This window comes from Miscanthus floridulus, chromosome 6 (genome assembly GCF_019320115.1).
Source record: "Miscanthus floridulus cultivar M001 chromosome 6, ASM1932011v1, whole genome shotgun sequence".
Classification (NCBI taxonomy): Eukaryota; Viridiplantae; Streptophyta; class Magnoliopsida; order Poales; family Poaceae; genus Miscanthus; species Miscanthus floridulus.
The window spans coordinates 128,720,132-128,792,220 of NC_089585.1; the positions used below are offsets into that span (position 1 = coordinate 128,720,132).

The 72,089-nt window shown below is 42.1% G+C and overlaps 2 protein-coding genes and 1 pseudogene across 2 annotated transcripts; 1 reads left to right on the forward strand and 2 right to left on the reverse strand.

Annotated features, from left to right (window-relative positions):
• Positions 1-6,543: 6,543 nt before the first annotated feature.
• On the reverse strand, positions 6,544-11,658 carry LOC136459573 (inactive protein kinase SELMODRAFT_444075-like). The gene is made up of 10 exons (XM_066459409.1): positions 11,014-11,658; positions 9,293-9,429; positions 8,998-9,095; positions 8,533-8,879; positions 7,902-8,306; positions 7,650-7,810; positions 7,492-7,565; positions 7,243-7,387; positions 7,001-7,150; positions 6,544-6,894 (listed from the first exon to the last, which is right to left on the reverse strand). The coding sequence occupies exons 1-10, from the start codon at positions 11,462-11,464 to the stop codon at positions 6,817-6,819; spliced, it is 2,046 nt and encodes a 681-aa protein (XP_066315506.1). The 5' UTR covers positions 11,465-11,658; the 3' UTR covers positions 6,544-6,816.
• Positions 11,659-24,842: 13,184 nt separating this feature from the next.
• On the forward strand, positions 24,843-25,437 carry LOC136461213 (uncharacterized). Its single transcript, XM_066460603.1, has 2 exons — positions 24,843-24,983; positions 25,030-25,437. The coding sequence occupies exons 1-2, from the start codon at positions 24,843-24,845 to the stop codon at positions 25,435-25,437; spliced, it is 549 nt and encodes a 182-aa protein (XP_066316700.1).
• Positions 25,438-25,748: 311 nt separating this feature from the next.
• Positions 25,749-30,865, reverse strand: LOC136459574 (inactive protein kinase SELMODRAFT_444075-like; annotated as a pseudogene).
• Positions 30,866-72,089: the final 41,224 nt, after the last annotated feature.

Sequence of the window (72,089 nt, forward strand, 5' to 3'; positions counted from 1 at the left end):
GAGGGGCAAACTTGTTTGCATATTGGTCATCTAGTGCCACTCGAGTGATCTAACTTTGCATTGTCGCTAGGATCGAGTGGCGTGGCAAGTTGAGTGGCTAACATCCTTTGGGAAATGATTGTGAAAATGCTAACACACTTACACATGGTGGTGTACACTTGATGGTGTTGGCACATTTACAAAGGCGGTGGTGTTTGTAGGGGTGAGATGGGTTTGGGTCCCTCTCTCCCTCCCGCCGAGCTTGTGAGGCGGGATTCGGCGCTTTCGGGAAAATGGAATGTCTATTTTCTATTGCGCCGAATGCAAATTCTTGTGGTTAGCACACTTGAGCAAGGGTGAAGAAAATGGAGAAGATGCTGGCGTCGGTCAACTGACCGGACGCTGGATCTAAATGCACCGGACGCTGGCAGGCTGCGTCCGGTCGCGCTGACGTGGAGTGTAGCAGTCGCTGGAGTGTGACCGGACGCTGGCTGCGTCCGATCGCGTTCGACCGGACGCGTCCGGTCATGCTCGGGAGCTTACTGGAAACGACCGGACGCTGGGGTTCAGCGTCCGGTCAGTTGAAGCTGGAGCGTCCGGTCAGGTCAAGTGACCGTTGGAACCGGGACACGTGGTCGTCTGTGGGCGACCGGACGCTGAGGTCCAGCGTCCGATCAACACGACCGGAGCGTCCGGTCGTCCCGACCGTTGCCAAGTGAAGGGGTAACGGCTAGTTTAGCCCTTGGGGCTATAAATAGAAGTGGCCCTCGGCCATGGCTGGTGCTGAGCACCTTGGGGGACTTAGTGTCCATGCTTGTGAGTGCTTGGGAGCCCTCCATCACACATATACTTGATAGTGATCATTCGATTGTGTGAGTGAGCGATTCTAGTGTGATTGCATCGTGAGGTTGCATCGAGTGGCACTAGGTGATCGAGTTGCAAGCCGGTGGTGCTTGTTACTCTTGGAGGTTGCCACCTCCTAGACGGCTTGGTGGTGGTCTCCGTGGAAGCCCGCAAGAAGCTTGTGCGGCGCTCCGGAGAAGTGCTTGTGAGGGGCATTGTGCTCGCCCCGCGGGAGCCGCGAAGAGCAACTCTAGTAAAGCGTGTCATTGAGCTACCCTCACTCAAGGGGTAGGTTCTTGCGGCGCCCGACGTGCGGGCTTAGCGGGTGATGCTAATTAGCCGCCGAACCACCAAGTGAGCGGTCGACACAACGGGGACTAGCGTGTTGGCAAACACGTGAACCTCGGGAGAAAAATCATCGTGTCAACCTTGTTCTTCCCGTTGGTTTGCATCCCCATTACACAAGCTTGCAATTACTTTTATACATATTAAGCTTGTGTAGTTGCTCTTGTAATTAGATAGCTTGTGTAGCTTGCTAATTACCTTCTTGCTTGTGTAGCATAGAAGTAGCTCCCTTGCGTGGCTAATTTGGTTTTAGTAACCTTGTTAGTCACATTGCTTAGTTTGTGTAGCTAAGTATTTGCGCTCTCTAATTAGGCATTGGTTGCCTTGTTATTGAGCATTGCTAGTGAGCTTAGTTAGCTTTGTGCTTTTGCTTACTAGCATGTGTAGGAGCTCCCTTGTCGCTTAAAGTACTAGTGGCATAGGTTTGTGTAACCTTGCTCCTAGAATTGTTTAGGAGAGCTCTAGCTAGTCCGGCACCTTTGTTGCATAATTGTTATCTTTGCAAGGTGCTAGTGAACATATATATAGCGGGATATAGTCTTGGCTAGACCGATAGTTTCATTTCCACATTTGTATCGGTTAGCCGACGCGATTAAGTTTTAGAAAAGACTATTCACCCCCCCTCTAGTCGCCATCTCGACCCTTCACCCCGTCGGTCGCCAGCGTCCCTAATCCCCAGTTCCCCACCTCGCCAGAGCCGTCAGCCGCCACCCAGCCACGAGGCAGCGAAGCCACCCCGCCCATCGATGGCCCCCACTGGAGAAGGTGGTTCTGCTCCTGGATCGAAGGGCAAAGGCAAGATCAAGACCAAGAGCGTGCACCACCTTCTAGCGTCGCCGGCAGCATCGACAGCAGCATCGTCACTAGCAGCAACGGCTTCTCTAGCAGCAGGTACTAATTTGGGACCGATTGCTTGATTATTGCTTTTGCTATTGATGAAGCTTGGCTATTTGGCCTTTTGCTTGATTATTTGGGACCGGCGTGCACTGATTTAGCAATGTTTCACTTGGCTCTTGGCAGGATCAAGGAGTAAAAGGCCTTCATCTCAAAGTATTAGCTCTAGTGGAACTTGTGAAAGTCCAGCTACAGCAGTATCAGTAGCAGCATCAGTGATGGGTTCTTCTGCTCCAAATGTTGACACCAGTTGCAATGGCAGTGGCGCTAGCGCACCAGCAACAACCACAACTCCAGCGACCACAACTCCAATTAATGTCGATGATGATGATGATGAGCAGGCTCACCTTTCTGGCAAGAGGTTCAAGAAATGCACATCGTCTGTTTGGAAGTATTTCACCAAGAAAAAGGAGGTTTCAGAGGTGGGGGGAAAGCAATTTGAGCAGCTGTGGGGATATTGCAATTTCACTAACTGCAATCAGAGATACAGAGCTGAGGGCGTATGTGGGACGACTGTATTCAAGAACCATTTGAAGTCAAAGCACAGTATTGTGGAGGGACAACAACAACTTAAAGTTGGTAAGAACCCTGGTAGTGAAAATGCTCATGTTCAGCCTTTCAAATATGACCAAGAAGCTAGCTTGAAGAAATTGAATTTGACAATAACCATGCATGAATATCCTTTCAATATAGTTCAGCATGAGTATCTTGTTGATTTCATAAAATCTCTCCGTCCTAGCTTTCCAATAAAGTCCCGTGTCACTGTTAGGAAAGAAATAATGGACAAATATCTTGAAGAAAAGAAAACTGTGTATGCACACTTAAAAACTATCAAGTGCCGCTTTAGTGCAACAATGGATATGTGGACCTCGTGCCAAAATAAAGGATACATGTGTGTTACTATTCATTGGATAGATGATAATTGGCGTATGCAAAAGAGAATTATTGGTTTCTTCAATGTAAAAGGAATGCATACTAGTGCAAAGTTGTCTGAGTCATTCACTGAAGTTATGGTTAAATGGTACATTGAAAATAGACTGTTTGCTTTGACTTTAGATAATGCTAGTTCAAATGAAGTGGCTGTCAACGATATAATTTCAGATCTGAAAGAGAATGCTAATAGTTCCCTAGTTTGTGATGGGATGTTTTTTCATGTTCGATGTGCCTGCCATATTCTTAATTTGGTTGCTAGAGATGGGTTGAAAGTCATTTCAAGAACAATCAGCAAGGTCAAATCACTTGTACTAGCTGTGAAAGGGTCTCCACTGTAGTGGGAAGAGGTTATGATGCGTGCCACCGAAGCTGGGTTGGATACAAAGAGGGGTATCTCGATGGATGTTTCAACCAGGTGAAATTCTACCTACCTAATGTTGAGAGATGCCTTGTACTACAAGGATGCATTTATTAGGCTGAAGTCTTCAAATCGTCGTAGGTATGCCAAGATTTCTCCATCTTCTGCTGAATGGGACAATGCATTGACAATTTATGGTTGCTTGAAGAAATTTTATGATCTCACTAAAATTCTATATGGCACTTCATATCCTACTGCAAACTTATTTTATAGAGGTTTCTGTGATATAAAGCTCTTGCTCGACGACTGGGGCTATAGTGGAGATGCTACAATTAGAGATATGACAATTGCTATGAATGACAAATTTGACAAATATTGACAGCAGTCCAACATTGCTCTAGCTGTAGCCTGTTTTCTTGATCCTAGGTATAAGAAAAGGCTGATAGAGTACTACATGAAGAAGTTCTATGGTGATCATTATCAAGTTGAACTTGATGAGTTTGTTACTCTGGTAAAGAAACTGTACAACTTTTATGTTAATTCTGCTCCTGCATCATCAAAGAAAAATAGTAAAGGGGCTCCATCTGGACCTAGTAACACAACTGATATATTAATGGGAAATGTAGACCATGACCTAGAAGAATTCTTATATGATGCAAGTGAACCTGCTATGGTTGAGTCAAATGAGTTGGAGAGGTATATTGCAGAACCACTTCTGAAAATTGTTGATGAGTTTGACATCTTAGCATGGTGAAAAAAATAAGAGAGAACAATATCTTATCCTTTCGCAAATTGTTCGGGATGTAATGGCCATACAGGTATCAACAGTAGCATCCGAATATGCTTTTAGTGCTGCTGGTCGTGTTGTTGATCCCTATCATAGTCGTCTTGATCCTAAGATGGTACATGCATTAATTTACACAAAGAATTGGGTTGCTGCAGCAAGAAAAGGTGCTCATTTTATTTGTTTTTTAGTTAGACACACTTATAATTGCAGTAGAATAATGCATTGATTATTTTCCTTTCTCATTTTTTGTTCAGATTCTAAAATGGTTGGGTCAATTGTGAGGGATCTTGAGGTTGAGGCTTTGGCTAATGTTGTGGCTAAACTAAAAATTAAGATATGTTTATTGACTGCTTGCTCTGAAATATGCTAGTTGCTACATCTAATTTGAATTCACTTTGCAAACTTGTAGAAAAAGGATAAGGAGGGGGATGAGGACAATAAGGAAGCAAAAGACATGGAAAGTGATCCTGACCTCATGGATGATGCTGATGAACTGTAGATGTTTTGTTATCTGTTAGTGTTAATTGCTTGTTCTAGACTTGTATTTGTATGTCAGGCTGTCAGCTATTGTGTTAATACTTAAGACCAAGGGTCATGCACTTGTTAATTATTATATGCGCTTGAACTTGATCATGCACTTGGTAATTGTTATGTGCTTGGGTCATGCACTTGGTAATTGTTATGGACTCTACGGGTTGGTATTCCGTATTGAATTTTCGTATACCGACCGTGTTCGACATAATTCTGCTCGAATTAGTTCGTTTTCGATATTCCGTAAGTTCGTGTTCGTTTTTGTGTCCGGCTTTATCGTTTTCGCTTTCGTTTTCGTATTCAAATGTAAATGTAGAAAATGGTTGAGGAGTTTTTCGACCGTTTTCATCCCTAGCGGTTACCCATGCCGGATGCGGCCCTGACAGATTGTCTCACTGGACTTCGTGGAGGGTCTGCCACGCTCAGGCAACGTCAATTGTATCTTGGTGGTGGTGGATTCCTTCACTAAGTATGCCCACTTCCTCACTTTGCTCCATCCATTTACCGCTGCTGCTGTAGCTAAGGTTTTCCTGAACAATGTTTATCGGCTACATGGATTACCGACAGTTATTATCTCAGACCGTGATCGAGTCTTTACAAGTCTTTTCTGGAAGGAATTGTTTCGTCTTGCTGATGTTTCCCTTCAGATGAGCTCAAGCTACCACCCTCAGTCGGATGGACAAACCGATCGCCTCAACCAATCTATGGAAACCTTTCTTCGTTGCTTCGACAACGCCTGCCCGGCCAAATGGTCATCCTGGATTGCCCTCACTGAATTTTGGTACAATGCTTCTACCCATTCCGCTACTGGGTTCTCTCCTTTTGAAGCTTTATACGGTTATCCTCCACGCCATTTTGGGATTTCTGTGTTCGACGATGTGGCGGTGCCAGAACTCTCTACATGGCTTCAGGACCGTCAAGTCATCAGTGAATTGATCAAGCAACATCTGGCTCGTGCTAAGGAGCGCATGAAGCGTCAGGCTGACAAGAACCGATCCGAGAGGTCGTTCCAAGTTGGGGACAAGGTTTTTGTGAAGATCCAGCCGTATGTTCAAACATCTCTGGCTCCTCGTGCCAACCAGAAGTTATCGTTCAAATTCTATGGACCGTTTGAAGTGTTGGCTCGAATTGGCTCTGTTGCATACAAATTGCAGCTTCCGCCGTCATCATCAGTTCATCCCGTATTTCATGTGTCTCAACTCAAGGCTGCCATCCTTCCAGGTACTCCAGTTCTGCCCTCATTCCCGACTGATATCGAGTTACCTCGTGTGCCAGTGGAAATTCTGAAGCAACGCATCGTTCCTACTGCCACTGGTTCTGTGGAACAAGTGTTGATCCGCTGGTCTGGCTGGGATCGTGAGATGGCAGCCTGGGAGAATGCTGCTCATCTTCGTCAAGCCTACCCCCGTGCCACTGCTTGGGGACAAGCAGGTTCTCAAGCCCCGGGGAATGTTATCATCCAGCCCACTACAAGTGAAGCAGCTGAAGACGACCATGGGCCAAGAGCGGGCTCACGTACTCGGAGGCCCAACGTGCGCTTAGCCGGTAGCGAGTGGGTGTGAGCGTGCCTGCGTGCACGGCGGGGCAGCAGCCCATGTATCCCTTATAAGAGGCGAGAGAAAAAGAGAGTGGGGATCATCAGAAAATTGTAAACCTATAACTCTTATACTCGCTAAGCACTCCTCCTCCCGTATCTGTTCCTCTGCCTATTGCTTTGCTGTTCGTCCGATTTCCCCTTCCCCAATTCTTCTACCCTTGCCTACTGCTAACAAAAACCCAGCTCCATTTTGCGTCCGTCCCAAGTCTTCAACAGCTAGCCAGTTACACAGTGACATTGCACGCTAGAAAAAAGGCTGAAAGGCCAGGAGACACCAACGGCAACACTCTGATAAGATGGCGTTTCATTTACAGAGATAATAAAAAGGAGAATGAAAAAAAAAGGGGGAACAGTAATTCCCCATGTACACACTGTTATATGGTTGGAAGAAGAAAGAGAAGAGAGGCAAAACAGAGCGAGCCGCGAAGTGTTACAGTGTCACCAACGAGAATGGAGAATATGGATTTCAGATTACTTTGTCCGCGTGGCAATGCAGTGCAGATACTTTAGTAGTCGGTCCACACCACAAAATCCTCTTCGATTATTTCGTCACTTCATGAAATGTGGGATGAATTGTCGTGACAAATCCCTGATGTGTTCATTTTCTATCTCAATAAGGCGAACAACCTGCTTGCCCAGAGACAAAGTGAGCTTGTCATAACATTCTAAGCTAATACCACCAACCGAGATTTCACAATAATATCAGGGAAATAGAACAATTTTCTAAACTAACCTCTCCCATAGAAGGCCGCTGCTCTGGGTTTGGCCTGACACAAAGATATGCAGTTTTGGCTAGATGATACAATCCATATGCATCATATGTGTCTTTAATTCGATCATCAATTAGTTCGTGAAGTGCAAGGCTTTCAACCAATGGCTCTGCCTGAAATTTTTAGAGGTGTTGGAAATTGGATTGTGCAGATGTACTGTAAGTATATAGACAGAAGTATAAGCAGAATTCACCCAGAATAATACCCATTGCAATATATGTGTGCACTGTCCTCCATGTTCATCAAGCACCTTTCGACCAGATATCAGCTGGAAAAGAACAATTCCAAAGGCGTAGACATCTGTTCTGACAGAAACCATGCCATATTGAGCATACTCGGGCGCCAAGCATCTGATGAACATGACACGAAATCACTCACATTATCAGAAAAAGAAGGATAACATAGAAGGGAAGAACTAGTTGATAGCTCTGCCAGAATTAGAGTTTATCCAGACCCTGTTTGACCCAGAATCCTTGTTTGGATGTTATCATCGCCAGCCTTCCATTTTGCAAGACCAAAGTCACCAAGCTGTGAAAGATAGCACTTCTGTAATCAGAATGCAGAATACTTTTGCATCCCAACATGTATCGATAACTACTTACTCCATCTTACCATAGGAACAAAGTCATGTGTCAACAATACATTGCTTGGGCGCAAATCGCGATGAATGATTGGACCAGCACGACACTCCTCGTGTAGAAACCGCAGCCCTTTTGCTATACCAATAGCAATAGCATGCCTCTTGTGCCACTCTAATAAGCATGCCGACTTGTCTGTTTCCACCAAGTAACAAGAGCAAAGTAAGCCTGTCGTCATCACATTATTATTCTTTTAAAGTTTTAAGCATATCAGCTGACCACATACCAAATAAATGCCACTCGAGGGAATTGTTGCATATGTACTCATACACCAAGATGTTATAGCTTTCTTTGCAGCAGTACCCAAGCAGCATGACGATATTTCGGTGCCGAGCAAAACTAAGAACTTGCACTTCCGAGAAGAATTCAGTATAACCCTGTGAGCTAGCTTCTTTGTGCAGCTTAGCTGCAATGACCTGACCATCCTTGAGCTGGCCCTTGTACACATGCCCAAATCCACCCTCACCCAGCAAATTTGCACTTGAGAAGTCAGATGTTGCAGTTTGAATCTCCGAGAATGGGAATTTCATGGATTCCTTTATGTACAGAACTGATTTTAGACCACAGCCAATGCACAAAATTGGCCTTTCTGATGAATCATATTGGGAGCTCATTTTATCTTCGTATTTTCCTGGAAAAGGATCACAAGACCACGCATGGTATTACTGTGTATGATATAATATAATATAAGTAGCCCTGTAACATCAAATAAATGGTAGCAGCCAGCAAATCACAGTTGTTCTTTTTAGTTTTTAGAAAATATTAAATAAATCGTGAGTTCTACATGAATTAGCTATCACAAGTACAAGTACTGCCTGCTTTTTTTATTACGGTTTAGTGAAGAAAAATTATCTCACCATTAGACAGGGATTCAGTATCGTCAATTGTGAGAGACATGCCACTGAAGTATGGCATACTGCATGCAGCCACACTGGAGGTCTCGTGGATCTCGTGGTTGTTTAGAGAGGCAAGGTAGCTTACAGGCGATGACCTGATTGATACCTTGCGAGTGTCATCATTTACTGTCTCAGAACTCAGATCCATCGTGACCGCAAAACGTTGCACGTCCTTCAATTCAGCTGTGCTTTTGTTTGATGGGTTTGCTCGTATTGACCTCAAGGATTGCACTTTTAAGTCATCCTGAAATGTCGCAACTTTGCAAGCTATGTGCTTTTTTAAGTGCTTGAAATCTCTCCTGAAGTGCCTGAAAAAAAATTATTCTAAATTCAATATTACCTCAAGTACCCAGAAGAATATGGGCACTGAACTTCCGTTCAGGGTTAGTCTATCATAGACGTTTGAACAAGAAATGATGTACAAACCTATCTAGGACAACCCAAGAAGCTTTGCTGGAATTTACTTCATGGATAATGAAAACCTTTGCAGGTGCTCCCGGGATTATCTTGAGGGTCACAGTAATCTGATAAAATTTTGAAGTGTCAGAATGTAACAAGTATTTCAAGATTAATAATGTAACTAGTAAATCACCTTGTTATCCAGATTTCTGATGATATAAAAGTGATTGCATGGAAAGTAGGGATAAAGATAGGCATGCTTACATTTTCTACGGAAGAATATAACACGTCCGTATAGAATAGACAGATGAAGGCATTTTACCTTAACATTGTGGAGCATCTCTATAACTTGTAGGAGCTTATTTTTGTAGGATTCAGCTATGTTTGCAACCTGATCAACTAGGTATCTGTCGCTTGTCCCGACAAAAGATTCAGTAAACGGTTTGGTTTGGTAGCCCACTGAACACAAACAGAAGAACCAAAAGCATTACATATCCAGCAAATAATAATTTTGGTGTAGTTTTCAAAGAGAACGTTGGCCAGTATTATGCGACCTTACCACTGCAAACTCAAACTATAGATTTTATTTGTTGTAAACAAATGTACATAACTATATATCATGAAGGACACACTTGGATATAGTATTTGACAAATATTCTATCATTAAAATTCCATGTTAGATCACACCAATACTAGAAAAGCAGAAAGGCTATCACACCGGTGCACATTCAAAATACTAGGATTCTACGCTAGAAATAGGAAATGGTGATGCTAGCAATGACCATATGAAACTATACATTCAGAAATGCATCATAGATATCAGAATTGCATTTTTCTAAGGTACTCCAAGGTAATATGGACCATACATTTTGAGTCAATACAACAATCGATATAACTATTACCTCTTGATAGGAGTAAAATGCACTAGCGGCCCCTAAACTTGGAAGAGAGTCATCCAGGTCCCCAAATTCCTAAAATGCACATCGAGGTCCTTGAACTTGGCACATGGTACGTCACATGTCCAAACGGGCCTAGACTAGATCTGTTTGCTGTTGTGGGCGTGGCGGTCCACGTTGGCACTAACGATGCCAGATCAGACCCTAAACTCTCAAAATCATCTGCATACATGAACCAGGCCCATGCTACGTCGCAGATCTGGTATCCGTATTTGTCTTAGCGTCAATATGGATATTCGTATTCGATTTTAATCCGAATACTAAGTGGATGCATCCGTATATGATTTCTATAATTTTTTCTCTATCCGATTCCACATTCGTATTTCAAAAAATGTCAAATACCCGACATTATCCGTATCCGCAAATAACAAAATACCCTATAAAGTCATCTAAAACTTATATCTATGACTAATTAGTAATGTAAATAATATCAACTTTAATATAACAAAAACTATGCATCGTTTAAACTATTTAAAACTTATCTCTGTGACTAATAACATTATATAATAATATTAATAATAGTAATATATAAATGTTAGTTTTAATATGGCTAACATACGTATTAATTTTATGTACTTTAATTTAATTATCCATATATTGGTAAGATTATTTTTGTATATTTTAAATTATTCATTGATAAATATTATTTATAGTTTTATTGATTTGTGATATACTTAGTTATTCAAATGTTTATTATATATGTTGTTTTTTATATATTTTAAACTATATAATAAGATATTTTGGTGATTCTGAAAGCTACAGTGCTGCCTCAGAAGCGCATACCCATGAACAACAGTATGCTATCATCCACCAGACATGCATGATTGCAATCTCACTACAAACACAGAGTTTCCTACAGTTCCACTATAATACATAACAACCCACCCACCCCACAGCCAAGTGAACAATATGCCAATGAGCGTACGCACAGCTTCTAAAAGGGAAAATGAACACGATGAGGCAAATTAAGCATCAAAACTGCTATGACATTCTATTTTGAAAATCCACAAATGTAAACTAAGATTTGTGTGTGCTGAGTCGTAAAATAGAGACATTAAAGGTGTGATATCCCAGAGATGATCCTCACATGGATGGGTGATGGAGTGAAGCACGCCGAGCACGAGCAGCGAATCGCACGCGCGGAGTATGTCTCCTCGGTCGACGACCAAATTCCTGAACGCCGTTTTGATCTCGTCATCCCGGTGGTCCCGCGTGGCGTCCAGCGCCACCACGACCAGCTGTGGCGGCGGCAGCGGCGACGCCATCACGGACGGCGTCGCGTCCTCGCCCTGAGGGGTGGCGTAGGACGACGCGGGGGTGGCCTGGTCGTCCCCGGCGCCGATGATGGAGGACATCGACATAGGCGACCCCAGCGGGGTCCTGAAGGGGCTGGTCCACCTCTGCCGCTTGCTATGCCGATGCCGATGCAAGCCCCTCTTGCTGCCGCCGCAGCCATCGTGGCCGCCCGGAATCGCGGTTATGAAGGCCTCGAGGCGCCTACGCGCCGCCGAGTATATTCGGGAGATTACAGCGTACATTCGATCCTGCTGCAGGCGCGGGGGGCACCTCGAGGTCGCCGGCGGAGAATATATCCCCCGCTCGCACCAGCATTGATGGAGTTATCGAGGCGGTGGCGCGGCGGCGAATCGCGGGAGCTTGCGGTTGTCGCGGCGCGGGTGGACGGTTGCGGCGGCGGGGGCAGCGAGAAAGCCGAGAGCTGTTCCGCTCCGAAGGAAAGCAGGGACCAGCAAACAGTTTTTTGCTTGCACAGCGGCGGGACTCAGTTCTGAAATGCGCTGTCCCTTTCTAGCAGGAGGATCAGCGGCTAATCTGATGCAGGTTTCTCTCCAATACCTAATAAAACAATTAAACAAGGAAATCAAATCCTCTGAAATTTCACGAAGGCAAGATTAATGTCCTCTATCTATCAAGGATTGCTTGAAGCACTTCCCGTTTCAAATTCTGGAGAATCCATTACTAAACAGTCAAACGTAGAGAACTTGGTGGGTATCAGACAAGAATCGCTTCTCCTTTTACACTTAAAGCTGAAAGTTAAAAAAAAAACCTGCATTGCTCTCCATCCAATGCTACTAAAAATTGCTCCAAAATCAATTCTCATATATTACCTCCATCCAAAAAAATATCACTCTTGCGTCTCAAAGAGTATGAATCTCAAGTTCGACAAAACATATAAACAAGATACTGATCGATATTAAAATGTGTAATAAGTATCATTAGAGGAACCATATAATATATTTTAATAATAAATCTATTTTAAGATACAAATATTCATAATATTTTTAATATAATCTAATCAAACTTAAATTTTACTTAGTCCAACCCTAAAATGTTAGGACGGCGGTAGTACTCTCCACCATGCTTGTCCATCAGGATTACACTTTTAGAAGATCATATAGCTAGAACAAAAAATCCAGAGCGGAACTCTACTGAATACTTCCAAATTTTTGGATCACACTTGAATTATGTCCAAATACAATCCGTTGCGCAGAATCGACAGGATTTTCACTGAAAATCAAAGTCTTTGTACCCTTTCTTTCCCTTATAAACCAACGATTGACTTGTACTCTCCTTAATAGTAGTGCCATAGTACACCACTCATTCTAAATTATAAGAAGTTTCTATTTTTTAGATGCATTTGTTTATTATATATCTAGATATAGTGTATATCTAAATGCATAACAAATATATGTATCTAAAAAAAAGGCAAAACGTCTTATAATTTAAAATAGGGGGAGCAGTAATAAGTAATAATAGTATACCTGAGAAAAAATGAACAGCGTCATGTCCTTTTCTCACCGAGTGAGTAGCACGACGTATCATTTGTTTCAATCTTCAATAGAACATGTCAGTTATTTTGGGTGACATGCAATACATATGAAGGAAACTGTCGGGCATAAGTCTGTTAAAATCAGGGATAGAAACTGCATCCACCTTTACCATGTGTTTAGCTTTTTATTCTCCTCTAACTTTGATGCATAATATATTAAACCGAGGCTATATATTGATGCCTATTTAGATCCGAACTAATTGGCTAGCTAGTGCCTTGCTAACCAACCAACTAAATATTAGGTACTAGTCAGCACAACTATGGACTATTTATGTAAGCCGTTGTTTCAGATGATGCGGTCTTCAAGTTAAATTTTGACAATTCCTTTATTTTATACTCCCTCTGTCCACAAAGAAATGCAATTATCATATTTCGATGAGTCAAACGGCTTAAACTTTGACTAAAATTATACAAAAATTAATAACACTTATGATACAAAATAAGTACCATTAGATTAGTTATAAAATATATTTTCATAATAAATTTATTTGGAGCCATAAATACTAATATTATTTACTATAAACTTGATCAAAGTTGAGCTAGTTTGACCAATACAGTTCCCACAATTACATTTTTTTTACAAAGGTAGTATTATATTGTTTATGACATGTTGGCTATTCCTAGGCCCTAGCGTCCACGTCCGCATGAAGTCTTCGGATCAGGCTTTGCATGATGTTAGAGTATGGCAAAACATTGAAGCTCTCGCTGAACGTGCGTTATAGTTGAAGTTGAAAGAATCTTCATCCTGCGGTTTCACGATTTGAGAGAGGCCAGTAAAAAGAGCTGACAAAAGATGTAAGCCAGGGGCGAAGGCAGGAAAATTGGTCGTTAGGGTCAATACTCATAGACTCATAGTACATTGTAAGCTAACCTTTTCTGCAAAAGCAAAGCTCTACGGTAGGAGATGGATGGCTTCAAGTCATGGTTGCCTACATGGCCTATAACTTTTAGCTGCCCTTATGCCATGAAAGGTCACTGATAGAATGTCATGCCGGCATGTTCGTGTTGGAGGGAAGTGGAAAAGGGCAGCATGTCGAGTGATGGTTATGGAGAATTGGAGATGATCGAGTTAGGACTTTGTTTGGACGTAGAAGACGATAGGTTGTTATTACATCATGATTGAGGTAGATGAGGATATCAGATTTTTGGGTAATATATACCAACAAGTTGTAGTTGTTGTTGCTGTGCTCGGTTGTGATTGCTGTAGTAGCTTGGTTATATTAGTGCACGTGCAACTGTTGCTGCTAATGATAGCCGCAATATTGCCACCGCAATCACTTCTGAGCAAGCCCTGTGTTATAAGATATTTTATCTCGAGTGTTTTTCTCCAAATAACTAGGGTTATTCAGGGTGTTCGGTACCGACTGGTTTCGAATGATTCAATAGTATTCTGTGAGAGAGAATAAGCTAAAACAAGCCAAGACAAGAACAGCTGAACAAGCCCACAACTTCTCAACAAGTAACCCGGTTGCAACCTAATTCGCATAGTGTGTAAGGTTGACACAAATTAGGAACAAGAATCACCATCTAACTATTAACTATTAAAAAATGTCTACCGCATGGTATAACTCTATAGATGGCTATGCAGCCCACGGCCTGACTGACCCGAAGTCCACTACTCCGTACCCTCACACAAGTCCTTCGCGCGGCTTCTATTGCCGCCTCCCAATTCCCTCCCCTCACGCGAGTCACCCGTAGCAACACCATCCTATCCTAGTGGCTTCTACCCGCCATCTTGCCTCCTCCCTTGCTCCCTCGCAGCCTCTCTGCGCACGCTCTGTCTCTGTCGGCTCCTGCCTCCTCCCTCCTAGCTATGCTCCCTCGCTGATGTCCCAAACATCAACCCTCGACTCCTTTCCTGTTCGACGCTCCTTCGCGGCGCAGCGGCGCTACCTCACAGTGGGCTTGTGGGGCTACATAAGCATCGGCGGCATGGTGACACAGGCCTCGCGTTGCCTGACCTGCTCTATAGACCATGCTTATCAAGCTAGCCTGGCCCGAAAATCAACCCGGTGTGTCGTGATAGAGCCCATGTCTAGGCACGAAGCCCTTTTTGGCATGGTACGATGGCCTGACATGTTGGGTGCCTAGCCTGGCCTCATCAGTTTGTGCTTTTACCGGGCTCATGTCAGCCCATCTCGGGCGGTCCATTTGGCCATCTATATATAACTCTGAGAGAGTGTCTCAAGTAGAATAAAAAACCAAAGATGCAAATTCTATTTGTTTTATTTAAATCATTGGGTTGGATCAGAACTCGTTAATTAAAAATGAGTTAAAATGGTGTGATGCATATATTTAATTTCAGTGAGGAATAAACTGAACTAGCTGAATCCATAAAATTGTATTGACTACCCACCTGCATCCCTATTTAAAAGCTTGTTGGCGAAAATTCTAAAGAAAACCGATAAACGGTGGCCGTTCATGAAAAAATACTCGAAATTTACTGCAGGAAGTTTATGGCGTCGATCCTATAATGTCCCACGGTGCCCTCAATCTGTACACCAATTTGTGCTCAGATTACTCTATTTTTCGCAGTTGTATGCAGCAGGAGCAGCAACAAAACCGAGATTTGATACATATACTAAATAGAGTTGTATTGGACAATACAACACCATAAGGAAAGGGGGCGCGTTGCTTATTTAGACTGAGACGAGCCGCAGGACATAATCAAAACTTGTGCAAATGAAGTTCTGTATCAGACCGAAGTCATTGGACAATAGATGAATCATTTCAACGTACAGCAAGAAGCAAGTGGCCATCGTGATGGTGTTGGATCCAGGCATTCAGCTCTAGGAGACGGCTCGATCGGTGTGCTGCAGTTCCACGCTCAGTGTCTTGGGATCGGCCACCTCAAATGCCACGATTGTTGAAAGCACCTTCACGCCTTCCTTTTTGTACGTGGGTCGTGTCCTTATTGATCTCACGGCCTGCACATACATGTCCTCATTGAACACCGCGACCTTGCAGGATATATAGTTTTCAAACTGCATCACATCCCTCCTGTAGAGCCTGCAGATTCAGTATAAAAATTAAGCAACAACCACATGGTGGTGGTGAAACCTCTCATCATTCTATTCAGTGCAGCAGAGGAAATGCAGGACCTATCCAGCACGACCCAGGAAGCATTGCTAAAATTAACTTCTTGTATGATGACATCCTTTGCTGGAGAACAGGAAGCAACTATTTTGAGGATCACAGTTATCTGAAACAAAAATTTAAAAAGGAAGGTGTTAGAGTATTACTAATATACGATTGTTTGTTAGAATAGATAGTGTGTGGAGTTTCTAATATACTCTTTGTACATGGTATCACAAGTTTAGTTTTAACCTTAAATTCTAGGTAACAAAACCCTAAATTTTTCGCTTCAAAGTGTGCCTTGGGAAGAACGTCCATAAAGATCTTTGCCAGGGGCAACATCGTCCATACCTAGGGTTTGCATCGCTAATCTCATTGATCAACTACCTAGAGAGCCTTTTCTGATTCATTGATTGGGATTTCTCCCTTGCCCGTTGATTGGCATTTCTTTTGGTTTTTTGTTTTGCAATGCCTGTCGTCGTCGTCTTCACACACTTCTACTTTGACATCATTCTCGACTCACCATCTTCTTCATCACCGACTGTATGACATTCGTGTGGCACGCGGTACACACCTGCATGCACTGTCTCTTCATCCGCACGCCGCCAATCACTAGCCCATTGTCACCTCCACCACAACCACAGCCACACATCACCCTCAACACCGTCCTAATATGATCCGTTATTCGTGCTATAGCGACCTCGCCTCCCTAGTGTGAAAGCTTACTCTAGGGTTGGACGATACAAGTCAGTGCACACCAACTCTACCCTTAAGATAGCCACTGCCGTCTCCAACCTTGTGTGTAATCAGTCTAATGAACTGAGAGCACGCAACCTACTTCACCTCATTACACAATTGGTCTGATCAACCATTTGTATGCGCAACCACAAGATCCCATGAAGTTCATCCATGAGTATTGCATGTCTCTTCTATGAGTAATGGGCTAATGTTGCATCGCCTTGTTCCGTTGCAACTGCCACCAGTGGTCTTCCCCACCATTGCATCTTCACTATCGTCGACTGTCCATGACTATATCACTGGACACTCATCGTACATGGTCTTCATCAAGTTGTTCACGTTCTTCACTGTCTACTTCGAGCACTTCTTCCATGATGTTTGGATCATTGGACTTGCGTTAGATCATCTAAATCCACCACCTACTTTGTCTGCTCCAACAACTGCAGGCTGCATCGGCACCTCCTAGCCCCGCGATTTTGCACACCAAAATCATCATTGAGGTCCTCTATTGGTCCCTCAGACACTAACACAAGGTTGGGCTCCTCTTCCTAGTATGTTTGGTATTAGAAGCACTGGTGTGTGCCTTCATCCTCGACATGTTCCCGAGTCTAGCAAACCCAGTGCACAGTTCATCTATAGCGCGGCTCAACTGTGTCATCCTTGGCATCATCCTTCTCCTACGACAACTGATGTCTTAACACATTGTTGTCTCCTATGTCATGTTCTTCTTTATGCCACCATCCTCATGGCACCTCCCAGTGTGGCTATAACAACTATGGTAGCCTCAATAGCTCCATCGACCATGGCTACTCGCCCTTGTGCTTGGCTACCCCGATATCGGCTTTAAGGGCTATCACCTTACTTAAGCAACCTCATTGCCTCGTTCTCATTGCCTCGTTGGCTTCTACTCCCAGCCACAACATCCACAACGCATCAACCATTATGACTAGAGGGGGATGTCAAGTTATTGGCTTACAGTCTTCAACTTCTTCAGCCTTATCGTATGCGCTGCTCCCACTGTCACTGGGGACCGGGGGTGTTAAAAATTACAAATATATTATATGCTTTGGTAGAATAGATATTGTTTGGATTTTTCTAAAGTGTTTTAACTACATGGTTGTTTCCATTTTTCTGAAGTGTTTTAACTAACTTAGTATACTGGAGAAGGGTCTAGTTTATCTGAGCAAGTAGTGGGCAGAGTTGTTAGTTGTTCAATCATTGTGTTTAAGTTGTGTGGGATGACTTGTGCATACTCTCCCTAGTTGTATATTTTTTGGGACCGATTTCCAAAAAAATCTGAACCACACCATTTGCCTTTTTATTTTAATTTGTTTGTCTAATTAAAATTCCAGCAAATCTTTTGTCATCTCAATATTGGAGAACATCAAGTCGCTAATTGGGATTCGAAAGAAACTAGCAAAGCTTAGGGCCTGTTTGGATCCTTTCATCTAAGCTTTAGAGCTAAAGTCTTCAAACATGTGGTCTAAAGTTAGCTCTAAACTTTAGACCATCTCACATTAGAGTTTTAGATCTCAAAACTGAATTAAAGTGCTCTAAAGTTTTTAAAACTCTAAAGTTTAGAGGAGGGAATAGACATGCCCTTAGTAGCAGACGAAGTCAGTAATGTTCAAAGGAAATTTACCGGTACTTTGTGAAGCTTCTCCACGTCCCAGCGGAGCATCTCTTGATACTCTCGTCAGCTTTTACGGCGACTTGATCTTGAAGGTGTGCTGAATTAGTCCCGGTAAAACAAGCAGTACACCCTTTGGTCGGTTTTGTTGCACATGCAAGAGACCCAAAAGGTTAAAGATGGTATATAAGTAGACGAAGTGGAATAATGACACTGAGCTTTTACAGCAGAAAAAAAGATGTGGAAGCTCCTTGCAAATTCAGAGACATGCATCGTTCGTTACCCCTGGGTCGGAGCACCGTACCCCGAGCACGACGAGAGTGTCCCCGCGGGCGACCAAGCCCCTGAGCGCGGCCCTGATCAGTCTCGCGGGTCGGTCGTCCCCGTCGCGTCCAGCACCATCGCCACTTGTTGCGGCAATGGCAGCGGCGATGGTACCAATACCGCATCCGCCGCCGCCGCCGCCGCCGGGGTGTTCGTTTGATGAGCTACAGGTGTGTCTGCGGCTGTGGCTGCAGCCCATAAACTGAAAGTTACTGTATAGGTAGCGGCTGTTAAGTAGAAGTCAAAAGAGCCATTAACGCTAACGGAGTGCATGGCGCCGAGCTGTTTGGTCCGTGCTTTTTTTAACTTGCCCCCGGACCAGCTTAGAGCACTCTTGACGGCCGAGTCGGAAGATTTTATAAGCTCAGGCGGGCTCGGAGGTAGGAGCGATGTCCGGACGACGGCGTAAGCGACGCGGAATATGCCGTAGACCGCGACGCCGGCGGCGGACGCGAGGCGGCGCCCGGCGGCAAAGCAGGAGCGGCCTGGTGCTGTCGTGCGCGTGGCGTCAGGTACCTGTTCGGTTGGCTGGTTTGTATCGTTGTTGGTTCGTGAAAACGTACTGTTTGTTGGTTTGTGTGAGAGAAAAATCATATTTTGATTGGAAATTTACGATGATTTACAACGAGGCGCAGCTAAACGATCAGGTTGAGGGTCGATGTTTGCCTTGGAGATTTCGTGGCACGTCTTTACCGAGCACCTGGGCGCGTGGGCTTTTCGTGGAAGCTAAGCCTGTGTGCGAAATCTCATATACGGGCTGGTTCTGGGATCAAGCCCATCGCTGTGCAACTTCTGTATGTGCGCAAGCCCAACGCTCCTAACAGCATTCGCTAATAACTTGTCAGTCTTATTCTCATTTGGTTTTGATTTGAGGAAATGGCTAACCAGTTGAGGAAGGAATTGTTATTGCATCCTCAGGTCGCATCTTGTCTGTTTTGTAGTTTGATTCTGGCCTTTCAAAATAGCTCTGATTTTAGCTGCAACATGTAACCCGGATTATTGATTTTACGAGGATAAGGAGTAGACAGCAAAGGTGGACAGTGCCAGTCCTAGGATTTCGAGTACTCGGGCGAACTCATCGCTACGGCCCTCTAGATCATGTATACAATCTTATCTTAATATATATATATATATATATATATATATATATATATATATATATATATATATATATATATATATATATATATATATATATATATATATGCTAATTTTACTTGCAAAACGAAAACAAATCCAATAATATGTACAGGCACAACATTGCTAGAAGAAAAAAAAAACTTATGTATAACACTTTTTGTGATTGAACAAATTGATTTTCTTGTCTTTTTCTTTTTCTTTTCTCAGCCCCCGACAATTGTTTCTGAGATAACATTCTAAAATTCTAACACCTCATCAGAGTACTAGAAGTCTGAAATACAATACAAATAATTAATTTAGATTAAAACAAACAAGGAAAAAATACCTAGGGCCTGGACTTTAATGAACTAATCGGCTAAAATTCAATAAAAATAATTAATTTGGATTAAAAACGAACATGGAAAAATACTTAGGGTCTGAACTCTAATGAACTGATCGACTAATCAAGATCGCAAAACCGCAAGAAGTCGTTGTTATTGAGCCTAGAGCAGTGGAGCCTGGTCGCCGCCGGCCCACCACCATGTCCGTGTCTCCATTGTGGCGCGACTCTTCCTCTCCGAGTCACGGTCTCGCGGACTTACGTCACGGTTTCTCGCCTGCTCGCGTGGCCACGTGGGAAAGCTGCAAAGAATAGAAAGGCCGACATTTGCTATTGGATTTTGGACTATAGGGTTTGGGGGATTGTATACCTAGGCTGGGGCCCTCCTTTGCCTAGGCCCTCGGCCGTCGCACCCCGTGCCCCTCCCCTAGGGCCGGCACTGAAGGTGGAGTGGCAGTTTTAACCATCTACAATGGGAATGTTACTTTTGAGGTTGAACAGCGAGCTCACAACGCAGGATTCCCTTTTGATTACCGCATCACTTTTGTAAAATTTGGGATGAACTGTCGAGACAAATCCCTGATATGCTCAATTTCTAATCCAATAAGACGGACAACCTGCTTACCACGAGAGAGAAAGAGATCTTGTGATATAACGTTTTAAACTACTACTATCACACAAGTTGAGTTTACCAAACCAACCTCTCTCCCATAGAAGGACGTTGCTCACGGTTCGTCTTGCCACAGAGTGACAGAGATATCTAGCTTTGGCCAGAAAATAGATCCCGTATGTATCATAATTCATTTCTAACTATCTATCTTCAATGCGGTCATCAATCAGTTCATGAAGCACAAGACTCTCAACCAGAGGCTCTGTCTGAAAAAATTTCAAGGAGTTGGAACTGAAAATGGCACCAATGTGCTGTAACTCTGTAAAGTAGATTGACAAAAACAGTACATGTCCTCCAGTGCCATCAACACCCCTGCGACCGAATATCAGTTGGAAAAGAAGAATCCCAAACGCATAAGCTTCTGTCAGGAGCCAAGCATCTGATGGACAGCACATGAGATTCGCTGGCATTCTGAGGAAACACAAGAAATGCAGGGTACCACAAAATGGACGAATGAGCTTACAAAGTTCCAAGAAGAAATGATTGTGCGGACACTGCTTGCCCCAGAATTCTTGTCCATATATCCACTACCAGCCGTCCATTTTGAAAAGCCAAAGTCACCAAGCTGTGAATGACAGAGTTTATAACCATCGGAATGCAGAAGACGGTTGCATCTTAACATGTACCGGCAATATTGAAGTCTTGTACTCTCCAGCATACAGTAGGAATACAAGTGTCAACAGTACATTGCTTCCGCGCAAATTCATAGGAAACGCAGCCCCTTCGCTATACCAATGGTAGCGTGCCTCTTGTACACGTCTGGTAATCTATATCTATATATATCTCATATAACTATAAACTCACTGGTCATTCTATCTCAACATACAAGCAGTCCACCTCAGCAGTCAAATATCACATACATTTAATTATCGTCATTAGTATGCTACTCATCCATTTAGTCTAACTTCATTCTAATTTATCTGCAATTCCCACAGTAACGCGCGGATATTGCTTCTAGTTAATTAATATGTACCATTACACTATCGGAGGTCTCAAAGAAGTCTTCACGTTAATTTTCACAAGAAAAAAATAAATCTAAAATTATTGTGATAATCAGAAACATCTTACATTGAATTCAGTATACTCTAATCATCATCGTTAATAATAGTCATTGGTTCAATTCTATTTTCTAAAAAATACCAACCCTTACCACTATAAAGAATATATAAAGTAACCCCTTAGATTTGCGTCTAAATCCATCTTTACCACTTGAATATGTGCCATAAATTTGCGTCTAAATAGATTCAACGATCTTTCTGATGATACTAATTATGTACCATAAATATTAATATTTCTTTATATATATGTTGTCGGAAGTTGAGTACACTAGTACACCGGTGATTTCTCTTGGCGCCACCCTTTTTTTCAGTGGCGGTTGGGAAAGAGGGTGGCGCCAGTAGAGAGAAATGTGTGGGCCAGCTGAAAGCTCTAGTTTGGTTTTGGTTATGATGAAACCCTAAGTGCTAACCTAGTTTATCCAAGTGATGAAGCAATGGAGAAGATCATGACGATGGTGATGGCATGGTGATGATCAAATGCTTGAACTTGGAAAAAAAGAAAGAGAAAAACAAAAGGCTCAAGGCAAAGGTATAAATAGTATGAGCTATTTTATTTCCGTGATTAAGACACTTAGCGAGTGTGATCACATTTAGGTTAGATAGCCGTTCTATTAAGAGGGGTGAAACTCGTATTGAAATGCGGTTATCAAAGTACCACTAGATGCTCTAACTCATTGCATATGCATTTAGGATCTAGTGGAGTGCTAACACCCTTGAAAATGCTTGTGAAAATATGCTAACACATGTGCACAAGGTGATACACTTGTGGTTGGCACATTTGAGCAAGGATTAGAACTTCACCGGCGCCCTATACCGAAAAGACAGGGGTTCACAGAGTGATCGGACGCTGATGGTGCAGTGACCTAACGCTGGGTTCAGAGTCCGGTCCAGTGACAGCAGTAAACACACGGTCTCGGTCTTATAACCAGACGCTAGCGTGTAAATTGATCGAACGCTCGATGGTCTGAGTCCGGTCAGTGCTGATGTACGCTAACGTGAGGCGCACAGAGGAAACGTTGAGTGGCCGGACGCTGGGTGAGTCCGATCGAGCATGACCGGACGCGTCCGGTCGTAAAATTTCTCGGTTGGAACCTTACTGGAAAACGACCGGATGATGAGGTCCTGCGTCCGATCACTTTCTAACTGACGCATCCGGTCATCACTTGATCGTTGAGATCGGGCGATCGGCATTTGAAGTCCAAATATTGACAGCAGTCCACATTGCTCTAGCTGTAGCCTGTTTTCTTGATCCTAGGTATAAGAAAAGGCTGATAGAGTACTACATGAAGAAGTTCTATGGTGATCATTATCAAGTTGAACTTGATGAGTTTTGTTACTCTGGTAAAGAAACTGTACAACTTTTATGTTAATTCTGCTCCTGCATCATCAAAGAAAAATAGTAAAGGGGCTCCATCTGGACCTAGTAACACAACTGATATATTAATGGGAAATGTAGACCATGACCTAGAAGAATTCTTATATGATGCAAGTGAACCTGCTATGGTTGAGTCAAATGAGTTGGAGAGGTATATTGCAGAACCACTTCTGAAAATTGTTGATGAGTTTGACATCTTAGCATGGTGAAAAAAATAAGAGAGAACAATATCTTATCCTTTCGCAAATTGTTCGGGATGTAATGGCCATACAGGTATCAACAGTAGCATCCGAATATGCTTTTAGTGCTGCTGGTCGTGTTGTTGATCCCTATCATAGTCGTCTTGATCCTAAGATGGTACATGCATTAATTTACACAAAGAATTGGGTTGCTGCAGCAAGAAAAGGTGCTCATTTTATTTGTTTTTTAGTTAGACACACTTATAATTGCAGTAGAATAATGCATTGATTATTTTCCTTTCTCATTTTTTGTTCAGATTCTAAAATGGTTGGGTCAATTGTGAGGGATCTTGAGGTTGAGGCTTTGGCTAATGTTGTGGCTAAACTAAAAATTAAGATATGTTTATTGACTGCTTGCTCTGAAATATGCTAGTTGCTACATCTAATTTGAATTCACTTTGCAAACTTGTAGAAAAAGGATAAGGAGGGGGATGAGGACAATAAGGAAGCAAAAGACATGGAAAGTGATCCTGACCTCATGGATGATGCTGATGAACTGTAGATGTTTTGTTATCTGTTAGTGTTAATTGCTTGTTCTAGACTTGTATTTGTATGTCAGGCTGTCAGCTATTGTGTTAATACTTAAGACCAAGGGTCATGCACTTGTTAATTATTATATGCGCTTGAACTTGATCATGCACTTGGTAATTGTTATGTGCTTGGGTCATGCACTTGGTAATTGTTATGGACTCTACGGGTTGGTATTCCGTATTGAATTTTCGTATACCGACCGTGTTCGACATAATTCTGCTCGAATTAGTTCGTTTTCGATATTCCGTAAGTTCGTGTTCGTTTTGTGTCCGGCTTTATCGTTTTCGCTTTCGTTTTCGTATTCAAATGTAAATGTAGAAAATGGTTGAGGAGTTTTCGACCGTTTTCATCCCTAGCGGTTACCCCATGCCGGATGCGGCCCTGACAGATTGTCTCACTGGACTTCGTGGAGGGTCTGCACGCTCAGGCAACGTCAATTGTATCTTGGTGGTGGTGGATTCCTTCACTAAGTATGCCCACTTCCTCACTTTGCTCCATCCATTACCGCTGCTGCTGTAGCTAAGGTTTTCCTGAACAATGTTTATCGGCTACATGGATTACCGACAGTTATTATCTCAGACCGTGATCGAGTCTTTACAAGTCTTTTCTGGAAGGAATTGTTTCGTCTTGCTGATGTTTCCCTTCAGATGAGCTCAAGCTACCACCCTCAGTCGGAATGGACAAACCGATTCGCCTCAACCAATCTATGGAAACCTTTCTTCGTTGCTTCGACAACGCCTGCCCGGCCAAATGGTCATCCTGGATTGCCCTCACTGAATTTTGGTACAATGCTTCTACCCATTCCGCTACTGGGTTCTCTCCTTTTGAAGCTTTATACGGTTATCCTCCACGCCATTTGGGATTCTGTGTTCGACGATGTGGCGGTGCCAGAACTCTCTACATGGCTTCAGGACCGTCAAGTCATCAGTGAATTGATCAAGCAACATCTGGCTCGTGCTAAGGAGCGGCATGAAGCGTCAGGCTGACAAGAACCGATCCGAGAGGTCGTTCCAAGTTGGGGACAAGGTTTTTGTGAAGATCCAGCCGTATGTTTCAAACATCTCTGGCTCCTCGTGCCAACCAGAAGTTATCGTTCAAATTCTATGGACCGTTTGAAGTGTTGGCTCGAATTGGCTCTGTTGCATACAAATTGCAGCTTCCGCCGTCATCATCAGTTCATCCCGTATTTCATGTGTCTCAACTCAAGGCTGCCATCCTTCCAGGTACTCCAGTTCTGCCCTCATTCCCGACTGATATCGAGTTACCTCGTGTGCCAGTGGAAATTCTGAAGCAACGCATCGTTCCTACTGCCACTGGTTCTGTGGAACAAGTGTTGATCCGCTGGTCTGGCTGGGATCGTGAGATGGCAGCCTGGGAGAATGCTGCTCATCTTCGTCAAGCCTACCCCCGTGCCACTGCTTGGGGACAAGCAGGTTCTCAAGCCCCGGGGAATGTTATCATCCAGCCCACTACAAGTGAAGCAGCTGAAGACGACCATGGGCCAAGAGCGGGCTCACGTACTCGGAGGCCCAACGTGCGCTTAGCCGGTAGCGAGTGGGTGTGAGCGTGCCTGCGTGCACGGCGGGGCAGCAGCCCATGTATCCCTTATAAGAGGCGAGAGAAAAAGAGAGTGGGGATCATCAGAAAATTGTAAACCTATAACTCTTATACTCGCTAAGCACTCCTCCTCCCGTATCTGTTCCTCTGCCTATTGCTTTGCTGTTCGTCCGATTTCCCCTTCCCCAATTCTTCTACCCTTGCCTACTGCTAACAAAAACCCAGCTCCATTTTGCGTCCGTCCCAAGTCTTCAACAGCTAGCCAGTTACACAGTGACATTGCACGCTAGAAAAAAGGCTGAAAGGCCAGGAGACACCAACGGCAACACTCTGATAAGATGGCGTTTCATTTACAGAGATAATAAAAAGGAGAATGAAAAAAAAAGGGGGAACAGTAATTCCCCATGTACACACTGTTATATGGTTGGAAGAAGAAAGAGAAGAGAGGCAAAACAGAGCGAGCCGCGAAGTGTTACAGTGTCACCAACGAGAATGGAGAATATGGATTTCAGATTACTTTGTCCGCGTGGCAATGCAGTGCAGATACTTTAGTAGTCGGTCCACACCACAAAATCCTCTTCGATTATTTCGTCACTTCATGAAATGTGGGATGAATTGTCGTGACAAATCCCTGATGTGTTCATTTTCTATCTCAATAAGGCGAACAACCTGCTTGCCCAGAGACAAAGTGAGCTTGTCATAACATTCTAAGCTAATACCACCAACCGAGATTTCACAATAATATCAGGGAAATAGAACAATTTTCTAAACTAACCTCTCCCATAGAAGGCCGCTGCTCTGGGTTTGGCCTGACACAAAGATATGCAGTTTTGGCTAGATGATACAATCCATATGCATCATATGTGTCTTTAATTCGATCATCAATTAGTTCGTGAAGTGCAAGGCTTTCAACCAATGGCTCTGCCTGAAATTTTTAGAGGTGTTGGAAATTGGATTGTGCAGATGTACTGTAAGTATATAGACAGAAGTATAAGCAGAATTCACCCAGAATAATACCCATTGCAATATATGTGTGCACTGTCCTCCATGTTCATCAAGCACCTTTCGACCAGATATCAGCTGGAAAAGAACAATTCCAAAGGCGTAGACATCTGTTCTGACAGAAACCATGCCATATTGAGCATACTCGGGCGCCAAGCATCTGATGAACATGACACGAAATCACTCACATTATCAGAAAAAGAAGGATAACATAGAAGGGAAGAACTAGTTGATAGCTCTGCCAGAATTAGAGTTTATCCAGACCCTGTTTGACCCAGAATCCTTGTTTGGATGTTATCATCGCCAGCCTTCCATTTTGCAAGACCAAAGTCACCAAGCTGTGAAAGATAGCACTTCTGTAATCAGAATGCAGAATACTTTTGCATCCCAACATGTATCGATAACTACTTACTCCATCTTACCATAGGAACAAAGTCATGTGTCAACAATACATTGCTTGGGCGCAAATCGCGATGAATGATTGGACCAGCACGACACTCCTCGTGTAGAAACCGCAGCCCTTTTGCTATACCAATAGCAATAGCATGCCTCTTGTGCCACTCTAATAAGCATGCCGACTTGTCTGTTTCCACCAAGTAACAAGAGCAAAGTAAGCCTGTCGTCATCACATTATTATTCTTTTAAAGTTTTAAGCATATCAGCTGACCACATACCAAATAAATGCCACTCGAGGGAATTGTTGCATATGTACTCATACACCAAGATGTTATAGCTTTCTTTGCAGCAGTACCCAAGCAGCATGACGATATTTCGGTGCCGAGCAAAACTAAGAACTTGCACTTCCGAGAAGAATTCAGTATAACCCTGTGAGCTAGCTTCTTTGTGCAGCTTAGCTGCAATGACCTGACCATCCTTGAGCTGGCCCTTGTACACATGCCCAAATCCACCCTCACCCAGCAAATTTGCACTTGAGAAGTCAGATGTTGCAGTTTGAATCTCCGAGAATGGGAATTTCATGGATTCCTTTATGTACAGAACTGATTTTAGACCACAGCCAATGCACAAAATTGGCCTTTCTGATGAATCATATTGGGAGCTCATTTTATCTTCGTATTTTCCTGGAAAAGGATCACAAGACCACGCATGGTATTACTGTGTATGATATAATATAATATAAGTAGCCCTGTAACATCAAATAAATGGTAGCAGCCAGCAAATCACAGTTGTTCTTTTTAGTTTTTAGAAAATATTAAATAAATCGTGAGTTCTACATGAATTAGCTATCACAAGTACAAGTACTGCCTGCTTTTTTTATTACGGTTTAGTGAAGAAAAATTATCTCACCATTAGACAGGGATTCAGTATCGTCAATTGTGAGAGACATGCCACTGAAGTATGGCATACTGCATGCAGCCACACTGGAGGTCTCGTGGATCTCGTGGTTGTTTAGAGAGGCAAGGTAGCTTACAGGCGATGACCTGATTGATACCTTGCGAGTGTCATCATTTACTGTCTCAGAACTCAGATCCATCGTGACCGCAAAACGTTGCACGTCCTTCAATTCAGCTGTGCTTTTGTTTGATGGGTTTGCTCGTATTGACCTCAAGGATTGCACTTTTAAGTCATCCTGAAATGTCGCAACTTTGCAAGCTATGTGCTTTTTTAAGTGCTTGAAATCTCTCCTGAAGTGCCTGAAAAAAAAATTATTCTAAATTCAATATTACCTCAAGTACCCAGAAGAATATGGGCACTGAACTTCCGTTCAGGGTTAGTCTATCATAGACGTTTGAACAAGAAATGATGTACAAACCTATCTAGGACAACCCAAGAAGCTTTGCTGGAATTTACTTCATGGATAATGAAAACCTTTGCAGGTGCTCCCGGGATTATCTTGAGGGTCACAGTAATCTGATAAAATTTTGAAGTGTCAGAATGTAACAAGTATTTCAAGATTAATAATGTAACTAGTAAATCACCTTGTTATCCAGATTTCTGATGATATAAAAGTGATTGCATGGAAAGTAGGGATAAAGATAGGCATGCTTACATTTTCTACGGAAGAATATAACACGTCCGTATAGAATAGACAGATGAAGGCATTTTACCTTAACATTGTGGAGCATCTCTATAACTTGTAGGAGCTTATTTTTGTAGGATTCAGCTATGTTTGCAACCTGATCAACTAGGTATCTGTCGCTTGTCCCGACAAAAGATTCAGTAAACGGTTTGGTTTGGTAGCCCACTGAACACAAACAGAAGAACCAAAAGCATTACATATCCAGCAAATAATAATTTTGGTGTAGTTTTCAAAGAGAACGTTGGCCAGTATTATGCGACCTTACCACTGCAAACTCAAACTATAGATTTTATTTGTTGTAAACAAATGTACATAACTATATATCATGAAGGACACACTTGGATATAGTATTTGACAAATATTCTATCATTAAAATTCCATGTTAGATCACACCAATACTAGAAAAGCAGAAAGGCTATCACACCGGTGCACATTCAAAATACTAGGATTCTACGCTAGAAATAGGAAATGGTGATGCTAGCAATGACCATATGAAACTATACATTCAGAAATGCATCATAGATATCAGAATTGCATTTTTCTAAGGTACTCCAAGGTAATATGGACCATACATTTTGAGTCAATACAACAATCGATATAACTATTACCTCTTGATAGGAGTAAAATGCACTAGCGGCCCCTAAACTTGGAAGAGAGTCATCCAGGTCCCCAAATTCCTAAAATGCACATCGAGGTCCTTGAACTTGGCACATGGTACGTCACATGTCCAAACGGGCCTAGACTAGATCTGTTTGCTGTTGTGGGCGTGGCGGTCCACGTTGGCACTAACGATGCCAGATCAGACCCTAAACTCTCAAAATCATCTGCATACATGAACCAGGCCCATGCTACGTCGCAGATCTGGTATCCGTATTTGTCTTAGCGTCAATATGGATATTCGTATTCGATTTTAATCCGAATACTAAGTGGATGCATCCGTATATGATTTCTATAATTTTTTCTCTATCCGATTCCACATTCGTATTTCAAAAAATGTCAAATACCCGACATTATCCGTATCCGCAAATAACAAAATACCCTATAAAGTCATCTAAAACTTATATCTATGACTAATTAGTAATGTAAATAATATCAACTTTAATATAACAAAAACTATGCATCGTTTAAACTATTTAAAACTTATCTCTGTGACTAATAACATTATATAATAATATTAATAATAGTAATATATAAATGTTAGTTTTAATATGGCTAACATACGTATTAATTTTATGTACTTTAATTTAATTATCCATATATTGGTAAGATTATTTTTGTATATTTTAAATTATTCATTGATAAATATTATTTATAGTTTTATTGATTTGTGATATACTTAGTTATTCAAATGTTTATTATATATGTTGTTTTTTATATATTTTAAACTATATAATAAGATATTTTGGTGATTCTGAAAGCTACAGTGCTGCCTCAGAAGCGCATACCCATGAACAACAGTATGCTATCATCCACCAGACATGCATGATTGCAATCTCACTACAAACACAGAGTTTCCTACAGTTCCACTATAATACATAACAACCCACCCCACCCCACAGCCAAGTGAAACAATATGCCAATGAGCGTACGCACAGCTTCTAAAAGGGAAAATGAACACGATGAGGCAAATTAAGCATCAAAACTGCTATGACATTCTATTTTGAAAATCCACAAATGTAAACTAAGATTTGTGTGTGCTGAGTCGTAAAATAGAGACATTAAAGGTGTGATATCCCAGAGATGATCCTCACATGGATGGGTGATGGAGTGAAGCACGCCGAGCACGAGCAGCGAATCGCACGCGCGGAGTATGTCTCCTCGGTCGACGACCAAATTCCTGAACGCCGTTTTGATCTCGTCATCCCGGTGGTCCCGCGTGGCGTCCAGCGCCACCACGACCAGCTGTGGCGGCGGCAGCGGCGACGCCATCACGGACGGCGTCGCGTCCTCGCCCTGAGGGGTGGCGTAGGGACGACGCGGGGGTGGCCTGGTCGTCCCCGGCGCCGATGATGGAGGACATCGACATAGGCGACCCCAGCGGGGTCCTGAAGGGGCTGGTCCACCTCTGCCGCTTGCTATGCCGATGCCGATGCAAGCCCCTCTTGCTGCCGCCGCAGCCATCGTGGCCGCCCGGAATCGCGGTTATGAAGGCCTCGAGGCGCCTACGCGCCGCCGAGTATATTCGGGAGATTACAGCGTACATTCGATCCTGCTGCAGGCGCGGGGGGCACCTCGAGGTCGCCGGCGGAGAATATATCCCCCGCTCGCACCAGCATTGATGGAGTTATCGAGGCGGTGGCGCGGCGGCGAATCGCGGGAGCTTGCGGTTGTCGCGGCGCGGGTGGACGGTTGCGGCGGCGGGGGCAGCGAGAAAGCCGAGAGCTGTTCCGCTCCGAAGGAAAGCAGGGACCAGCAAACAGTTTTTTGCTTGCACAGCGGCGGGACTCAGTTCTGAAATGCGCTGTCCCTTTCTAGCAGGAGGATCAGCGGCTAATCTGATGCAGGTTTCTCTCCAATACCTAATAAAACAATTAAACAAGGAAATCAAATCCTCTGAAATTTCACGAAGGCAAGATTAATGTCCTCTATCTATCAAGGATTGCTTGAAGCACTTCCCGTTTCAAATTCTGGAGAATCCATTACTAAACAGTCAAACGTAGAGAACTTGGTGGGTATCAGACAAGAATCGCTTCTCCTTTTACACTTAAAGCTGAAAGTTAAAAAAAAAACCTGCATTGCTCTCCATCCAATGCTACTAAAAATTGCTCCAAAATCAATTCTCATATATTACCTCCATCCAAAAAATATCACTCTTGCGTCTCAAAGAGTATGAATCTCAAGTTCGACAAAACATATAAACAAGATACTGATCGATATTAAAATGTGTAATAAGTATCATTAGAGGAACCATATAATATATTTTAATAATAAATCTATTTTAAGATACAAATATTCATAATATTTTTAATATAATCTAATCAAACTTAAATTTTACTTAGTCCAACCCTAAAATGTTAGGACGGCGGTAGTACTCTCCACCATGCTTGTCCATCAGGATTACACTTTTAGAAGATCATATAGCTAGAACAAAAAATCCAGAGCGGAACTCTACTGAATACTTCCAAATTTTTGGATCACACTTGAATTATGTCCAAATACAATCCGTTGCGCAGAATCGACAGGATTTTCACTGAAAATCAAAGTCTTTGTACCCTTTCTTTCCCTTATAAACCAACGATTGACTTGTACTCTCCTTAATAGTAGTGCCATAGTACACCACTCATTCTAAATTATAAGAAGTTTCTATTTTTTAGATGCATTTGTTTATTATATATCTAGATATAGTGTATATCTAAATGCATAACAAATATATGTATCTAAAAAAAAGGCAAAACGTCTTATAATTTAAAATAGGGGGAGCAGTAATAAGTAATAATAGTATACCTGAGAAAAAATGAACAGCGTCATGTCCTTTTCTCACCGAGTGAGTAGCACGACGTATCATTTGTTTCAATCTTCAATAGAACATGTCAGTTATTTTGGGTGACATGCAATACATATGAAGGAAACTGTCGGGCATAAGTCTGTTAAAATCAGGGATAGAAACTGCATCCACCTTTACCATGTGTTTAGCTTTTTATTCTCCTCTAACTTTGATGCATAATATATTAAACCGAGGCTATATATTGATGCCTATTTAGATCCGAACTAATTGGCTAGCTAGTGCCTTGCTAACCAACCAACTAAATATTAGGTACTAGTCAGCACAACTATGGACTATTTATGTAAGCCGTTGTTTCAGATGATGCGGTCTTCAAGTTAAATTTTGACAATTCCTTTATTTTATACTCCCTCTGTCCACAAAGAAATGCAATTATCATATTTCGATGAGTCAAACGGCTTAAACTTTGACTAAAATTATACAAAAATTAATAACACTTATGATACAAAATAAGTACCATTAGATTAGTTATAAAATATATTTTCATAATAAATTTATTTGGAGCCATAAATACTAATATTATTTACTATAAACTTGATCAAAGTTGAGCTAGTTTGACCAATACAGTTCCCACAATTACATTTTTTTTACAAAGGTAGTATTATATTGTTTATGACATGTTGGCTATTCCTAGGCCCTAGCGTCCACGTCCGCATGAAGTCTTCGGATCAGGCTTTGCATGATGTTAGAGTATGGCAAAACATTGAAGCTCTCGCTGAACGTGCGTTATAGTTGAAGTTGAAAGAATCTTCATCCTGCGGTTTCACGATTTGAGAGAGGCCAGTAAAAAGAGCTGACAAAAGATGTAAGCCAGGGGCGAAGGCAGGAAAATTGGTCGTTAGGGTCAATACTCATAGACTCATAGTACATTGTAAGCTAACCTTTTCTGCAAAAGCAAAGCTCTACGGTAGGAGATGGATGGCTTCAAGTCATGGTTGCCTACATGGCCTATAACTTTTAGCTGCCCTTATGCCATGAAAGGTCACTGATAGAATGTCATGCCGGCATGTTCGTGTTGGAGGGAAGTGGAAAAGGGCAGCATGTCGAGTGATGGTTATGGAGAATTGGAGATGATCGAGTTAGGACTTTGTTTGGACGTAGAAGACGATAGGTTGTTATTACATCATGATTGAGGTAGATGAGGATATCAGATTTTTGGGTAATATATACCAACAAGTTGTAGTTGTTGTTGCTGTGCTCGGTTGTGATTGCTGTAGTAGCTTGGTTATATTAGTGCACGTGCAACTGTTGCTGCTAATGATAGCCGCAATATTGCCACCGCAATCACTTCTGAGCAAGCCCTGTGTTATAAGATATTTTATCTCGAGTGTTTTTCTCCAAATAACTAGGGTTATTCAGGGTGTTCGGTACCGACTGGTTTCGAATGATTCAATAGTATTCTGTGAGAGAGAATAAGCTAAAACAAGCCAAGACAAGAACAGCTGAACAAGCCCACAACTTCTCAACAAGTAACCCGGTTGCAACCTAATTCGCATAGTGTGTAAGGTTGACACAAATTAGGAACAAGAATCACCATCTAACTATTAACTATTAAAAAATGTCTACCGCATGGTATAACTCTATAGATGGCTATGCAGCCCACGGCCTGACTGACCCGAAGTCCACTACTTCCGTACCCTCACACAAGTCCTTCGCGCGGCTTCTATTGCCGCCTCCCAATTCCCTCCCCTCACGCGAGTCACCCGTAGCAACACCATCCTATCCTAGTGGCTTCTACCCGCCATCTTGCCTCCTCCTTGCTCCCTCGCAGCCTCTCTGCGCACGCTCTGTCTCTGTCGGCTCCTGCCTCCTCCCTCCTAGCTATGCTCCCTCGCTGATGTCCCAAACATCAACCCTCGACTCCTTTCCTGTTCGACGCTCCTTCGCGGCGCAGCGGCGCTACCTCACAGTGGGCTTGTGGGGCTACATAAGCATCGGCGGCATGGTGACACAGGCCTCGCGTTGCCTGACCTGCTCTATAGACCATGCTTATCAAGCTAGCCTGGCCCGAAAATCAACCCGGTGTGTCGTGATAGAGCCCATGTCTAGGCACGAAGCCCTTTTTGGCATGGTACGATGGCCTGACATGTTGGGTGCCTAGCCTGGCCTCATCAGTTTGTGCTTTTACCGGGCTCATGTCAGCCCATCTCGGGCGGTCCATTTGGCCATCTATATATAACTCTGAGAGAGTGTCTCAAGTAGAATAAAAAACCAAAGATGCAAATTCTATTTGTTTTATTTAAATCATTGGGTTGGATCAGAACTCGTTAATTAAAAATGAGTTAAAATGGTGTGATGCATATATTTAATTTCAGTGAGGAATAAACTGAACTAGCTGAATCCATAAAATTGTATTGACTACCCACCTGCATCCCTATTTAAAAGCTTGTTGGCGAAATTCTAAAGAAAACCGATAAACGGTGGCCGTTCATGAAAAAATACTCGAAATTTACTGCAGGAAGTTTATGGCGTCGATCCTATAATGTCCCACGGTGCCCTCAATCTGTACACCAATTTGTGCTCAGATTACTCTATTTTCGCAGTTGTATGCAGCAGGAGCAGCAACAAAACCGAGATTTGATACATATACTAAATAGAGTTGTATTGGACAATACAACACCATAAGGAAAGGGGGCGCGTTGCTTATTTAGACTGAGACGAGCCGCAGGACATAATCAAAACTTGTGCAAATGAAGTTCTGTATCAGACCGAAGTCATTGGACAATAGATGAATCATTTCAACGTACAGCAAGAAGCAAGTGGCCATCGTGATGGTGTTGGATCCAGGCATTCAGCTCTAGGAGACGGCTCGATCGGTGTGCTGCAGTTCCACGCTCAGTGTCTTGGGATCGGCCACCTCAAATGCCACGATTGTTGAAAGCACCTTCACGCCTTCCTTTTTGTACGTGGGTCGTGTCCTTATTGATCTCACGGCCTGCACATACATGTCCTCATTGAACACCGCGACCTTGCAGGATATATAGTTTTCAAACTGCATCACATCCCTCCTGTAGAGCCTGCAGATTCAGTATAAAAATTAAGCAACAACCACATGGTGGTGGTGAAACCTCTCATCATTCTATTCAGTGCAGCAGAGGAAATGCAGGACCTATCCAGCACGACCCAGGAAGCATTGCTAAAATTAACTTCTTGTATGATGACATCCTTTGCTGGAGAACAGGAAGCAACTATTTTGAGGATCACAGTTATCTGAAACAAAAATTTAAAAAGGAAGGTGTTAGAGTATTACTAATATACGATTGTTTGTTAGAATAGATAGTGTGTGGAGTTTCTAATATACTCTTTGTACATGGTATCACAAGTTTAGTTTTAACCTTAAATTCTAGGTAACAAAACCCTAAATTTTTCGCTTCAAAGTGTGCCTTGGGAAGAACGTCCATAAAGATCTTTGCCAGGGGCAACATCGTCCATACCTAGGGTTTGCATCGCTAATCTCATTGATCAACTACCTAGAGAGCCTTTTCTGATTCATTGATTGGGATTTCTCCCTTGCCCGTTGATTGGCATTTCTTTTGGTTTTTTGTTTTGCAATGCCTGTCGTCGTCGTCTTCACACACTTCTACTTTGACATCATTCTCGACTCACCATCTTCTTCATCACCGACTGTATGACATTCGTGTGGCACGCGGTACACACCTGCATGCACTGTCTCTTCATCCGCACGCCGCCAATCACTAGCCCATTGTCACCTCCACCACAACCACAGCCACACATCACCCTCAACACCGTCCTAATATGATCCGTTATTCGTGCTATAGCGACCTCGCCTCCCTAGTGTGAAAGCTTACTCTAGGGTTGGACGATACAAGTCAGTGCACACCAACTCTACCCTTAAGATAGCCACTGCCGTCTCCAACCTTGTGTGTAATCAGTCTAATGAACTGAGAGCACGCAACCTACTTCACCTCATTACACAATTGGTCTGATCAACCATTTGTATGCGCAACCACAAGATCCCATGAAGTTCATCCATGAGTATTGCATGTCTCTTCTATGAGTAATGGGCTAATGTTGCACTCGCCTTGTTCCGTTGCAACTGCCACCAGTGGTCTTCCCCACCATTGCATCTTCACTATCGTCGATGTCCATGACTATATCACTGGACACTCATCGTACATGGTCTTCATCAAGTTGTTCACGTTCTTCACTGTCTACTTCGAGCACTTCTTTCCATGATGTTTGGATCATTGGACTTGCGTTAGATCATCTAAATCCACCACCTACTTTGTCTGCTCCACAACTGCAGGCTGCATCGGCACCTCCTAGCCCCGCGATTTTGCACACCAAAATCATCATTGAGGTCCTCTATTGGTCCCTCAGACACTACACAAGGTTGGGCTCCTCTTCCTAGTATGTTTGGTATTAGAAGCACTGGTGTGTGCCTTCATCCTCGACATGTTCCCGAGTCTAGCAAACCCAGTGCACAGTCATCTATAGCGCGGCTCAACTGTGTCATCCTTGGCATCATCCTTCTCCTACGACAACTGATGTCTTAACACATTGTTGTCTCCTATGTCATGTTCTTCTTTATGCCACCATCCTCATGGCACCTCCCAGTGTGGCTATAACAACTATGGTAGCCTTCAATAGCTCCATCGACCATTGGCTACTCGCCCTTGTGCTTGGCTACCCCGATATCGGCTTTAATGGCTATCACCTTACTTAAGCAACCTCATTGCCTCGTTCTCATTGCCTCGTTGGCTTCTACTCCCAGCCACAACATCCACAACGCATCAACCATTATGACTAGAGGGGGATGTCAAGTTATTGGCTTACAGTCTTCAACTTCTTCAGCCTTATCGTATGCGCTGCTCCCACTGTCACTGGGGACCGGGGTTTTTAAAAATTACAAATATATTATATGCTTTGGTAGAATAGATATTGTTTGGATTTTTCTAAAGTGTTTTAACTACATGTTGTTTCCATTTTTCTGAAGTGTTTTAACTAACTTAGTATACTGGAGAGGGTCTAGTTTATCTGAGCAAGTAGTGGGCAGGAGTTTGTTAGTTGTTCAATCATTGTGTTTAGTTGTGTGGGATGACTTGTGCATACTCTCCCTAGTTGTATATTTTTTGGGACCGATTTCCAAAAAAATCTGAACCACACCATTTGCCTTTTTATTTTAATTTGTTTGTCAATTAAAATTCCAGCAAATCTTTTGTCATCTCAATATTGGAGAACATCAAGTCGCTAATTGGGATTCGAAAGAAACTAGCAAAGCTTAGGGCCTGTTTGGATCCTTTCATCTAAGCTTTAGAGCTAAAGTCTTCAAACATGTGGTCTAAAGTTAGCTCTAAACTTTAGACCATCTCACATTAGAGTTTTAGATCTCAAAACTGAATTAAAGTGCTCTAAAGTTTTTAAAACTCTAAAGGTTTAGAGGAGGGAATAGACATGCCCTTAGTAGCAGACGAAGTCAGTAATGTTCAAAGGAAATTTACCGGTACTTTGTGAAGCTTCTCCACGTCCCAGCGGAGCATCTCTTGATACTCTCGTCAGCTTTTACGGCGACTTGATCTTGAAGGTGTGCTGAATTAGTCCCGGTAAAACAAGCAGTACACCCTTTGGTCGGTTCTTTGTTGCACATGCAAGAGACCCAAAAGGTTAAAGATGGTATATAAGTAGACGAAGTGGAATAATGGACACTTGGAGCTTTTACAGCAGAAAAAAAGATGTGGAAGCTCCTTGCAAATTCAGAGACATGCATCGTTCGTTACCCCCCTGGGTCGAGCACCGTACCCCGGCAGCACGACGAGAGTGTCCCCGCGGGCGCGACCAAGCCCCTGAGCGCGGCCCTGATCAGTCCTCGCGGGTCGGTTCGTCCCCGTCGCGTCCAGCACCATCGCCACTTGTTGCGGGCAATGGCAGCGGCGATGGTACCAATACCGCATCCGCCGCCGCCGCCGCCGCCGGGGTGTTCGGTTGATGAGCTACAGGTGTGTCTGCGGGCTGTGGCTGCAGCCCATAAACTGAAAGTTACTGTATAGGTAGCGGCTGTTAAGTAGAAGTCAAAAGAGCCATTAACGCTAACGGAGTGCTGGCGCCGAGCTGTTTGGTCCGTGCTTTTTTAACTTGCCCCCGGACCAGCTTAGAGCACTCTTGACGGCCGAGTCGGAAGATTTTATAAGCTCAGGCGGGCTCGGAGGTAGGAAGCGATGTCCGGACGACGGCGTAAGCGACGCGGAATATGCCGTAGACCGCGACGCCGGCGGCGGACGCGAGGCGGCGCCCGGCGGCCAAAGCAGGAGCGGCCTGGTGCTGTCGTGCGCGTGGCGTCAGGTACCTGTTTCGGTTGGCTGGTTTGTATCGTTGTTGGTTCGTGAAAAACGTACTGTTTGTTGGTTTGTGTGAGAGAAAAATCATATTTTGATTGGAAATTTACGATGATTTACAACGAGGCAGCAGCTAAACGATCAGGTTGAGGGTCGATGTTTGCCTTGGAGATTTCGTGGCACGTCTTACCGAGCACCTGGGCGCGTGGGGCTTTTCGTGGAAGCTAAGCCTGTGTGCGAAATCTCATATACGGGCTGGTTCTGGGATCAAGCCCATCGCTGTGTGCAACTTCTGTATGTGCGCAAGCCCAACGCTCCTAACAGCATTCGCTAATAACTTGTCAGTCTTATTCTCATTTGGTTTTGATTGAGGAAATGGCTAACCCAGTTGAGGAAGGAATTGTTATTGCATCCTCAGGTCGCATCTTGTCTGTTTTGTAGTTTTGATTCTGGCCTTTCAAAATAGCTCTGATTCTTAGCTGCAACATGTAACCCGGATTATTGATTTTACGAGGATAAGGAGTAGACAGCAAAGGTGGACAGTTGCCAGTCCTAGGATTTCGAGTAGTACTCGGGCGAACTCATCGCTACGGCCCTCTAGATCATGTATACAATCTTATCTTAATAGATATATATATATATATATATATATATATATATATATATATAGTATTATATATATATATATATATATATATATATATATATATATATATGCTAATTTTACTTGCAAAACGAAAACAAATCCAATAATATGTACAGGCACAACATTGCTAGAAGAAAAAAAAACTTATGTATAACACTTTTTGTGATTGAACAAATTGATTTTCTTGTCTTTTTCTTTTTCTTTTCTCAGCCCCCGAACAATTGTTTCTGAGATAACATTCTAAAATTCTAACACCTCATCAGAGTACTAGAAGTCTGAAATACAATACAAATAAGTAATTTAGATTAAAAACAAACAAGGAAAAAAATACCTAGGGCCTGGACCTTTAATGAACTAATCGGCTAAAATTCAATAAAAATAATTAATTTGGATTAAAAACGAACATGGAAAAATACTTAGGGTCTGAACTCTAATGAACTGATCGACTAATCAAGATCGCAAAACCGCAAGAAGTCGTTGTTATTGAGCCTAGAGCAGTGGAGCCTGGTCGCCGCCGGCCCCACCACCATGTCCGTTGTCTCCATTGTGGCGCGACTCTTCCTCTCCGAGTCACGGTCTCGCGGACTTACGTCACGGTTTCTCGCCTCTGCTCGCGTGGCCACGTGGGAAAGCTGCAAAGAATAGAAAGGCCGACATTTGCTATTGGATTTTGGACTATAGGGTTTGGGGGGATTGTATACCTAGGCTGGGGCCCTCCTTTGCCTAGGCCCTCGGCCGTCGCCACCCCGTGCCCCTCCCTAGGGCCGGCACTGAAGGTGGAGTGGCAGTTTTAACCATCTACAATGGAATGTTACTTTTGAGGTTGAACAGCGAGCTCACAACGCAGGGATTCCCTTTTGATTACCGCATCACTTTTGTAAAATTTGGGATGAACTGTCGAGACAAATCCCTGATATGCTCAATTTCTAATCCAATAAGACGGACAACCTGCTTACCACGAGAGAGAAAGAGATCTTGTGATATAACGTTTAAACTACTACTATCACACAAGTTGAGTTTACCAAACCAACCTCTCTCCCATAGAAGGACGTTGCTCACGGTTCGTCTGCCACAGAGTGACAGAGATATCTAGCTTTGGCCAGAAGAAATAGATCCCGTATGTATCATAATTCATTTCTAACTATCTATCTTCAATGCGGTCATCAATCAGTTCATGAAGCAACAAGACTCTCAACCAGAGGCTCTGTCTGAAAAAATTTCAAGGAGTTGGAACTGAAAATGGCACCAATGTGCTGTAACTCTGTAAAGTAGATTGACAAAAACAGTACATGTCCTCCAGTGCCATCAACACTCCTGCGACCGAATATCAGTTGGAAAAGAAGAATCCCAAAACGCATAAGCTTCTGTCAGGAGCCAAGCATCTGATGGACAGCACATGAGATTCGCTGGCATTCTGAGGAAACACAAGAAATGCAGGGTACCACAAAATGGACGAATGAGCTTACAAAGTTCCAAAAGAAATGATTGTGCGGACACTGCTTGCCCCAGAATTCTTGTCCATATATCCACTACCAGCCGTCCATTTTGAAAAGCCAAAGTCACCAAGCTGTGAATGACAGAGTTTATAACCATCGGAATGCAGAAGACGGTTGGCATCTTAACATGTACCGGCAATATTGAAGTCTTGTACTCTCCAGCATACAGTAGGAATACAAGTGTCAACAGTACATTGCTTCCGCGCAAATTCATAGGAAACGCAGCCCCTTTCGCTATACCAATGTAGCGTGCCTCTTGTACACGTCTGGTAATCTATATCTATATATCTCATATAACTATAAACTCACTGGTCATTCTATCTCAACATACAAGCAGTCCACCTCAGCAGTCAAATATCACATTACATTTAATTATCGTCATTAGTATGCTACTCATCCATTTAGTCTAACTTCATTCTAATTTATCTGCAATTCCCACAGTAACGCGCGGGATATTGCTTCTAGTTAATTAATATGTACCATTACACTATCGGAGGTCTCAAAGAAGTCTTCACGTTAATTTTTCACAAGAAAAAAATAAATCTAAAATTATTGTGATAATCAGAAACATCTTACATTGAATTCAGTATACTCTAATCATCATCGTTAATAATAGTCATTGGTTCAATTCTATTTTCTAAAAAATACCAACCCTTACCACTATAAAGAATATATAAAGTAACCCCTTAGATTTTGCGTCTAAATCCATCTTTACCACTTGAATATGTGCCATAAATTTGCGTCTAAATAGATTCAACGATCTTTCTGATGATACTAATTATGTACCATAAATATTAATATTTCTTATATATATGTTTGTCGGAAGTTGAGTACACTAGTACACCGGTGATTTCTCTTGGCGCCACCCTTTTTTCAGTGGCGGTTGGGAAAGAGGTGGCGCCAAGTAGAGAGAAATGTGTGGGCCAGCTGAAAGCTCTAGTTTGGTTTTGGTTAATTGATGAAACCCTAAGTGCTAACCTAGTTTATCAAGTGATGAAGCAATGGAGAAGATCATGACGATGGTGATGGCATGGTGATGATCAAATGCTTGAACTTGGAAAAAAAGAAAGAGAAAAACAAAAGGCTCAAGGCAAAGGTATAAATAGTATGAGCTATTTTATTTCCGTGATTAAGACACTTAGCGAGTGTGATCACATTTAGGTTAGATAGCCGTTCTATTAAGAGGGGTGAAACTCGTATTGAAATGCGGTTATCAAAGTACCACTAGATGCTCTAACTCATTGCATATGCATTTAGGATCTAGTGGAGTGCTAACACCCTTGAAAATGCTTGTGGAAAATATGCTAACACATGTGCACAAGGTGATACACTTGTGGTTGGCACATTGAGCAAGGATTAGAAACTTCACCGGCGCCCTATACAGAAAAGACAGGGGTTCACAGAGAGTGATCGGACGCTGATGGTGCAGTGACCTAACGCTGGGTTCAGAGTCCGGTCAGTGACAGCAGTAAAACACACGGTCTCGGTCTTATAACCAGACGCTAGCGTGTAAATTGATCGAACGCTCATGGTCTGAGTCCGGTCAGTGCTGATGTACGCTAACGTGAGGCGCATCAGAGGAAACGTTGAGTGGCCGGACGCTGGGTGAGTCCGATCGAGCATGACCCGGACGCGTCCGGTCGTAAAATTTCTCGTTTGGAACCTTACTGGAAACGATCCGGATGATGGAGTCCTGCGTCCGATCACTTTCTAACTGACGCATCCGGTCATCACTTGATCGTTGAGATCGGGCGATCGTCATTTGAAGTCGATGACATGTGGCAAGCATCGGGCGACCGGACGCTGGGGTCCTGCGTCTGGTCGAACTGACCGGAGCGTCCGGTCACTCCGTGTTTGTGCCCAGTGAATGGGGTACAATGGCTCTATTTCATGGGGGCTTCTATTTAAGCCCCATGGCCGGCTCAAGCTCACTCTCTTGGCCATTTGCATTGACATAGCAACCTTGTGAGCTTAGCAAAGCCCTCCCACTCATCTCCATCATTATTTCATCATCATTGTGAGATTGGGAGAGAATCCAAGTGCAATTGCTTGAGTGATTGCATCTAGTGGCACTTGGCATTCGTGTTTTGCTGTGGGATTCACTTATTACTCTTGGTGGTTGCCGCCACCTAGACGGCTTGGAGCAGCGAGGATCGTTGAGTGGAGGTTGGTGATTGTTTCCGGCTCCGATCGTGGTGATTGTGAGGGGTCTTGTGCCTTCCCTAGCGGAGAGCCAAAAGGTAACTCTATTGGATTGCTCGTGTCATTGAGTTACCTCACTTGTGGGTAGGTTCTTGCGGTGTCCAATTGTGTGGATGAGGTTCGTGCAACACCTCTTAGCCGCCGAACCACCAAGTGTTGGTCGACACAATGGGGACTAGCGTGCCAGCAAGCACGTGAACTTCGGAAGAAAAATTGGTTGTCTCTTACCCTTTGGTATTCTCCTAGTGATTGATTTAGTATTCATCTTATGATTGGTTCACTCCTCTACACGACGGTATAATCACCCTACTCACTCATTTATATTCTTACAAACTAGTTGTGGCAAGCTCTTTAGTGTAATTAGAATTGAGAGCTTGTTTTGTTATTTTAAGTTCATCTAGTGGAGCTCTTTAGAGTAGCAAGATTGAGAGCTCTTAGTGAGTAGTAACATTGCAAGTTGTGTGCCTAGTAATCATTGCAACTAGAATTGTTGGATAGGTGGCTTGTAACCCTTGTAGAGCTAGAGCAAGTTTGCATTTCGCTGTTTGTCATACTAATCAAATTGCTCTAGTTGATTTGTAGATTTTATAAATAGGCTATTCACCCCCCTCTAACCATATTAGGACCTTTCACCAGCCTCAAGGACCGCCTGTGTAAAAGCCTTTATACTGGCGGTTCGTGTAATAAAACCGCCAGTGTTAACGGTCTATTTACACTGGCGGTTTGCATTAGCCAACCGCCAGTGTAAAGCCCATTTACACCGGTGGCTTGCTTACATAAACGGTCAGTGTAAATATCAAACTATGTGAACCGCCTGTGATACTCATTTTTAGTGGTGCTTTTTTATGTGAATCGCCACTAATACATCTGCTATAAATATTGCTTCTTTCTCCCCTGACCAGCACTGTTCAGCCACCTTCCATTGGTGGTGAACTTGGAGGTCCAAAAATCACAAAATACAAGGGGGGAGGTTTTGCTCTTCATTTCTTCGAAGGAGGTGGCTTAAGAAGGTTAGTTAATGCCTCTCATAGCACTTTTTGCATTAGTGCTTCTCACTTTGAGCTTAAACTAGATCTAGTTAGAGAAAGAGAGTTTCATGCTTGTGTTTTGAGAAAGAGAGAGGTTTTGCCCTTCATTTCTTTGGAGGAGGTGTCTTAAGAAGGTTAATTAATGCCTCTCATAACTCTTTTTGCATTAGTGCTTCTCACTTTGAGCTAAAACTAGATCTAGCTAGAGAGTGTGTGTTTCATGCTTGTGTTTTGAGAGAGAGAGAGAGAGAGAGAGAGAGAGAGAGAGAGAGAGAGAGAGAGAGAGAGAAAGTGGTAGTAAATTTTTGTTTAGGATTTCAATACATGATATTTTAGAAGGTTTGGATTATAGTGGTGCACCTCTCATAGTTGATTCTCCATTATAAATTTGATTCAAAACTAGACCTAGGGTTTCATGGGGAGAGAGAGAGAAATGGTAGTACTATAGAGAGAGAATTGGTATTATCACTTGCTTTAATGGTTGTTATAAATAATGTGGGAGTTAAAATATGTTATGAAAAAAATAGAGAGAGAGAGTGTTTCATGCTTGTGTTTTGAGAGAAATATTGTTTAAAAATATTTTAAACAATCTAGTTTATTCACCAAACTAGATGTTTTGAAATTACAATAATTTTTAGTTTATTCAAATAACTATAATAATTTTAATTTTCATCAAATAATTTTAAATGTACCCAATTAATTAGACATTACCATTATAATTTCTGTACAGCTGAAGATGAAAAGATCGTTATGGATGTACAGCTTATCAAGATTACACCCGTCATACCATTTGGAGGTTTGTAAATTTATTGATGCTACTAGGAGGCATGCATACAGACAGAAGACGAAGTACATATGTTGTCCTTGCATCGAATGCAAAAATGTTGCTATATTTGAGGACGCAGAAGAAATCAATTCTTATTTGGTTCGCCGTGGTTTTATGAAGGATTACTTGATTTGGGTGAAACATGGAGATGGTAGTTCCGCACCTTATGTAGAAGCCAACCTAGTTCATGCCGATGGACTAAATATGGATGATGGGACACGACACCATAGGCCCCCGACTAATCCTGTTATGGTGGATCTTAGTGATGATGATGATGTCGGCATCCAAAATGCGTGTGAATACATCGATGAAATTCAAGTCATCGATGAAAGTGAACAAGCAGAGTTTTTGAGGCATTGTTGCACCATTATTCCGATCCTTTTATGTTCCTTATCGAAGGAATGGAGGCCTTGAAGAAGGTAGCAACAGAGCATTTGTACGAAGCATCTAATGGTTGTACCGATGAATTCACCACACTGAGAGCTGTCCTTTAGTTTTTTATGCTAAAATCTCGGTATGGCTGGTCAGATGCTAGCTTAAATGAGTTTTTGCGTGTTCTTGCAACACTCCTTCCAAAGGGGAACAAAGTGCCTACTAACACATACTATGCAAAGAAGCTAATCAGTCCACTGACTATGGGTGTCGAAAAGATCAACGCGTGTAGGAATCATTGTATCCTATATCGAGGTGACGATTACAAAGACTTAGAGAGTTGTCCGAATTGTGGTGCGAGTAGGTACAAGACCAATAAAGACTATCGGGAAGAAGAGAATGGAGCTTGCGTAAAGATAGAGAAGAAGCGAAAGAAGACCCAAAAAAAGACCAAAGAGTTCAAAAAACCAATAGCAATGAAGAAGTAGACTATTACACGCAGAGAAGGATTCCTACTTTGGTGATGTGGTACCTCCCCGTGGTTGACCGGTTGAGGTGTTTGTTCGCAAACCCTGAGGATGCAGAACTTATGTGCTGGCATGCTTCTGATGAGCGCAAACATAATGGAAAACTTCAACATCCATCTGATGCCAAGCAGTGGCAAAATTTCAATGACACATACAAGGATTTTGCTGATGAACCAAGGAACATAAGGTTCGCGTTGAGTACCGATAGAATGAATCCATTTGTTGAGAGGAGCAGTAAGCATAGCACATGGCCAGTGATCCTGACCATCTACAACCTTCCTCCATGGCTGTGCGAGAAGCAAAAATACCTTTTGCTAACCATTCTTATTTCTGGACCTACACAACCTGGTGTCGATATGGATGTGTTCCTAGAGCCCTTAATGGAGGAAATGAAAAAAAACTATGGGAAGAGGGTGTGGCCATGTGAGATGAGTTTTGCAAGGAGCCATTCACACTAAAAGCAATGATTTTGTTACCATAAATGATTACCCAGCTCACTTTTCATTATCAAGGTAGTTCAAAGGTGAAAGGACCTAGAAACGCCTATTCACCCCCCTCTAGGCGGCATCCTAGGTCCTTTCAATTGGTATCAGAGCAAGGTTCTCACCTAAAGCTTCACCGCCATGAGAAAAGGATGTCGACGCCTGTCGAGTTGGAGCCGGTGCTTGTCCAAAACGATGGTTCAAACTTTCTACCTTCGTCAATTCATGTACTCAATGCTTTTAGAGATATTAGTCATCTTGTTGAGCATATTGTGGATGCAAGCATAACTCTTCCTATAGTTGATTGGAGCAACTACAAAAATTTGTCAAAAGAGGAAGAGATATGTGTGCAACTGAATGCTCAAGCTATTAATGTCATTTTGAGTACATTAAGTGCAGAGGTTCAAGATAAGACAATCTTCAATGGACAACCACCTCCAGAGAGTGCTCATCTCATTTGGACTACACTTTTTAATCTATATGGAAAATCCAAATGTGATGATGCACTTGAGATCGAGTCAATGGAAAGTATGTCCATTGTGTCTTCATGCAGTGAAGAAGCCTCACAAGACCTCAAGAGCGCCGAGTCGGAGCAAGAAGTGCAAGCAGTGCATGACTTGTTGTCTACCAGCACATACCGAACGTGTCCGGTATGCCTACCAGGCTTGTCCGGTATGGCCGAGGCAGCAGAACAACAAATAGCTGTTTGCAACGATGCTCAAGCTCGGTGGCGACCAAGTGATGAGTCAACCTCAGTATCTCATGATACTCATCACTTGTGTCTCATGGCCAAGAAAAGCAAGAAAAAGAGTAACAAGAAAGATCAAGAAAAGGAGAAAGCACAAGTAGATGATCAAGATGAGAGTGATGTTGAAGTTGAAGACAACTACAACCTTGATCATCTCAACCGCAAAGACAAGTTCATCATCATGAAGATTATTGAAAAGAATAATGAGCTCGAAGAAGAGATTGAGAAGCAAGAGCAATCACTTCAAAAGCAAGAATTATTTCTCATCTCCAAGATGGAACAACTAAAGGCTCTAAGTGAAAAGTATGAAAAATTATCAATTGAGCATGCTTTAGTTACTAACTCCTCTTCTAGTGTTTCACAACTAGAGAAGGAAAACTTTGAGCTTAAGGCAAAGCTAGATGAACTATCAAACAAGTATAATGTGCTACAAGCAAACTATGTTCATCTAAAGTGCTCCCATGAGGAAGTAGTAGAATCAAGCATCATGCTTGAGGTAGCTCATGAGGTTGTGATGACATCAGTAAAATTTTCTCAACCTCTTACATATTCACTCACTAGTACACCATCTCAATTAAATATTTCTTATACTAATGAGTGTGCTCCTCAAGCAAGCTAATCTTTGATTGAGCTAAATCTCATAGAAAATATAGAGCTCAAAGAAGAGGTGAAAAGATTAAAGAAAGATGTGATTCGGTTGAAGGGTAAGGAGAAAGCACAACCTTCTCAAGATAACCATGATAACATGGTGAAGAAGCTTGAGAAGGGTTCAAACCTTGCTTCCTCCAATTCCCAACAAAAGAATCACATTTCAAGTAAGGCCAACACAACCAAGAGTAAGAAACATGAAAAAAGGTTATGCTATGGTTGTGGATTATATGGACATGAGTGGGCAATGTGTCCACATAAGAGTTGGGCCGACAAGTGTGAAGTGGCTGAACAAAAGGCCTCAAACAAGTTGGCCAACCAAAAGAAAAGTGATAAATAAAGCACTTGTCTCATGAGCAAGAAATTGGGACATCCTACCAAGAAATGCCCAATGTATAAAGAGGCAAGAAAGGAAGCCCAAGTTGCAACAAGAAGATGCTATGGATGCAATGAGATAGGCCACAAGGTTGATAGATGTCCATACAAGTAAAGCAAGCATAGAGCAAACAAAGGTCGTATATGCTATGCTTGTAGAAGAAAGGGGCATCTAAGCCATGAATGCCCAAATGGTAAAGCTCCTAAGCTGAACACATTTGTTTATAATGATAAGCTTAGGAAGACCACAAATGGAGTTAGCACTAGCAAGGCGATGTGTTCACCATAAACTAGTGCTAAAGCCATTTGGGTGCCTAAGCACGTGTTGACTAACCGAAAAGGACCCAACAAGAGTTGAGTACTAAAGTGTGCTTAGGTTAATGATGTAGGTACTTGGTGATGAGATGAAGGCTTCGGGGTGGTTGAGCAAGCAATTTGATAATATTCACTCAATCTATCAACCAATTTTTATCATAATCTCTTATATGGTTGACCCAAAGATAATTTAATGAATATATCATTTACTTCATCTTCACCATTGGTAACAAGTACCTAAACTTATAGGATAGCTACTTTATTTGTTTTGTGCTCAATAACTCACAAATAGGCATATTTGTGAAAAAATTGAAAGTGGCTAATTAGTTTTACTTTATAATTATCATATTTGCCATATGATGCTTTTAATAGCTCTCCAGTAGAGCAATTCATTTGTTGAGATGCAGGTATACAATAAATAATAGAGCTAAATGAAGAATCACAAACAGCAAATTATTTATTTCTGTTCTGCACCTATTGGACATGTCCGGCATTACTATCAGACGTGTCCAGTATGGCTAGGGATAGAAAGAAAGTGTTTCTATTCTGCGTATTCTGGACGTGTCCGGTATACCAACCGGACATGTCCGGTATTACGGGAACCAGAACACTAATTGGATTGCAACTGAGTCTTTAATCCATATATTTTCATATATCCTCAATTTACTTAGAAGCTTGTGGTTTACCAAATCTAAGTGAATTATGAGCATCTCTTGAACTCAAATTTAAATATGGCAAATTATTTGGTTGTGGTTCAAAATAGAAAATTGACTCCCAAATTCTTAATAGAATGAAGTGTTAGTTGAAAGTCATTTAAATTACTTAAAGCACTTATTTAGGGGGAGCTTAGTTTCTATTTTGCACCTTGTGCACTAACAAACTTATGTAGCATTCTTTGTAGTCCTTTGGATGAAAAATTGATTTAGTATTTAGCATGATTATTTGACAACCAAGGTCAACATAAAGACTATCATGCTATATATCTTCTTAGTGGTATTCTTGTAGGCTCAAGGCAAAGGTATGTGTTTACATACATGCATTGTAAGTGCATCTAAGGCCCTTTATATGTTAGAATGTGCATTTGTGTGACATAGGAGAGATGTTTTTCAAAACCCATAACTAGCATGTGTAGGTGGTGTGAATTTGAAAAACTATTTGAATCTTGGTCTTTGTGACCTAGCCTTGTCATGTGATAATTATAGCCCCCCTTGATTGTTTGACTGACTAATTATACATGACATGGCTTTCTTAAGTCCACAATCTACTATGTCTCACAATATCTCTCTCAAGTAATCAAAATCTATATATGCCAAATATTTGGAAAAGAGAAGTGTTACTCATGGCATTTGGATAAAAAAAGTATTTACACCTTATTTGGATCAAGGACATACATGTTTTTGGATCAAGAAATGATAGAGAAGGGGATTGGAATTAAGTGAATGAAATTTGGAAAAAGATCAGCCAGCCCACAAATACTGGACATGTCCGGTATGAGCAGGGCTATAAAAATGGCTGGACCCCTTTGGCCCTGATCCTCTATCTCTCTTTTCTCTCCAAGCTGATGCTGCCACCTCTATCCCACCATATTGGTGATCGAGTGATTCCACCGTGAAAAGGAAGAGAGGGAGATTGGATCGGAGGAGATTTGCATCAAGATCGAAGACTCCGGGACTTGGATTTCCAATCATATCTTCATTCACTCTCTCAAGGTACCCTAATCCCGGACCTCATCCAATCTAAGCAGTTAGGGCATGATTTTGAAATCCCTTCAGTAGAGATGCTACATTACCTGTCTAGAAGCAATGCTCAGAGTTTGGATTGTATTAGTTGAAGATTGAACCAAGGACCCTAGCTAGGGTTGCTGTCTGCTCATACCGGACGTGTCTGGTATGGGACAGCAGAGCAGATTTTGCTCCCTTGTTTCAATCTTCTCAGTGGTTGATTCTTAGGACTAAGTTTAATTGTCTATTGTGTTTTGTGAACCTTTTGACCTAGTTCGGTTGAGGTGATTACAAAGCATGGGACAATTATTCTTATTTTTATATATCAACTAAAATAAGCTATTATTTGGGCATGTATCTAAAATTCCTTACAAATATTTAGATACTAGACAACAGCTATGAGTGGAAGACAGGAGCCTAGGTCCAAACATAGGCATGATCTAGCTTTAGAGAAATACAAGAAGGCAAGATAGAAAATGAATCCCAGATATAGTCAGCAAGAGCAGGGGAGCAGCAGAGGACTCTTTAGGGCTACTAGAGGTGCTCCACAATACAAAGAGGGAGACAATAGTTCTTCCTCTAACATAGATACAAAGGAGTATAGAGTGGAGCCCAGTATAAGAAAGAGGAAGAGCACTGATAGAGGTTCAGATGGTGGCAGCTCAGATGATGAGCAAGAGATTGAGGAGGAGCAGGCAGTACCTCCAGCTCAGCACCAGCCAGGTCAAGGTATGTACTATGGTTTACTTGAGCCACATCCACCTAGTGTACCCTCTTATGTTTCTAGAGTTGACTATCGAGGGAAAGGCATGACCCTAGGGCCCAAGATGAAAGAAGAATTGATCCAAGGGGCTTGTCGAGGATTCAGTTTGATTATCGATTTTAGACAACCTTTCATATGGACTTCTACACTAGTGTGATCCTCATCAGGAACCTAGTGATTGCCAAGTCTTAGTGGATTGACTAGCAGTACGTCAGAGATTTGCAGAAGGCCTCCATTGATCACGCTATTACCATTTATGAGCATACAGGGGTTTATGAGATTTTGGAGTTCCAGCATGACTGGAACATAGAGGTGGTAGCTTAGTTCTACACCACCCTGTATGTTGAGGAGGATGAGAGGCATATGCACTGGATGCTTGAGGGCTAGTGGTACAGTGTTGATTATGATGCTTTTGTAGCTCTACTTGGATTCTTAGATGATGATCTTTAGAAAGATAGGATCCACATAGAGTAGGTGTTGCCTCTAGATCAGCTTGCCTACATGTACCCACCAAGGGGTGAGAGAGGAGCAGTGGGGAAGGTTCTAGGTCTTCACCCTACTTACAGATACCTGGACAGGATGTTTAGGAAGGCCATTGATTGCAAGGGTGGAGATAAGGGAAATATTGCAGATTACTCCAGGAACCTGCTCCATAGGATGGCACCTGATGCATGACCTTTTAGCGTCTTTGATTTCATATGGTGTGAGATCAGGAGTGTTAGTGAGAGGCCCCTCAAGGGCTATGGTTTTGCTCCCTACATCATGCACATGATTGAGCATGTCATAGGGCAAACCTTTGAGTATGACAAGGTACATAAGGCCCTAAAGATTGTTGTAGATTTGACTAAGGTTGGGGTACCTCTAGCAGGACTAGGAGGAGGAGGAGCAGCACTAGAGGCAGATGCACCTATAGGTGGTGGTGTAGCAGGACGAGCTTCTCCTCTGCCACATGCTCCTTCATGTTCTTCTCCACGTCGTCGTAGTCCTCCTTCTCCCATTCGCAAGATGTTCAATGCTATCTTTGGGATATGCAAGGACATACGGACCTATCAGTAGAAGGAGAGGGAGGCTAGGAGGAAGGATGCTCGGACTTTGAAGTAGATTGCTTCTAGATTTGAGCTTGATCCTCCTAGGTCTCCACTATCAGATGAGGCAGCTAGTGAGCTAAGACTGAGGAGCAGCAGTAGGGCAGGTATGACGCAGAGTTTGCTGAGTTCCTTCAGCGATAGCAGTAGGCACCAGAGCACCCTGACACTTTACCACTACATGCTCGTGTGCCTACTCACTCTCAGCCACGTCCTAGTGCAGCAGATGAGTATGCTTCAGACTGGTGGAGTGACCTCATGGGTAGTTTCTATGACCCATCTAGTGTGGGTGGTTCTCGTCCAGTTAGTGCTACATGCTCAGATGATGAGGATGTTGGTAGAGATGAAGATGATGATGAGTGATCACAGCTATCAGAGACAGCTTGTAGCCCCTTTGTCCTTAGTATGTCATTGTTGGACCTTTGTGGTGATAGATGACAAAGGGGGAGAGAGATTGATTAAAGCTTCAAGATAGTTTCATTTGCTTATCTTTGTATCTAAAAATATGTACTATAGGCTATAGTTTGTGAGCTTCATTAATGTATATCTTGAGTTTGAAATAGATTGTATCATGTGAGAGATAAGACTTACTTATGTTTTATCTTTGTATCTCTTGAGACATGATCTTTATTTATATATCAGTGGCTTGTGGACTTAAGAAAATTTGTAATGAGTGCTATGTGTGACATTACATGTGTTATATTTATTTTCATAAGGACTATGCATGCTAGAATGAAAATATTTGATGTGATGTATTTATATTTATTCTTGTGTGATATATCTTGACATATACATCACAGTTTTACTTTGTCACACACACATGCACTCCACGGATGTAATGATTTAGAGGGAGTCTTCTATATGTTTTAGTATGTGTAATTGACATTTGAGGTCATTTCATGAATTCTAATCACAAGCACATATTAAGGGGGAGCCTCTCATAAATCATTGAACCCAAAAGTTTAAATGTTTATATTCTTTTGTAAGCTTTAATCAAGTTGTCATCAATCACCAAAAAGGGGGAGATTGAAAGTACATCTAGCCCTTTAATGGGTTTTGGATGGTTGAATAACAACATGATTAAAGGTCTAACATATTTGCTAAGTGTGAACAGGTAATAGGTTATCTCATAGGTACTTAATGAAAGCTAAAATGATGCATTGCTATATAAAACAATCTAGTTTAAGCACAAGACAACAATGCAAATGGAATTCATGCAAAGGCTTATTTATTGTGGGATTTCCATGTTCTATGTGAAAGCAAGCTCGTAAGAATTAATTAATGAGACATGAGGGATTGCATATGGAATGGTCTCATATTTGAAGCTTGCTAAATTGAAATGAAAAAGATAACAATACAAATGAATGGTTGATTCAACACAAGATGTGACTTGATGGCTTGAGATGGTGAAGATAGCAAGGAAAGGCTTCAACGCAAGGGTGAAGGGCAAGCGACGGCTTAGTGGCCGAAGAACCTAGCTAGGGTGAAGAAGGAAGTACTTACATTTAGTTGAGGTACTAATCAAGCTACGATGGTCATAGTGATGTGGAGGATCAAATCTATATTGGACAAAGTGTTTGAAGTGACTTGATGCATTTGGTGTTATTCATATTTGATGAATGGAATCAAGTCAAGTGCTCAAGATGGCTATGCTCAAGTGACAAGATCAATATCAACATGTTGGCACCCTTACTTGATGAAGATTGAAAAAGACGACATTAATTCAAAAGAGGTCAACTCAAGCGGTATAAATTTGTTTTTCCTTTAATCTTGAGTTTAATAGGTATGTCGTACTATTTAGAGGGATGCATCATGTTGATAGATAATGTTTCATAAGTGCTTAAGCCAATCCATATGAGTTTTGAGTATTTGAGAGATAAAAGAGCTAACTGATTTCTTGCCGGTTTGGCAATACCGGACGTGTCCAGTATTTGTCCAGCAATGGTAAAATTGTTGCTCTCAGGTTGGTTCGTCGGGAGTTCCGACGTAAGTTAGGAGTTCCAACGGTCGGGAGTTTTGACGTCTCATGCTTTAACTAACTTGGAGAGTTCATTATGGTGGTCATACCGGACGTGTCTGGTACTCATACCGGACGTGTCTGGTATGGACGACCAGAGGCCAACGGCTAGTTTTCAAATGCCTTGAGAGTCAGGAGTTCCGACATAAGTCGGGAGTTCCAATGGTCAAAAGTTCCAGCATGAGTCAGGAATTCCAACACCTCACATACTTTAACTCAGTTACATGGTTTTCAAATATGCTGAGGGTCAGGAGTTCCGACGTGAGTCGAGAGTTCTAACGGTCGGGAGTTCCGACATTCATCAGGAGCTCCGACGCCTCACATTGTCACTGTAACTTAGTTACCGTTGGTGCAGTGTAAGTCATATGAGACGTGTCCAGTATGGCAACGGCTATAAAATGGCTAGTTTTTCCAAAGGGGCTATAAATACCCCCAAGCCTTCACCTTTTGAGCTTGCTGATTCTATTGATACACATACACATTTTGAGCCTTGCCAACTCTCCCAAACCCTCTCTTAGTGAGTGTGTGATCCAAATATCAAAATCCATTTGTGGGTTAAGAGAGAATTTGAAAAAGAGAGCAAGCCACCACTTGAGCACTTGTGCATATTGTCTATTTCATGATTCGCATTTGTTACTCTTGGATTCTTTGGTCCTAGACGGTTAGGCATCCCGGAGAGCACCCGAGAGATTATGGCGTGCCTCGAAAAGTTTGTAACGATCGATTCTGTCATCTCGGAATCAACTAGTGGAAGGAGGAAAAGGAGTTAGAAAACACTTCGGCTAGAGTGACCTTTATGGTATCCTCTAGGGCTGACCTTCGCTGGGTCGCCCGTAGCCCCCTCAACGGAGAGTAGGACTCGAATGAGTCCAAACTTCGAGAAAATAAATATCATGTCTCAATTAGCATTTTATCCGATATTTGTGTTGCTCTTGCTCTTGTGATGGTTATCTGTGTATATTTTCATTTCTAGTAGGTACCTGCAATTTGATTTAAAGTTAGAAATCAAAAGAAGCAAGTTCAGGGCTGTTCCACTAAAACCGTATATACCAGACATGTCCGATATAGCTACCGGACATGTCCGGTATTGATCACTATGACAGGCTGTTCTGCAGAACACGTGCATACCGGACACGTCCGGTTTTTTTGCCTGTGCTGAATATATTCATTCTCTGTTCTAACTTTGTATTGCAGGGTTGTAACTTCTATATATATTCTTTATACCTTGTTTACTCTATGGTGGCTAACTTGTGAGGGGTGGTACTACTCTTTATTTGGAGTTTCCATTTTAGAAACTCCCTTTACTAATTGTTTCCTCATTTAAAGGTGTTAATTTTTAGAAATGCCTATTCAACCCCCTCTAGGTGGCATCCTAGGTCCTTTCAAAAGGAAAGGTTGGTTGTGTAGTATGCCTTGATGAAACCACACATGTGTACCTTACTGCATCTAACAAGCTAGTGTACATGAGGCACAAACGCTTCTTACCAAGAAGACACAAGTACTAGTTGAAAAGGATGGACAAGTACTTCGACAATAGGGATGAATCAAAATCTACTACTCCATCAGGTAAAAGTGTAGGTAAAAGAGTCTTCCTAATAGTCAGCAAAGTCACATTTGTTTTCGAGAAGAAGACCAAAGATGGAAAGAAAAGAAAGGATGTCAAGGCATCAGAAGGGGACACATTCAAGAAGATGTTAATTTTTTTCAAGTATTTACCATACTAGAAAGACTTAGACATACGACACGCGATCGATGGTATGCATGTCCTAAAGAATGTTTTCGATAGCATAATTAGGATCTTGCTCGACGTAAAGGGTAAGACAAAGGAAGGACTCAATTTGCATTTGGACCTAGTCAATTTAGACATCAGAAAAGAACTTCACCCTATACCTCAACCAAATGGAAAGTACCTACTCTCGGCAGCAAGCACAACCTCAACCCAGAAGAGAAACATGAGATTTGTGTGTGGCTGAAGACTTTGAAAGTTTTGTCTGGATTCTACTCCAACATCAGGAGCTGTGTGTCAATGAAAGATCTTACACTCACCAACTACAACTCCCATGATTGTCATAACATGCTAACCACTTTCCTCCCTATTGCCATCAGGGCTATAAAGCTAGTGTTTGTAAAGATGGCAATCACAAGATTGTGCTACTTCTTCAACAAGGTCTCATAGAAGGTAATTGATCGTGATGAATTGAAGTTGCTATAGGAATTCGCCACAAAGACATTATCACAGTTGGAGATGTGCTTCCCTCCATCGTTCTTCGACATCATGGTACACCTAGTTGTTCACTTGGTGGCTCCAATAGAGGCATTGGGTCCCATGTATTTGCATGAAATGCAGACATATGAGCGTTTCATGTCAATTCTGAACAGGTATGTATCAAATCATGCTCACCCAGAGGGGTCCATGATAGATGCCTACACTACTGAAGATACCATTGAGTACGGAGGTCCATTCTACAATAAATGCCTAAAAGACCAGATTGCAGTTGGTTTACCTCCGTCCCGACACGAGAGTAGGTTGTATGGAAAAAGGAGAATGGGACAGAAGTCATTCATCCCATCGGATTACAACACAGTCCTAGAGGCACACCACAGCATCCTACATCAACTCTCGATAATGGAGCCATTGATCGAGTAACACATGAATGAGCTTCGCGAATAAAACAATGGGCACATAGAAGATTGGGTCATGAAGGAGCACAAGCGTACATTCACCACATGGCTGCAGGATCAAAGCATTCCAGATGGGAAAACAATGGAGGAAAAACCATCAAGCTAGCATCTGGACCATCACGCTAGATCACTACATGGCAGACGTATGACATTAATGGCTTCATATTTTGTGTCAATTCAAAGGACAAAAAAAGTGTGGCACAAAATAGTGGGATTCGCTGTGATGCTTTAGATGAAAATGGTGAATATACTACATATTATGGCTTCATTCATGAAATATGGGAACTAGAGTACGGTGTCAATTTTCAGATTCTTGTCTTTCGATGCCAATGGGTTGAAGGCCAATGAGGTGTCAGTGCGGACAACTATAGGCTGAGAATTGTTGACCTCAGTAAAGTAGGTTACAAGGATGACCCATGGGTACTTGGTAACCATGTTGCATAGGTCTTCTATGCACATGACCTAAGCATTGAGAACAAAAAGGCAAGAAAGTAAAAGCATGTAGTTGTCTCTAGGAAACAACAAATTATAGGAGTTGACGGTGTGCTTGATCCTGAGGATTTTAACCAGTTCAGCGAAATGCCTCTTTACAGACCTACTAGAGAAGATAATTAATGTAGATCGAAGTATCCCAGCAAATTCATTGCCCTATTTACGCCCTGATGGACATGCAAGAACAGTAGCTGGCTAAACTATGTACTCGATGTCATTTATCATGTAATTCATGTATCAGCTTGTATGAAGGGTTTATTATGTAAACTCTGTGCTTGATGTCATTTATCATGTATCTAACAATCTACGGTGATTATGCTCATGCTTCCATAGTTTTCAAAGTTTACACAGTCCAAATAAATGAATTATTTGGTACAAACTATAATAATTTAGATCAGTTCATTACAAACACATAATAATTTAAATTTATTCATTATAAATCATAATAATTTATTACAATCAACAGTAATTTAAATTTCTAGAACTTCCCAACGTCATACCACGTACTCGGAGAAGTGTAGATCGTTGATTTCATATGCTAAAATCTGAGTGATGTAGCGCAATGTATTCACTAGTGTACTCTCCCTTGCTTCACAAGATCGTTTACAAGGCCAACCGACGATGATCAGATATGGTCAAGAACCTTCCCTCCTAGTAACTAAAATTGCAAACTAAAAGATAACTGAACGCAACAACTATTTTTAGCAACAATTTGGAAGAAGTTTCATAACAGAATAGGCTAACTGAAACTAGCTAAAAATAGTTGTTGAAAACTGAAAGCTAACTGAAAATACAAAGTGCAAACTGAATTTGATATCTGAAATGAGAATCTTACTGAAATTTTTATATTGAAATTACTAGTTCAAAATGCAAACTGGATTTGATAACTGAAATTAGAAGGTTGCTAAAATTTTGAAAACTTTATAATTATAAGAAAACTAAAATTGAAAACTAAAATATATGCATTAGATTTCCTGTAACGATTTACTTGTAACCCAGGAAATATTCCAATCAGCTCCATGCTTTCATCCATTTTCACAGTTAATTTCACAAACATCTTCCTCCCTTGATTACTAGAAATAATGGATTGAACATACTAAGCTGTTTTATCTCTGAAATGAGTGTTGATCTATCTATACATCACAAGCAAGAATTATGAATGCCGAAGTCAGTCGTTTTGCTCCAATACTACTCAATACTAAGTTATGAAAAAAAAATCTTGGGCCTACGTACAATATACTACTTAATATTTCTTAGTAGAGCAAATTAGACATTAATGGTGACACATTGTGCTAGCTATGACTACTAGAATTACTAGAAACAATGTTGTCCTGTTTGGTTGAGCTGACTGTAGCTGCAGCAGCCAACCCACCAACACTGTAACAGTCGTAGCAAATCAGCGGTAGATACATCTAGAGGGAAGACGATACACTAAGCAGGATAGGCTGCAGGCATGCAGTTCAATGAAGCTCTAATGAAACTGAAGAAAATTGCTTCGAAACTGAAATACTACAACAAACTACTTGCTTCGTCGAAGGAGCGGTGATAGGGGTTGGGCTGTACTCACATCGAACGCCGTAGCTCGCCGCAACTACAGCTCCTCCGTCGTAGCCCGCCGCAACTACAGCTCCTCCGTCGTAGCCCACCGCAACTATAGCTCCTCAGTCATAGCCCGCCGCACCTACTGCTCCATCATCGCTCGCCGCAACTCCTGAAGAAGCCGCAGATGCCAGCTACAGGAGCTAAACCATGTCGAATCAGATGCAGAAAGAAGAAAAGGGATCTGGACATGCAGCGGAGTGAGCGGAGCATTTTCTTAGTCGTCCCCCGCTGCAACCTACCCCACCACCGCTCGCTGGCTAGGGTTTCGACAGGGAGGCGGATTCGTCGCTCCCCGCGGCTACACTGCCTGAAGAGCGGAAGAAAAAGCGTTGGGTGCTCGCTCGGGAAGGGAGGCCATAGTGCGTTGGATGGGGGAGGGGAGCGCGGTCTGCTGGGCCGGCCCATCACAGCCTGGTGTCACACGCTCGGCGCCGAGCGCGATCGGTAGCGTGTTAGACTTTTAATCACACCTATTGTCCATACCTCCACGCCTCTAAAGTTTTTTTTTCAATAAATGAATATAAACGGCCTCAAAAATCAAGGACAGTGGGTTTGTGGAGCCCAATCGGCTGACCAACAAAATAGTAACTTACTCCGACCATGGGCTTGCAAAACAACTTGCGGCCACTAATCTGGGCAACTCGTGGGACCCCATGGGAGACGAGTTTAGTTTAGTTCCATATCAGTATCTTAATCTAGTTGGCAACCTAGCTAGACTACAAATTGAACGCTAAGGACAACCCTAAAACATAGGGTGTGTTTGGTTACATGGCTTTCCTCTGGCAAGCCAAGATGGACTTGTTTGGTTGCCTACACTGTCTAAGCCTGACTAGCAACTAGTTTGTTTGGTTGGCTGGTTTGGCTTGAATAGAGTCACCTCTTATTTGTGCAGGTAACTTCACTGCCTCTGAAGCAATTCGTCGAACACCTTTGAGGAGAGCGGAGGAGAGCAAGGCACACGTGTCAGCATCACCGGTAGTGACGCACACGGCAACCATCTACGCAACCTGTGCGAAGCTCAAGCCCATGCTCTTCGAGGGCTGGGTGGCCAATGACATCACCGTGGGCGGGCAGCACACCACCACTACCAACGTCGATGTGGTCATTGTTGCCATGGGAGTCCTACCAGCCACCACTGTCACCCCTTCTTCCCATTCGCAGTGGGTGCCACGGCCTCATTGTCCGCTTCCGTAGGTGGATGCGGCGCCATCTCCGTCGGCGTCCCGATCTCGTTGAGCCAGTCATTGACGCGCTTCAGCTATGAAAGCATCATCGCTGTGTGGTTGTGGTCCCATGGCATGGCTGCCGCCACATTCATGTCTAGGAACTGCTCCACAAATGCCAGGAATCACCCCGCACCTCCTCCCTGAGCCACCGTGCTAGCTTGCCCCGCTCCTCCATGCTACCTTCTCGCTCCCACTCAGGCGATGGCTCCTGCTGCTTATGCGGATTTGCAGCAAAGGAGGAGGTGCTCCGGTAGGTCCTCCACAGTGGGACATGGCTCTGGCGGTGGCTCCACGATGGTCATAGCTTCTAGGACGAGGTGCTTATTAGGCCCCTAATTTAGGGTTCTTTGTGCATCATGTATCAGTTTCTGGATCAGTAGCTGATATGCACAGTTTGAACAAGATTGATATCAAAAACTATACTTTTATTACTAATAGGGAAACACATTACATGGTTTGGGTTTACATAGCTTGGGCCACTAGCCTTATATCGTATATCAGAGTTCTAAGACAGTGGTCCTATGTTAATGTGGCTCCATTTCCTACAGGCAACTTGGAGTACGGACATAACCCTAGACTTATTCCTTAAGCATACTCTTATATCGTAATCATCATAGTTCTAGCATAGCTCTATTGTATGGCTCTGTCTTCGAGCCTACTCCAGGTATCCTATCCTTGCGTAGCTCCAGAAGTTCCATCTAGGTATATTCTCTTGTAGCTTAACTCCTAAAACATAGAATGGAGGGGGTTGAGTACATAAAGTACTCAGCAAGCCCTAAACTTTGAGTGAAGGTGAGGTGGAAAGGGAAGGCTATATGATGGAGGTGGATTATGGTGGTGGAGGTGGATAGGTAGAGGTAAAAGTAGTAAGGTGAAGTAGTTATAATTATAGGTTGGATCCTAGCAGAGTATTACCATTCTCACCAGTTCATATTGTTCATTATAATTACCAAACTAGTAAAATACATCTTACCAAATTATCATAGTTGTAGAAGTCTAATCATAGTATCACATCCTAGCATTTGCCCATTCTAAGGACATGGCTATTCGAATAAATTTAGTAAAACTCTACAGAGGTGAACAAATTTCCCCACAAGATAGACACAGTCCGACACCATCGTCATAGCTTAGATAGGTCTAATGAGATCCCGAACCTGCTTGGGAGCTATCCTAGATTTCCATATAACTCTACCATGGCTTCTTAGGGGTTGAAAACACACAAACCAATATGATACCTAATCATCCCAACATTATGATACCAAATCATCACAAAAGAAAACATGGCTCGAACATGGCCAAGAAAATCAAGGGCTCGAACGTGGCCAAAAACCAAAAACTTAACGTGGAAGATCACATAACATCCACGCCAACCGGACCACGGAAGAAAACCTATCCCCCATGTTGGTTCCTAATATTCCGCTGTCTATATCGGCCCCCTAGTAGAAATTATACTTCTATCTAACGGGGTGTGAGATCAAGTCTACCCATATAGACATGTGGTTGTACGTAATATCTCACTAGGTGAGAGGGACTACAAAACGGTTCTTATGTGACCGAGGCCAGGCGTATTATTTGGGTGATGGGTTAGTATCTGGGTTATCATTATTATGTCAATTTGAAGTAAGGTTTGGACAGAGGTATTCCATCCATAGGGTAGGGCTTTTATAGGTTAGGTTAAGGTGGGTGATTGGTTTGATGAAAAACCAGACCACATTATTAGGGTTTACTATTATGTGAACCTAAAAGAGAAGGTCTGACCAAGTCATCATAGATGACCCATCTGACCTCTATAGGTCCACCGAGGTTAGTATCACATTCGCATGTGCATATGTATATACCCATGATTAATTAGGATTGAGTACCTAGGTTGCTAGGGTTAGCCATACATAGGAGTATACCCGGGTATCGAGCATATCTATGTATGTATAGATATCCTATTATTTTAGGTGATTGGGTGAGGATATAAAAGTATGTGTCATGGTACATACATATGTGAATATACAGGGTTTACTACTACTACGGCGAAGGGCTATTACTATAATTACTACTTAATTAAATAAAGAAAAGGAAAGCAATCAAACTAGAATTTAAATGGGCACCAATAATGAAGTAAAATGGTATGATTAAGTAGGGTTTTATTTTAGATGATTTATGTTGAAAGAATTATGAAATTCAGAATTAAAATGAATGAGTTATAACTTATCTAAGTTTATTGACTAAACGCGAATGGAAAGTAACATGTATATTATTTCTACAACTTTATCTAATGGAAATGAGTGGCAAGCTATCTATGTATGATCTAGGGTGACTCTAGTTTATTTAGAAATTTTCTGGGAAATTTTCTATAATTATTAAGCTTACATTTTTAATATCCCGTGTATGATCCCCGGGTGCACCTAATAATTTCCACCGCCCTAGTGGCTAACGCGTGGGGTCCAGTAAATGGTCCATGCTGACCGCACTGTGCTATGAGCCGATCTGGGCACTCACCTCCTCTACATCTCTAGTCTTCATGGACTACGTCCATAGTAGAAAAGGGCAGGGGTAGAGTCCATGATACGCGGGGCCCGTGGCCAGGAGTTGACGGTAGATAACAACCATTATAAACCGTCAATAAAACATGTATAAGGGCATAATTGTGATCACCAATAAAGGTCTAGGGGTTTAAACTAACAAATCCCATGAGTTTTGGTGAATCTATATTTTCTGCAAGGTTTATTTAGAAAACATCAAGGCGGACCTACATGTCAGAATTAATCGTGCTTATTCACCGCAAAACAGGCACTAGAAGGTTACAGAGGACTCTAGAGGCCACCACACCAAAGCGAAAGCCAAGGGGCTACCATATGGGGCCGATCGGCCCCACGTATAGGCCGCCTAGCCCCTAGGGACACCCATCAGCCTCCGCCTCATTATATCAGTTCTCCACCGCCTCCTAGGTTGCATTACGCCGTTCTTTAAGTCGGTTTGATCCAAGGGCTCACGATGGATGCTCTGGCCTATATATACCAGCCCCTACCCCCCCTCCCTCAGTAGATCCATGAAACTTTAATTCATATCTTTAGGATCAGAGCCAGTAATCAAGAGAAGATTAGTCTTCCAGAGGATCTAGTCTTATAAATAGAATAGTGAGATAGAGAGTGAGGGAAGAGTTTGGAGGAGCTATCGGCCTATCGGTGCTCACTCTATGGCTTGTACCTTGGCGGATCCAAGTTCTACTTGAGCTTGCTTTCGAGATTTCTCTGGTAATCAATTTCTGATTCAAGTAAGTAATTGTTTATATTGTTCATCAGTATCATGGCTCTCTTTTGAGTGCTTTAATCTATAGACGCTCTTGGTTAAAGTATTAATTGTAAGTGTAAGCGTGGTGCTTAGACTTGGGTTAATCATGGAGGCCCCCTGCATTCCGAAAGGTGGTAGATCACATGTGTGACATAAGTTCTATACAGCCTGTACTATATAGCTTTGTTGATCCTTTGTAGTCCACCTCTTGTTTGTAGGCACAAGTAGGACGTGATTGCAAAGGAAAGCATCCTCTGCTGGTGTCTTTCTCTAGTAATGTCCCCAGTTGAATAGTAGAAGACATAGCATACCCAAGTTAGAAGTAGAGAACCTCAGTTATCCTCTCTATGCTCCTATTTATCCTAACCTTGTTGCTACCCCTAGTTAAGTTAGACCGTAGTTAGTCTTACACGTTTCCCTATGGATACAATACTTGGAATACCTCCGGGTGAAGCTATAGTGGTATTCATATGCTTGCGGATATATATGTGTATGCTAATAAATACCAACAAGCTTTTCGACGCCATTGCTGAGGAGACGGTTGCTGAATTAAATACAAACCTAGCTTAACCTTTTATCTTTTATTATATCTTTTGTTTTACTTTTTCATTTAGCATGGATTCCACTCCTATCTATCAATATACTAAACCCACGAGCGTAATCCTAAAGCCACCAGAATCCTTAGACCCTATCATAACACTTGGTTATGAGCTGTGCTTGTATTTAATAAGACTGATTTAGGATAAATCATTTTTGAAAGAAGGCGATGAAAACACATACTCACACCTACGGGAGTTTGAACAAACCTATGCATGCTTGCGTATCGCTGGCATGTCTGACAAAATGTTAAGATGGAAGTTATTCCCATTCTCTTTGATGGGAAGAGCTAAACAATGGTATAGCCTAACCGTAGGAAGTATGTAAGGAGATTGGGAAACATTATGCTCTAAATTTTGTTTATGTTTCTTTCTCGTCTCTAAAGTAGTTAGCCTTCGGAAAGAGGTTCTAAGTTTTAGACAACTAGAAGAAGAATCTCTTGGTACATCGTGGGATTATTTTAATAAACTCATTATCACTAGCCCGGACCTTGACATTCAAGACCCTATACTTCTTCAATATTTTTAAATGGGTCTTAGCATGGATTCTAGGGAATCCCTTGATGCAGCCTCTAGAAGAGTTTTCCATCATTTGTCTACTAGTGAAGCAAGGGCTATGCTTGATAGAATTAGTGGAAAGACTCCCTATACTAGTATTTATTATAAACTCCTCGAAAAAGAGAAGAAATCATCTCCTGATAAAGAAGACAAAGTTTTGATAGCCAAATCACAACCACTCCGATCCTAAAATTTAGCTATCAATCCCGAACCACCAATACCCCAAAATCCCCTAAAAGAAGGAGGAATTCCACCTTTAGAAATCCCTGTTGAGATTAAGGATGGCCTCTTTGATGCTGATTTTGGGACAGCATTAAATTCTCATAAGAGACCTTCAAGCGAATATAATTCAAATCCTCTCCAGAAGGGATCTCTTAGAAAGCGTCCTTATTCCTATGTGGGACATTAGGAAGAATTCAAGGATGGCATGTCTAGTGATGCCATAGAAGGAGAGCCAAGCCATTTAGAAGCCAATCTTATCTTCTCCCCTTCTATATCAACATTAGATGTCTTATTTGAATCCATCCTTGACCCCGATGATCCGTATTATGCTCTATCTCCTAAGTCTCATGATGACCATAGAAATCCATTAAGACAATCGAAGCATAGGAGTCATGAAGACCATAAGCATGACCAAGAAAAGCAACAACAATGGCTGAAATGTATTAAGAATTGGTTGTAATGTATTGAGAATTTATATGCCATTGCTAAAGAATGGATGGACAAGGACAAAGCCTTATAGGTAGAATCCAAACTTGGCCTAGATTCAAATAGTGAGCTTGAATCAATATCTTTAATAAACATGACTCATCCAAGTTTGGAGGAAGCCTTAGATGAGATCAACCCAAGAGCTACCAATCCATATGAAATCTTGGACAATAAAATGTCCAATGACTGTCATAGGCATACAATGAAGGAGACAATGTTTCCGCCTATAGACATTTATGAAGAAACACCCTTAAAGCTTAAAAAGGAAGATAACATCAATGAGCATGGAAGCTATTTTATGAATACCTCATCAAATCCATGCTCACATGAGAAATCTCCTGAATCAATTGGTCTCTCCAACATTGCCACACATGAGATCTTCAACCCCCTCGTACTCCCTATTCATAAAATTGTTGAAAGGGTGGTTGTAGATGCATATGTTTAACATAAATATTACAAATCTCGTTGGCATGAATCTTGAGATAGGCAACCTAAGATTGGTGTTGGAGGGGAAACCACTTCACCAATTAGAAACACAATTCAAAGGTTTCCTAAGGATGAGCTTTTGTCCTAAAGCAAGCACTTTTGGGAGATAATATGAGTTTTCACCTTCTGCTATGATACCCTTGTGAAATAAGCATAGAAACATAGTTGTGAAATTATTCCTTTGGGCATTTTTGTCACTAACCATTTTAGGTTTGAAGCGAAAAGAATGAAGGATGATGATGCAAGGTATGTCCAACCAATTATCATGCAACATTGAATTAGATTCACACATGAGAGTTCTATCATCCAAACATGATTCTACTTTGCAAAATTTGAGTGTGGGGGATGAACTTCTCTGAAAAATCTTATGCCATGTTGCTAATTCATCTTGGTTGTCTCTACCTTTAAATCATACTCAATAACAATCATGCTCTTTCATCTCCAATTGAATAAATCTCTACAATACCTTCATGCTACCTTTGTTCACTCTAGTATGCATAGGTTTTGAAGTATTTTCATACACCTTCTAAATTAGGCATGATGCTTAGTTTTAACTGCCTAAATTAAATTAGACATGGTGTTTAGTTTGATTCTTGAACCGAAAGGTGTGCTGATTTTACTTCCAAAGGCTTTTAAATTAAGCGTGGTGCTTAGGTTAAAATACTTCCTAAATCAAATTAGACGTGGTGTCTAGGTTGATTTTTGAGCCAAAAGTATGCTTTAGTAGATACTGGTTATTTTGTTGGACTAACCCCTATAGGAAACTCTCAAATCAATTTGGGCAAGTCATGAGATGAATTTAAATAGGAGATGAAGCAAGGCACATGATGAACTCCAATAACATTGCGCAAAGAAGACACAGCTCAATCATGGTCATTCGCTTTGTCTTTAGCTACAAGTTACCTTTGCCTTGAGCCATGCCTATACAAAACATGATAAACAAAAACTATGTGTCGGGTTCATAAACCCAGGGTCCCTCGGGGACCGCCTTCCCAGACAAAGGACTCGGCCCAAACTGACAACGCACAACTCATGGGCTGGCCCAAGTATCAGAACGATGGGCCAGAATGGTGATCCGATCACCGACCAGAAGGCCCGGCCAAGGAGGAACGACACCTACTTTCCAACTCCGGCCCACCTCTCTGATCGGAGCACTCACTTTGGTCTCCAATCACCGTCGGACGGCCTCTCCGACCGAAAGGCCTGGCCGAAGCACCACTTCCGACTCTGACCCCACGTCTCTGACTGGGGGACGCAAAAACCCTGCTCGCTACTCTTCTATGACTGGTGCGGCCAGAGACAACTGGGACTAACCAACCGGGGACGCCCACTCAAAAAGGATCAGGCAATGAACAGAAAAAGCAGGGCAAGGCGCACAAGTCAAACCATGATACCAGGGACCATACCCTGTACACCTATAGGAACAATACTCTACAACCGTCCTAACACAAACAGTGTTATAGGCGCCTACATTTCCCCTACAGTATTGTGGGTGCCATTAAACTCCCATATGGTAAGGCTCCATCCACATACCTCTGGGTATCGATAGTGTTGTGGGCGTCGGGATTTATCATATCGAGTGCACATGGTGAACCTCCTCACATGCCTCTAGGCATCAATAGTATATGCAGGTACCGACATCTGCCATACCCAAACAAGAACAACAGAACCTCCTATGTGCATCTGATATCCAACATTGTTGTGGGCACCTACCATCATCCTGTACCCATTAGCATGGGCAACAAGGCTTAGAACCATTCATACTCTCTCCCTTTCACCTATAAGGCCATCCCCTTTATCTATAAAAGGGGATGCGCTCTCTCCTAATAGACCAAGTTGATTCAAATCGATACAAGTTAATCTAGATCGACCAAGTTCACTAGCTCACAACCACAGAACCATCAGGTTTAGACCTCAAGCACACACTTGAACACTTAGCTCATAGCGGAGCTCTTATCGCTCTCAGTCCTTCCGACCAGACCTCTTGTACACCACATCTTTCTCCCTCTCATTTGTAACCCCACTGCAAACTTCAAGCACCTAGGCTCAGGAATAAAGTCAGTCAAACTGGACATAGGGCACGTTGCCTGAACGAGTATAAACTCTGTGTCATTGAGTGCTAGGCCATCTCTGATCACAACGTACGGCAAAACTACAAATATTTACGTGTTGGTCACTTTCTGCATCGACACTATGCTAAAATAATTTTAACACCATCTTTTCATTAGCATAGAGGGAAATTACAAAATCCTGGACAAACAACACGTGTTTCAAAATTGTATATTCCTTCAGGTATGTGTTGTCCGCTAATCCTTTGCAGGCATAAAACAATAAGTGAGGAAAAAGGTCTAACAAGGTGTTAAAAAATCAAAGAGCAGAAAGATGGCATGACAAAATGATGAGAAAGAAAGGGTGTGATATAGGAGATAAGAAGCTCATGAACAGCTCAAAATGTGAGGCTAGCCAAAAAAAGGAAAACTTCAAGCAAAAGGGAAGGACTATCTCGAGTCATCTACCCTTCGTCATATGGTGTCTTCACTCTTTAATGACAAAGGTAACATGCTAAGGTAAATGGTCATTATATAAAAAGCTTTTCCTTGATTATGGTAGGCACATAAATAAAAAACAAAATATGTTTGAGTTATAATTTACTTGATCCAACCTGATTAACTCAATATATTTATTATGGCAGAACTGCCTAATCTAATACCTCCCAGAAGTGCTCGTCTTCAATTAGACACTAAACACTCAAGGGAGGACACTAAATTACTCGGTTCCATTGGGCACACCCCATGGGAGAACCTGAAAATCCACATTTTCGCCAGCAGGATCACAAATGAGAGAATAAAACCTACATCATTCTTAATCATTTCTTACATCACTTTTAATACAACATCAGAGTACAATATTTATTATTACAACAACGGAATGTAATCATATTATCAGAGTTACAAACATTTTAATTGAACAGCAGAATATAAACATGTGAACAGAGTTACAACGGAAATAAATAGGTATTCATGGCATGATGAAGCATTGGTATATAAGCTATGACAACAGATTATAAAGCTTTCATTTATAAAAATATTTGGTGAGAGTTATAAATAAACACTACGATCGCAACATAAAAAAAATCATCTCTGAGCTCACCAGGAGAAATCCACACACAAGAGTCAGCTCAAGCCTCCACCTATCACCTGTCATAGGGGAAAAAACCCTGAGTACTCAATTGTACTCAGCAAGACTTACCCGACCGGAGAAAAGAGAAGACTCCAAGGATATGCAAGGCTGTCTGGCTTGTGGGTTGATTACATTTGTAGGAAGCATTACTAAGTGTGCATCCTTATATTCGATTTTTAATAAACTGCCGCATTGGTTCATTAACTTACCATTCTATGTAAGCACCTGTGCTACTTTCAAGCAGGTGGTAAGCAATCAGAGTTCCTTTTTCCATCTTCCGTCTTTCATCTTTAGTTCTTACTATGGTGCTAGGCCGCAGACGAGTCATACCGAATTTCCCGATGATTCGCGAATCAATGCCCCCAGCTGGGTACCCCGAAAACACACACCCCGCTTGTACCCAAGGCACAAGCAGGACCAACCCATCACCCTCCTATCCTGGGTGTCTAGGTCTCCATCCAAACTGGGACTCTAAGCCCCCACCCCTGAGTCCTGGACTTAGGGCGATGCAAGGGCCTCCTCCACCAAAAACAAACCCTGACAGTCGGTCTGGAAAGAGACAGATCCACGATAAGAGAGCAACAAGTCTTCCAAGCGCCCATACCCAAGTATGTGCTCGGGATAATAAGTCTATGACTTGCCTAGAGCCTTATGCAATGACCGGTCCTTAATTAACATGGACAGGGAAAACAGTGTAACCAAGCCATGCCCCGCGTCCATGGCGACACAACCTCTTACACCCACCAATACCCAAACCATATCCCTGCCCGGTCATAATTTTTTCTTTCCACCATTTATATTTTCTAAGTGATAATAATATAGTAATATATTTCCTATCTCTCACGAGTGATAGGCAATCACTCGAGTTCTACCGGAGTCCCGTAGCATAGCATTCTACACGATTCTGTCATACTAGTAAGACTCATAGGATAAAGATATATATGTAAGTGGGTTTCATTCAACCCCTTAAAACTTAATGCACAAATATAATTTAAACTATAGCAAAATAGGGGTTATGCACCGGGGCTTGCCTTCAGCGGGCACGGTGTCAGCAAAGTCAGTGACGGGTGGCTCCGAAACGTCCTCTTGCATGAGGATCTCCTTCTCGTACTCTTCTATGACTTCGTCGTACTCCTGCTCGTCCGCAGTCATGAACTCTACCCACTCGTTATCTACATGCATGAAATGATGATGCAACGCTTAGTAATACGGCAACAGTAACTCTTAAAATAAGAATACATCTAACAAGCTACTAAGCTAACTCTAATGACTAATATGCAAAGTTACCTATTATTCTCCACTAAACAGGTATGAAACATTTCATGTATTACCTTAGCAACTAAAGGCATCCTTATTGTTAATATCAATTTACTATATATATGATAAAACAAGGTGCACTAGCTACCATATTTATCAACCTATTCTAAGGCCACAAAAATTACAGTGAGCACATAATAATACAATGAACCTACTGTAAAATAATTTTAGGGCTAGCACTTCTACCAATGCATCACAAAAATTTTCATTCTCTAAATAACCATAATACTAACAAGCAACCCAGAATTAATAAGTAACCCTAAAACATTGCAGAACCATATGAACTAATTACACTAACAGATAGATCATGAATTTAGGAATCTAACAAAATTTATTTCACCATAAATAAATAAATTCAAATGAGCTCTAGAGATGAAGAAAATGATATTATCGGAGGAGGCTAATCATGTTATTGGACTTGTTGACCAGCACGTGACTGTGAGTCTAGAAATAATGAAGAAGGAGAATGAAGGAATCCTTGCAGGTTAGCTACCTCGGTCAATTACAGCTCGAAGAGGGAGATCGGTAGAGCGCAGCCTTTCCAGACAAGAATAGAGGAACTCGATTTAGAGAGTAAGATGGTGAGCGGCGGAGTGGGACGGCTTGGCGGGCTTGGCGTGTCCTTTATAGGTAGGAGACGCGGGGCTGGAGGTGGAGCTGGCATTTGGCTAGCTGGTCTTGTGAATTGGATTTCATGTGATGAACTTGGAGTGGGTCTTTGGTCATGAGTGAATTAATTCAAATGATGGACTTTGAGTGGTCTTTGGACTTAATGAGCACATCAGGACTGGAGTGTGCTTTAGGCTAAACGTGCTTGGTGGTGGGGTACTGGTTCATTCATGTAGGTCAAGAAATTAATGGGGGAGGAGACCACAGGTCAAGAAAACATTAGAGAATGAGAAGATCAATTACAGACTAGCTACCTCAGCTGATTATTGCAGCTCAGGAGAAATCGATAGACGTAGCTTTCACGGGCAAGAACAGACAAACTTGATTTGAGATAAGCAAGTGAGCAGTGGAACGGAATAGCTCGGCGGCTCGGCGTATCCTTTTAAAGGCAGGAGACGCGAAGGCGTGATAGCGACATGTCATAAGGTTTGTGGCTAACTAGCTTGCTTAAAGGTAAAAAATACTGCCTGTGCATGACGTGTTGCCGTGGGTGAACAGTGTTTTCCATAGTGAACATTGCTTTCCACGATGAACAGTATTTTCTGTGGTGAACAGAGTTTTTTGTGTTGCTACAGTGCTGCCATGTGGAAAATGTGTCTGACCTTCATTTGCAAAGCAACTGAGCAACGAGCAAATGGAGTGCTCAGCGGGCCGAGCTTGTGCGTGAGATTAATGCGTAGCGTGTGCGATGTTGCTACCGGTCAGTCATGTGCTGCCAACTTGACTTGCTTGACATGACAAAGTAAAAAGCACTGCGTCTCACCAAAGAATATACTGAAGCGTGCTTCGCGGGCTTGCGAGTGCCGAGTGCGTGCATGAGAAATTAAGGAGGAGAAGAATAATAAGAGCTGGAGCTGCATCAGGATGACAATAGTGAATTGAGCTGTGCTGGAGAGTATTTGGTCAAGGAGTAAGTTAGAGCTCAATTTGAGAATTAGTGCAATAAAATTTAATTTCCCATTTACCACATGCAATAATACATAAACATGATGCTCATGATATGGTTTAGTATTTTGATTAAGGCGTAACACCGATGGTGTTACAACAACGCAATAATTTAGGGGATCCAAACGGTCAGGACGGCAGATGTGACGGTTACGTTACCAATTTATCTAGGGACTAAAACTAGTCTATATGTAAATGTAAACATATCACTAGGCCAAAGCGTTTCACTGAGCATGCTTATCAAAATAAACACGTGAGTATATATATATATATATATATATATATATATATATATATATATATATATATATATATATATATATATATATATATATATATATATCATTTTATTTATTAATAGATTTTATTTTATTTATAAAAGTTGCTTTTCATGCTTAATCTAACAGTACAAACCGTTCGCTGCCATCGTCGTTTGACATTCCTAAATATTTCTACACATTGAGTAATTTAACTTTGGCATTTATTTGAGCCCACGAACTAAGCCACACAGGATTCACTTCGCATCAAGTATCTTTTAAATCAGAAATTCCGAGAAACTCGTTTCAAAAATTTGTCTTAGGCCTAAATCATGGTGCTAAAGGAGCTCGTAACACTAGGGTGTTACATTTATTCTTCAAGCTTGTTCCTAGTGTCACTTCCTTGATCTCGTAGTCTTAACCAAATAAACTAAAAAATGCACATCCTATCTCTAGAAGCTGATAATCATAATCATGTAAAGATTGATATATTATGCACATATAGACAATCCTTTCATGGGTTAAGCAACTCAATCTTTTCTGCCAAATGAATTTAAATGCTACATTTATGCT

Excerpts from the sequence above, each read along its gene's own strand:
- LOC136461213 (XM_066460603.1), top strand. The coding sequence starts at position 24,843 with ATGAAGCGTCAGGCTGACAAGAACCGATCCGAGAGGTCGTTCCAAGTT. Across the intron at positions 24,984-25,029 it reads TCGTTCAAATTCTATGGACC|CTTCCGCCGTCATCATCAGT; the intron begins GTTTGAAGTGTT and ends TACAAATTGCAG.
- LOC136459573 (XM_066459409.1), bottom strand. The coding sequence starts at position 11,464 with ATGTACGCTGTAATCTCCCGAATATACTCGGCGGCGCGTAGGCGCCTC. Across the intron at positions 9,430-11,013 it reads TCACTCCATCACCCATCCAT|TGGGCTACCAAACCAAACCG; the intron begins GTGAGGATCATC and ends GTTTGTGTTCAG. Across the intron at positions 7,566-7,649 it reads CACATGACTTTGTTCCTATG|CTTGGTGACTTTGGTCTTGC; the intron begins GTAAGATGGAGT and ends TATCTTTCACAG.